The 69,182-nt window shown below is 52.3% G+C and overlaps 2 protein-coding genes and 1 long non-coding RNA gene across 5 annotated transcripts; 2 read left to right on the plus strand and 1 right to left on the minus strand.

Moving 5' to 3' along the window:
- The first annotated feature begins 18,659 nt into the window (after positions 1-18,659).
- On the plus strand, positions 18,660-24,854 carry LOC128820263 (zinc finger protein 271-like). The gene is made up of 4 exons (XM_054000918.1): positions 18,660-18,951; positions 21,769-22,118; positions 23,855-23,936; positions 24,124-24,854. Exons 1-4 carry the CDS (start codon positions 18,660-18,662, stop codon positions 24,624-24,626), a joined length of 1,227 nt encoding a protein of 408 aa, XP_053856893.1. The 3' UTR covers positions 24,627-24,854.
- A 2,684-nt stretch (positions 24,855-27,538) lies between these two features.
- Positions 27,539-59,232, minus strand: LOC128820605 (uncharacterized). Its single transcript, XR_008440921.1, has 3 exons — positions 58,619-59,232; positions 57,934-58,270; positions 27,539-27,619 (listed from the first exon to the last, which is right to left on the minus strand). It is a non-coding gene; the product is annotated as an uncharacterized LOC128820605 (long non-coding RNA).
- Positions 53,258-57,331, plus strand: LOC128820596 (serine/threonine-protein kinase pim-1-like). 3 transcript variants are annotated; one of them, XM_054001377.1, is made up of 7 exons: positions 53,258-53,903; positions 54,061-54,111; positions 54,316-54,682; positions 55,235-55,411; positions 55,655-56,499; positions 56,633-56,730; positions 56,942-57,331. In XM_054001377.1, exons 1-5 carry the CDS (start codon positions 53,499-53,501, stop codon positions 55,759-55,761), a joined length of 1,107 nt encoding a protein of 368 aa, XP_053857352.1. In that variant the 5' UTR covers positions 53,258-53,498; the 3' UTR covers positions 55,762-56,499; positions 56,633-56,730; positions 56,942-57,331. The 3 variants fall into 3 exon arrangements, with proteins under 3 accessions (XP_053857352.1, XP_053857353.1, XP_053857351.1); XM_054001378.1 differs by having other exon boundaries at positions 55,655-56,075; positions 56,435-56,499; positions 56,633-57,331; XM_054001376.1 differs by having other exon boundaries at positions 56,633-57,331.
- Positions 59,233-69,182: the final 9,950 nt, after the last annotated feature.

Raw genomic sequence — 69,182 nt, forward strand, 5'->3', positions numbered from 1 at the left:
GGCAGAGAGCACGGCCATCTGCCAGCAGGTTGCAGCTTGCCCAGGAAAATGCAGTGTCCTTGGAATGTGCAGCAAATCCTATTTCCTGGCAAGGTCGGGCTAAGTGAGCAGTGCTGGGACACTTTCTCCTTGAGAACTGGAGCGGAAAAGCTTTTCGCTAAGATGTAGGCGACTCGAGAGGCAGAATACGGAGCTCCGCAGCTGGCCGAAAGCAAGTGCCGCTTCCCGGCGTCTTTCGGCAAAAGCTGCGCTTCGGAGCGCACCGCTGCCGCTCCAGTCATCTGTGCGCGAAGTTGCCGCTTCTTCGCCTCCGGCAGCCGGAGATCGCGGTAGCTTGCAAGAGGCGAAGAACGAAGCCGCGAAGAAGCCGGCTTGTGTGCGAAGCTCGCAGACAGCTGCAGGACGGTGGCTGCCGCTCTCCTGCCTGTTGAATTCACTCTTGGCATGCCAATGGGAGGTGTTCCAGGACAACCTTCCTGAGTTTTTATTTTAGTTTTCATGCATCCCACCTTGGAAATTCTTGTTGCTCCCCAGAGGCTCCGAGATGCAGAGAACACGGTGGCAGCTGCTGAGAAGAAGGGCAACTGTGAGTTGGTCAAGAAGCAAGAACACAGGCAGTTGACTGTGCTTGGCGAGGAGCAGCTGCTGGATTCTTGCAATTGCCTTCAGTGCGCACAGAAGCCCGCTGCTCTGCTGCTTGGTTTTTCGCCTTCAGTCAATTACACACTGCTGAAGTTGAGGCAGGCAGTTCAGCTTTGCTGCTTTTCAGCATCTCAGCTGCCCTTCTGCTCTGTGACAGCTCTCGAGGTTTCTTGCCTTCGCCAGGCTGCAACGTGCCCGCTACTACCCAGAGCTGGGCAGGAGTGGGCAGAGAGCACGGCCATTTGCCAGCAGGTTGCAGCTTGCCCAGGAAAATGCAGTGTCCTTGGAATGTGCAGCAAATCTCATTTCCTGGCAAGGTCGGGCTAAGTGAGCAGTGCTGGTACACTTTCTCTTTGAGAACTGGAGCGGAAAAGCTTTTGGCTAAGATGTAGGCGACTAGAGAGGCAGAATACGGAGCTCCGCAGCTGGCCGAAAGCAAGTGCCGCTTCCCGGCGTCTTTCGGCAAAAGCGGCGCTTCGGAGCGCACCGCTGCCGCTCCAGTCATCTGTGCGCGAAGTTGCCGCTTCTTCGCCTCCGGCAGCCGGAGATCGCGGTAGCTTGCATAGGCGAAGAAGGAAGCCGCGAAGAAGCCGGCTTGTGTGCGAAGCTCGCAGACTGCTGCAGGACGGTGGCTGCTGCTCTCCTGCCTGTTGAATTCAATCTTGGCATGCGAGTGGAAGGTGTTCCAGGACAATTTTCCTGGGTTTTGACGTAGTCCTACTACATCCCACCTTGGAAATTCTTGTTGCTCCCCAGAGGCTCCGAGATGCAGAGAACACGGTGGCAGCTGCTGAGAAGAAGGGCAACTGTGAATTGGTCAAGAAGCAAGAACCTAGGCAGTTGACTGTGCTTGGCAAGGAGCAGCTGCTGGATTCTTGCAATTGCCTTCAGTGCGCACAGAAGCCCGCTGCTCTGCTGCTTGGTTTTTCGCCTTCAGTCAATTACACACTGCTGAAGTTGAGGCAGGCAGTTCAGCTTTGCTGCTTTTCAGCATCTCAGCTGCCCTTCTGCTCTGTGACAGCTCTCCAGGTTTCTTGCCTTCGCCAGGCTGCAACGTGCCCGCTAGTACCAAGAACTGGGCAGGAGTGGGCAGAGAGCACGGCCATCTGCCAGCAGGTTGCAGCTTGCCCAGGAAAATGCAGTGTCCTTGGAATGTGCAGCAAATCCTATTTCCTGGCAAGGTCGGGCTAAGTGAGCAGTGCTGGTACACTTTCTCCTTGAGAACTGGAGCGGAAAAGCTTTTCGCTAAGATGTAGGCGACTAGAGAGGCAGAATACGGAGCTCCGCAGCTGGCCGAAAGCAAGTGCCGCTTCCCGGCGTCTTTCGGCAAAAGCGGCGCTTCGGAGCGCACCGCTGCCGCTCCAGTCATCTGTGCGCGAAGTTGCCGCTTCTTCGCCTCCGGCAGCCGGAGATCGCGGTAGCTTGCAAGAGGCGAAGAACGAAGCCGCGAAGAAGCCGGCTTGTGTGCGAAGCTCGCAGACAGCTGCAGGACGGTGGCTGCTGCTCTCCAGCCTGTTGAATTCAATCTTGGCATGCGAGTGGAAGGTGTTCCAGGAAATTTTCCTGTGTTTTGACGTAGTCCTACTACATCCCACCTTGGAAATTCTTGTTGCTCCCCAGAGGCTCCGAGATGCAGAGAACACGGTGGCAGCTGCTGAGAAGAAGGGCAACTGTGAATTGGTCAAGAAGCAAGAACCTAGGCAGTTGACAGTGCTTGGCGAGGAGCAGCTGCTGGATTCTTGCAATTGCCTTCAGTGCGCACAGAAGCCCGCTGCTGTGCTGCTTGGCTTTTCGCCTTCAGTCAATTACACACTGCTGAAGTTGAGGCAGGCAGTTCAGCTTTGCTGCTTTTCAGCATCTCAGCTGCCCTTCTGCTCTGTGACAGCTCTCCAGGTTTCTTGCCTTCGCCAGGCTGCAACGTGCCCGCTACTACCCAGAGCTGGGCAGGAGTGGGCAGAGAGCACGGCCATTTGCCAGCAGGTTGCAGCTTGCCCAGGAAAATGCAGTGTCCTTGGAATGTGCAGCAAATCCTATTTCCTGGCAAGGTCGGGCTAAGTGAGCAATGCTGGTACACTTTCTCCTTGAGAACTGGAGCGGAAAAGCTTTGCGCTAAGATGTAGGCGACTCGAGAGGCAGAATACGGAGCTCCGCAGCTGGCCGAAAGCAAGTGCCGCTTCCCGGCGTCTTTCGGCAAAAGCGGCGCTTCGGAGCGCACCGCTGCCGCTCCAGTCATCTGTGCGCGAAGTAGCCGCTTCTTCGCCTCCGGCAGCCGGAGATCGCGGTAGCTTGCAAGAGGCGAAGAACGAAGCCGCGAAGAAGCCGGCTTGTGTGCGAAGCTCGCAGACAGCTGCAGGACGGTGGCTGCCGCTCTCCTGCCTGTTGAATTCACTCTTGGCATGCCAATGGGAGGTGTTCCAGGACAACCTTCCTGAGTTTTTATTTTAGTTTTCATGCATCCCACCTTGGAAATTCTTGTTGCTCCCCAGAGGCTCCGAGATGCAGAGAACACGGTGGCAGCTGCTGAGAAGAAGGGCAACTGTGAGTTGGTCAAGAAGCAAGAACACAGGCAGTTGACTGTGCTTGGCGAGGAGCAGCTGCTGGATTCTTGCAATTGCCTTCAGTGCGCACAGAAGCCCGCTGCTCTGCTGCTTGGTTTTTCGCCTTCAGTCAATTACACACTGCTGAAGTTGAGGCAGGCAGTTCAGCTTTGCTGCTTTTCAGCATCTCAGCTGCCCTTCTGCTCTGTGACAGCTCTCGAGGTTTCTTGCCTTCGCCAGGCTGCAACGTGCCTGCTACTACCCAGAGCTGGGCAGGAGTGGGCAGAGAGCACGGCCATTTGCCAGCAGGTTGCAGCTTGCCCAGGAAAATGCAGTGTCCTTGGAATGTGCAGCAAATCTCATTTCCTGGCAAGGTCGGGCTAAGTGAGCAGTGCTGGTACACTTTCTCTTTGAGAACTGGAGCGGAAAAGCTTTTGGCTAAGATGTAGGCGACTAGAGAGGCAGAATACGGAGCTCCGCAGCTGGCCGAAAGCAAGTGCCGCTTCCCGGCGTCTTTCGGCAAAAGCGGCGCTTCGGAGCGCACCGCTGCCGCTCCAGTCATCTGTGCGCGAAGTTGCCGCTTCTTCGCCTCCGGCAGCCGGAGATCGCGGTAGCTTGCATAGGCGAAGAAGGAAGCCGCGAAGAAGCCGGCTTGTGTGCGAAGCTCGCAGACTGCTGCAGGACGGTGGCTGCTGCTCTCCTGCCTGTTGAATTCAATCTTGGCATGCGAGTGGAAGGTGTTCCAGGACAATTTTCCTGGGTTTTGACGTAGTCCTACTACATCCCACCTTGGAAATTCTTGCTGCTCCCCAGAGGCTCCGAGATGCAGAGAACACGGTGGCAGCTGCTGAGAAGAAGGGCAACTGTGAATTGGTCAAGAAGCAAGAACCTAGGCAGTTGACTGTGCTTGGCAAGGAGCAGCTGCTGGATTCTTGCAATTGCCTTCAGTGCGCACAGAAGCCCGCTGCTCTGCTGCTTGGTTTTTCGCCTTCAGTCAATTACACACTGCTGAAGTTGAGGCAGGCAGTTCAGCTTTGCTGCTTTTCAGCATCTCAGCTGCCCTTCTGCTCTGTGACAGCTCTCGAGGTTTCTTGCCTTCGCCAGGCTGCAACGTGCCCGCTAGTACCAAGAACTGGGCAGGAGTGGGCAGAGAGCACGGCCATCTGCCAGCAGGTTGCAGCTTGCCCAGGAAAATGCAGTGTCCTTGGAATGTGCAGCAAATCTCATTTCCTGGCAAGGTCGGGCTAAGTGAGCAGTGCTGGTACACTTTCTCTTTGAGAACTGGAGCGGAAAAGCTTTTCGCTAAGATGTAGGCGACTAGAGAGGCAGAATACGGAGCTCCGCAGCTGGCCGAAAGCAAGTGCCGCTTCCCGGCGTCTTTCGGCAAAAGCGGCGCTTCGGAGCGCACCGCTGCCGCTCCAGTCATCTGTGCGCGAAGTTGCCGCTTCTTGGCCTCCGGCAGCCGGAGATCGCGGTAGCTTGCATAGGCGAAGAAGGAAGCCGCGAAGAAGCCGGCTTGTGTGCGAAGCTCGCAGACAGCTGCAGGACGGTGGCTGCCGCTCTCCTGCCTCTTGAATTCACTCTTGGCATGCGAGTGGAAGTTGTTCCAGGACAATTTTCCTGGGTTTTGACGTAGTCGTCATGCATCCCTCCTTGGAAATTCTTGTTGCTCCCCAGAGGCTCCGAGATGCAGAGAACACGGTGGCAGCTGCTGAGAAGAAGGGCAACTGTGAGTTGGTCAAGAAGCAAGAACACAGGCAGTTGACAGTGCTTGGCGAGGAGCAGCTGCTGGATTCTTGCAATTGCCTTCAGTGCGCACAGAAGCCCGCTGCTCTGCTGCTTGGTTTTTCGCCTTCAGTCAATTACACACTGCTGAAGTTGAGGCAGGCAGTTCAGCTTTGCTGCTTTTCAGCATCTCAGCTGCCCTTCTGCTCTGTGACAGCTCTCCAGGTTTCTTGCCTTCGCCAGGCTGCAACGTGCCCGCTACTACCCAGAGCTGGGCAGGAGTGGGCAGAGAGCACGGCCATTTGCCAGCAGGTTGCAGCTTGCCCAGGAAAATGCAGTGTCCTTGGAATGTGCAGCAAATCTCATTTCCTGGCAAGGTCGGGCTAAGTGAGCAGTGCTGGTACACTTTCTCTTTGAGAACTGGAGCGGAAAAGCTTTTCGCTAAGATGTAGGCGACTCGAGAGGCAGAATACGGAGCTCCGCAGCTGGCCGAAAGCAAGTGCCGCTTCCCGGCGTCTTTCGGCAAAAGCGGCGCTTCGGAGCGCACCGCTGCCGCTCCAGTCATCTGTGCGCGAAGTTGCCGCTTCTTCGCCTCCGGCAGCCGGAGATCGCGGTAGCTTGCATAGGCGAAGAAGGAAGCCGCGAAGAAGCCGGCTTGTGTGCGAAGCTCGCAGACTGCTGCAGGACGGTGGCTGCTGCTCTCCTGCCTGTTGAATTCAATCTTGGCATGCGAGTGGAAGGTGTTCCAGGACAATTTTCCTGGGTTTTGACGTAGTCCTACTACATCCCACCTTGGAAATTCTTGCTGCTCCCCAGAGGCTCCGAGATGCAGAGAACACGGTGGCAGCTGCTGAGAAGAAGGGCAACTGTGAATTGGTCAAGAAGCAAGAACCTAGGCAGTTGACTGTGCTTGGCAAGGAGCAGCTGCTGGATTCTTGCAATTGCCTTCAGTGCGCACAGAAGCCCGCTGCTCTGCTGCTTGGTTTTTCGCCTTCAGTCAATTACACACTGCTGAAGTTGAGGCAGGCAGTTCAGCTTTGCTGCTTTTCAGCATCTCAGCTGCCCTTCTGCTCTGTGACAGCTCTCGAGGTTTCTTGCCTTCGCCAGGCTGCAACGTGCCCGCTAGTACCAAGAACTGGGCAGGAGTGGGCAGAGAGCACGGCCATCTGCCAGCAGGTTGCAGCTTGCCCAGGAAAATGCAGTGTCCTTGGAATGTGCAGCAAATCCTATTTCCTGGCAAGGTCGGGCTAAGTGAGCAGTGCTGGTACACTTTCTCCTTGAGAACTGGAGCGGAAAAGCTTTTCGCCAAGATGTAGGCGACTAGAGAGGCAGAATAAACAGCTCCGGAGCTGGCCGAAAGGAAGTGCCGCTTCCCGGCGTCTTTCGGCAAAAGCGGCGCTTCGGAGCGCACCGCTGCCGCTCCAGTCATCTGTGCGCGAAGTTGCCGCTTCTTCGCCTCCGGCAGCCGGAGATCGCGGTAGCTTGCAAGAGGCGAAGAACGAAGCCGCGAAGAAGCCGGCTTGTGTGCGAAGCTCGCAGACAGCTGCAGGACGGTTGCTGCTGCTCTCCTGCCTCTTGAATTCACTTTTGGCATGCCAATGGAAGGTGTTCCAGGACAATTTTCCTGGATTTTGACGTAGTCGTCATGCATCCCTCCTTGGAAAGTCCTGCTGCTCCCCAGAGGCTCCGAGATGCAGAGAACACGGTGGCAGGTGCTGAAAAGAAGGGCAACTGTGAGTTGGTCAAGAAGCAAGAACCTAGGCAGCTGACAGTGCTTGGCAAGTGTCACGATCCTCTTCTTGCGAAATGTCGTGATGGTTCTTTTCACCGATCCGAAAAGAGAAAAAAAGGCAAACAACAAGGGACTGTCAGTTAATCAGAATAAATGCACCTTTATTAGGGGCCAAAAGAGTAAATGCCATAGTGGGGGATTAGAAAGGAGATAGAAGGATAGAGAGAGAGAAGAGGGCTATGGGAATAGCTACAAACACAGGCGAGATCCTTAGTGGTCCGGACGATGGGGATCCGTCTGTCGTGTCGGGGGAGTCTCCGAAGTTCTGGTCGACTCGGGGCTCCAGTTATAGTCCACAGAGGAGAGAGGGGGGGAACAAGTGTAACAATGAAAGTCCATTGTAATTGCCACGCGGGAACAGGTGAGTCCACAGAAACCACCAAAGCAAGACGAATCCAATGAAGAATAAGTCCATTAAAATTACTGAAGGGAAACAGGTCATGTCATTAGTGGTCAGACCACCAATTTCCCCTCCTCCCTGTAGTAGGGGTCTCAGTCTCAGCCCTTGGGAGGAGGGTTCTCATTCTTCACAGTGGTAACGAGGCAGATGAAGGGTCTTCAATGAAGGACCACGGGAATCACCCCAAAAGTTCATTTGGCTTAAGAACGGAGATTAGAAGAGAAGCAGGCCGCGCATCAGGCTGTCCCGTGCTGGCTCCATGTCAGGTCTTTGCCAAGTCCTTGCCAAGTCCTTGCCAAGTTCTTACCAGGCCTTGTTGGGAACAGCCAGCATGACAGTTCAGTGGTTCCACCTGTGCTGTGTCCTGTTCTAAGCCGGAACTGCAGTGGGGGAAGGGATTCTTTCTTGTGGCAATCGGAAGGCAGAATGGAAAATGAGAGGCTTCAGACGGGCTCTTACACCACCCTGTGACTGACGATTGCCCTCGAAAGATCTTCATCAGCAGGGTTCCATGGTGTCGTCGTGGAGTCTTCAGGACTCGTCAAGTGTTGGCAGCAGGTCCCAGGGAAAAGAGAAGAGGAAAAGGGAAAGAAGAAACAGGAAAACGAAAACAATCACAACATATTAGTAAACAAATTAGAATTAATCAATAAGCAAAATACAATCAGTATTAATTAAATCCATACTAGTTAAACAATAAATTATTGAATCAATATGAATCAATTAAACAATAGATTGATCAAATAATAAACCAGTATAATCAATATTAAACAATAATCGATATTACTCAGTACAATTTTATAAGCAAGAAACAAAAAATAATTTTAAACAGTGATTAGAACAAATCATAAGAGAAAATTATGTAAAACATATCTTCTAACCTTATCATCTTCTTGTGTCTACAGAACTGGGAACATCTATCGTGTAAAGAATGTCGGCCAAGTGGTGTGCATTAATTAGAGATGTCAATTTTGTTAGTCGTTTCATCATTCTCCAATTCACAATGAGCAAGATTACTGATAAAACAAAACCAATCCTAACTAAAATCCAAAGAACAACAATGGCATGACACAATTTGTTCAGGACACCGGTGGCGGTAAGCGACCACCCGAAAAGGGTATCCCACCACCTGTGCTCGGCATCACTTTTCACCCTTTCTACAACACGATGTATTTCTTGCACATGATGATGAACAGTTACCAGAGTTTTCTGTCCATTCCCCTTGATTTTTCCTAGGATCTCTATTAGATCTTGATGAAGTAATAATTGCTTTACCAGAGAAAGGTTCATCCCAATGGGAGTAGGCAATAGCTTGTGAATCATGGTAAGATTGGATTCTAAAAGTTCATGTGAAGTAACTATGTGGAGCTACAAAAGAAAAATCACATCCTGCAATTTTAGTAAAGTTGCAAGCACAAAAATTGGAATGATTTTTAGTAGCTACTACTGTACTTTCTATAAACACAGTATCCCAAGCGGTTCTGAAGCAGGCACGCCCATTGCCTGTAGATACAAGGACTGTTTCAGAAGTCTCGTTAGCATGAATATCAAAATGACAGCTATTTTGTTCTGTCTCCAGACAAATATCTTGAGCTACAATTGCATTACCTTCACAGATAAACCCTAGTTGTTCTCAGATGGTACAGGACTCTAAATTGACAGTTTGCCATTTGTCATCAATTTGACGGGCCCATTCTCTATGTTCAGAAGGATAGAAAGTGGGTCCATCATGATTTAATCCTAATGCGATGATAGGGAATATCAAATGCACTGAGGCATTACTTTATGGTCAGCACAAATGCTGGGGTCATAGGTAAAATTCACTAAATTCCACCAGGATTAGAAATCTCTTTCAAAGTCAGTGGCACTGTCCCAGACTATTTTCCTAATTTCAGTGGGAAAAGTGCCTTCTTCACTTTCTCTTCGAATTGCGGCAGCAACTGACTGCATCCATAATTGAGCCTGGATGCAGCTAAGAGCTAAGTAAACATTGCTTTGCGTGGCATTAAGTCCATCAATTATCAATTTGTGGTCTTTCCTATTTCCCTTTTCCCAATTTGCTAGAATGTTTGATAGCAACCACTGATGTGTTCCCAAGGCCGATAAGGACGATTGCAGTGGTTGTTGTATTTTGCTTAAATCTTGAGTCGTGGAAGCCAATTTATTCCTTAATACTTCTGAATCAGTACTATTTAGGATTCCCAATCCTGTTCCCACAAGACCAGTTATGTCTCTTGGCAGCCGGTTTTTAGGAGGCTTCCACTGTCGCAGCCAGGTTGTCCAAGCCTGAAAAGAGGTCTGCAAAAAGGGTGAACAAGCTGGTTGTATTTCTGAGATATTGTTTTGCATCAGCAATTTGACTTGTTTAAGAGACCATAACAGATTAAACAATATCTGTTGTTGGCCAGTTTTCCTGATTCTATATGGTCCAATTTCAAAAATTTTCGGGCTAAGTGTAACCAGTGGTTGGGTGGTAGGTGTCACAACATTAACATCAAGTCCTACTCCAGTATTTGAATCAATACTTTCAACTTAAAAAACAAAAACAAAAACAAAAACAAAACAAAACAAAAAAAAAGTGCTTCAGTATTTTTGGACCAAAACCAAACTACTTCTACAGTTTGTGTTCATGTGAAATTGCGCCAACAATCCTGTATGCTTGGCTGCGTACAAACCTTTTTGTGCTTCAAGAGATCCTTTCACTTTTTCTGCATGCTACCACAATTAGTTCAGACCACGGTCACTCAGCTGCTTTCTGGCCATGGGGTTGCGGTAGGATGCAGAAAAGTATTACCAGTTTTATCATGGATTAGGTGGTCTTCATGTCCCTCGGAGTTCTTCTGAAAAAGTAAACACAAACGAACCCACAGATGACATCCTGTGTCTTTAGCTTGTGGTTACCTTGTTTTTGTCTGTTTTTGTTTGAGTTTTTTGTTCGCTTTTTTATAAATGACTGGGAAGTTGGCATAGCCAAACTCAAGAAAATGTAAACCAGGCTTGACTTTCCAGAAATTATTTTCGGCTTGGTTTAGCTGCATCCTCGAGGCTCAGGATCACCAGTATATTTGCAGGTTTTGCTCTGCATCATCAGCCTGCCCAGACTCTGCTCGGTGTTTCACAAATGGAGACGACAATGAATATTGTGCCAAGCTTCCTTTCAAACCACAAAACCTGCAAATTGGCAAGAAACAGGGAGCAAAATTTGCAGAAATTAAGGGCAGAGTGTGCTAAAAACAGTGAGGAAATTGCTGAAATAGCCAACAAGAGACTGCACATGCCTAGAGAAGAAAGGTGAAAAGGGCACGGTGATGAAGACGTCCAACCTTCACCAGGGGACCATGGAGGAAGACGCGGAGCCTTCCTCAGTCCAACCTCCAGCGTGCACTGTGCCTGCGCCTGGCGTATGCTAATGATTGTAATGAGTACTGAGAAATACTTTGCATAACCACTCATTTTTTAGGGCAAACCGTGAATATGCTTAAAGTATAACCCTATATTGTAATCTGCTGTGTGCCTGAGCGTGTGTTAGGAGAAGATATCCCTGAGCACCTGGCGCGCTGAATAAAGCAAATCCCCGGTCCTTGGACTTGGTCTCGGAAGTGTCTCTTGGCCCGGTTTGGGGCCATTCCTGTCCACAGGGTTCTGTCAAGTCACAGTGGAACCTTGGTGCCACATTGTTCCACAGCCTCACAATGCTCTCCTGGCTGCCATGAGGTCCCTCCCTCTGTGACACACTGCAGCCCTGGTTCCATGAGGGTCTCTTGGGTTCCACGGTGCACGCCTTTTTCACATCTGAGCCTTGCTTCCATGGGTTCCATGGGCTGACAATGGCCATCTGCATTCCATGGGTCCAGCTAGATCACACCAGAGCCTGGCTTTCATCAGGTTCCAATACCTGTTCTGCCAGCTGACAGGGGTGATTTAAAGAACACAGAAACTGATGGAAGGAACAGTCTTATTTTACTGTGAGTGTTAAGGCAACACAGAAGTAAAATTAGACATTCAATAAAACTGTGTCCTTGGCTATAGCAACAAGCCAAAAGAAGCAAGGTAATGCACCTAATCATTATCATAGGAGAGAAAGAACAGGGATTGAGAAAGATACATCCCCATTTGGCTAAATACTTTGCCATCATCCAGAGTCCTCAGTCACTGGGGAGCCCTGTTTCACAGCGAGAACCTTGAGAAGCCTTTCAAGCAACTGGGAAAATCAATCATGTTGCATCCATCCGTAGGTGAGTTCTCCGAATTTGCTCCAAAAGTGGGTCCAGCTTCTATTGGCCCAAATCAGCAAGACAAAGTGACTTGATGATATTTTTAGCACATAATCTCCTGGGTCTCATGGCACTTTTGCTGACCAGGAGAGCCCAGGCCTTGGCCAGAGCCCAGGCCCTGGCTTGGAGGGTTTCCCCTAAAATATCCTACAAGCCTCTAGTTATGTCAGTTGGGAATATTTTTTAAAATTATACATTTCTTGCAGGTAACTGCACAAGAGTATGTGACAGTTTCTAAAGCAGCCAGTGTTAAACAGCTGGAATAAGCATCGGGGTCATCCATTTTTGGCCAACTAAAACTGATGGTGTTAGTCACATAATGCCCAGGGTTCATCCTGTAAGCCAGCTCTGGCTGAGGCCTGCCACTCAGGCCTAAGCACATCAGAAGCTGAAGTGACCACGACTGGGAATGGCAAAAACACCCCACTGGGACTGGCCCAGAGGCCCTGGGACTCCCTGGCATGGATCACCTCAGGAGACAGTATTCCAGGGAGCCCAAAGGACTTTTGGGAGAGCTGCAGTGGAGACAGAGGGAATTCCACAGCTGAATCCCTTGTCGGGGCTCCCAGAGGACCCTTCTGCTGTGGGGCTGCTGAGGGTGGAGGAACAGCAGTCACCGATGGCCACCCCAAAACAGGGCCCCGTTGGCAACACGGCACTGACCGGGACTGCGGGACCCCATCCCTGGGGTGAGTCAGGAACTGCAGAGCTGGAAGTGCTCAGCCAGACCCGCTGACCCTTCAGTAGCCCCACGTGGCCAGAGTGTGAGCCCGGTGGGGAGTGGCCACTGGCAGGGACTGTGGGGGCCTGAACCAAGTCCCAGCCCCACTGAGAGCAGCTGTGCCGGACATGCTGGAGCTCCAGGAGCAGCTGGAGTCCGAGGCAGCCAAGTGGTGGCATCATCAATGTTCTTTTCTTCCCACTCAGAAAGGACACTGGCAAGCTGGGCAAGTGTCAATGAAAGGTGTAGGTCTGGTGGAAGCTGTGGAACAGCACTAACATGAGAAACCCAAACTCTTCTGAGAAAGGAGGGCAGAAATCCCTGGTGCCCAGCATCCTGCCAGAGAAACCCATTCCCAGAATTTCCAACATAAAACCATCCTCCAATTCTCTGCATTGTGCTACTCCTGACACACTAACACCTTCCCACCAGAGTGAAGCTCAGAAGTGGGACTGATGGAGGAAACTTGAACCCTGAGCCATGCCAGGGTCAGTGCCAGGAGCATCCCCTGGCGCTGTTTAACAGCGGCTCTGCAGGAACTGGGGGATGCAAACAGGACGAACCCGAGCATCTCCCACCACCAGATACCTCAGAGCTTACACAGCAACACGGCCCTGACTCTCCCAAACTGGATTCAGGAATGGCACACCTACTGCAGCCATTGGATCCAGACCTGCCCAGATCCCTTTGGGACTCTTGCTTTTGGTGTCTCTGCCTCCTCTCCCTGCCCCAAGGAGGCTCCTCTCTCCCTCTCCCTGCCCTGACAAGACAGTCACACAAATAAAGACATGGGATTACTGGGTGCTGAGGAGCTGTAGAAGGAGCCTTCTCCAGGTCTGGCCTTTTTCCAAAACCCACACAGTCTCCTGCAGCAAGGAATCTCCTTGTTCCCCCTCTCCAAGGGTGTCAAGCTCAGCAAGGGATTCCTGACACCCTGCCCAGCTGGGAGAGCTCTCATGTCTCCATACCAGGGGATAAAACCAGGAACCCTATGGGGACAGAGATTGTGGCATGGGGACATCTGTATTTATTTTCCATTGACAAACAAAAATGTGGAATGGTGCCAGAGCTTGTTTTGATCTACATCAACCTTTGATAAATGTCCCTCCTCCTGACAGCGACTCCTCTGCAGCTGCTCTGGGAGATCTCCTGGGCTGAGTCCAGTAAGAGGAGATTTCAGTGGGGCTGAGGTGCTCGAGGGAGCCCATTTCAATGCTCTGCTGAAGCCCAAGGACATTGTGTTTCCCCAAGGAGCAACGCTCCTTTCTGGCACTCACTGCCCTGTGAGGGACATTATTCAGTTGCTGCCGTTGGGTGAGTTCCAGCCACAGGGAGAGGGAGGAGGAGATGATCCCACCCATGGCTGCTGCTGGCTCCAGACATTGGGTGAGATAAAGCTGAGACAGAGCTTCAGCATCTCCCCCAAAATTACACAATCACAGAATGGCTTGGCTTGGAAGAGACCTTCAAGTTCATCTCATTTCACCCTCTGCCATGGGCAGGGACACCTTCCACTATCCCAGGCTGCTCCAAGCCCTGTCCAACCTAGCCTTGGACACTGCCAGGGATCCAGGGGCAGCCACAGCTTCTCTGGGCAAGCTCTGATCTCTGCCCAGGTGAGCAGGGACAGGACCCGAGGGAACGGCTGGAGCTGGGCCAAGGCAGGGCTGGGCTGGAGATCAGCAAAAGCTTCTTCCCCAAGAGGGGGCTCAGGCACTGCCCAGGCTCCCCAGGGAATGGGCACAGCCCCGAGGCTGCCGGAGCTCCAGGAGCCTTTGGACCCCTCTCCCAGGGCTGCACGGGCTGTGATTGTTGGGGTGTCTGTGCAGGGCTGGGCGCTGGACTTGATGATGCCAATGGGTCCCTCCCAGCTCAGCCCCTTCTGCAGTTCTCAAACTTTGGATCAGCCTTTGTGTTCCCTCGAGGTGCTGGCAGAGCTGTTGAGGACAAGGCAGGAGCGGGGCAGCCCCAGCGTTCCCCTGTCTGTGACACCCCAGTGGCGTTGTTATAAATAAACTTGTTTTAGTAGGCAGGGCTAATAATGGGTAAATTGTGTCAAATGAGTTATAAGTAATTACCGATTAATGTAACGAATTGTTAATGTAATGAATTGTTAAATTGTTAATGTAGTGAATAGTTGTGAGTTACAAAGTTAAATATGTACTGTTTGTTAAGTGAGTGTGCATAGTTGTCACAAAGTTAAATAAAAATAAAGTGGGTGCGCATAGTTGCCAATCAGGGGGAGGAGGCCAGGTGCATGGGAGAGTGATATCACCAGTTCAGCCTGTGATTGGAGGAATCAACCAACCAATAGTGCCTCGTAGTTCAAGAATGATTGGCCAGGAATGCACCATTTTATAGACCAACCAAAGACCAGAAAGAGGGCCAATCAACAAAGGGATCAAGAACGTACCAATCAGCAGCTTCCAGAGGCTTTAACAACCCCAGGTGCTGGCCACCCGGGCTCTTTCTGCGGACTTTGTATCCAAGGAAGCACCCTGTGCCTTGTGCCCAGTTACTTGTTACGTTTTGTTACTCTGACTTGCTGCTGAGGTCCTGGGCTTATCTTGGGGCCTCGTCCTCGGTTGTCTGTGATTTTAATAAACAGGCCCAGGCTTTTTAACATACTCTGGCTCTGATTCGCCTGTTTTTAACAGTGACAGCCCCAGCGTTCCCCTGCCTGTGACACCCCAGCAGTGACAGCCCCAGCGTTCCCCTGTCTGTGACACCCCAGCAGTGACAGCCCCAGCGTTCCCTCCCTGGAGAGGCTCCAAGGGAAGCGTCCAGAGCTGCGTCCAGCCAATGGAACTGACCGGCCACTGACCAGCCTGGCCTGGGCTGGTGTGGATTCCTCTGCAGACAGCTCAGGGAAGGTCCCCCTGGCCACCTGCACAGTGCCACAGACAAGTGTCAGATACAGTTACAGAGCTCTGCCCAGTGCTGACAGGGGAGCTAATTAAAAAAACAAATCAAAACAAAACAAAAACTAACCAACAAATGAAAAACCCCATACCAAAACCAAAAAAAAAAAAAAAACCTCACCCCTAACAATCAAACAAACAAAAACCCAAACTCCAAACCAAACAAAAACAAACAAAACAAAACTAAATAAATAATTAAAAAACAAACCAAGCAAAAAAACAAACAAACAAAAAAACCCCACAAAAACCCAAAAAAACAAAACAAAAAAAACCCAAAACAAACCAAAAAAAAAAAAAAAAAACCCAAAAAACAAAACAAGAAAATGAGAACTCCCCCCCAGGAGAGCTCTTCCATCCTTCAGTTGTCACACCTGCACTCACACAACACCTGGGGCTGCAAACAATGAGGATTCATTGGGCACAATTGCAGGAAAAGCAGGTTTAGGACAGGCTTTCAGCAGAACTGTTCTCAGCTGAGCCAAAAAGGCCCCTTTGGCAGCTGCAGGGCCACTAGAAATGCAGAGCCTCAGCCCACAGGGGAGAAAAGGACTCTGAGTTCCCTTGCCCTGACACTAAACCCTGTTCCCAGGCTGCTTCACACACAGGATTCTTCTGGAGGACTGCACAAAGCTGAGAGTAAGCTCTGGCTTCTCCATGTTGCATGTTCTAAAGCTGTCTGGGAGAAGAAATTTGGGGTCAGCTCTGCTGGCACAATCCCCCCAGGCACAGGGCACAGCGCTGGGAAGGGCTTTGCATGCCGAGGCTTTGCTGCAGCCCAGGAAAGCTCCTGGCTCAGGCTCACCTTTGCTGCTCAGCCAGAGCCCTGAGTGCCCCAGCAGAGGCAGCAGCAGGGAATGGCAGCATTGCCAGGGGCTGGCACAGGAGGGGGAGATTTCCCCTGGGGAGAGGCTCATCTTCCAGCTTTTGCATTCAGGCAGCTGCAGATGCCTCAGCTTTGGCTGCACAGCAGCTGGAAATGCAAGCCCAGGAGCTCTGTTCATGGCCAGCCCCAGCAGGTGACAGCAAGGACAGGGCCCTGGCAGCTGCAGGACATTTGCAGGAAGCGCCTTCAGCAAGCGCTGGGGGCTGGGACTGGGTGCAGAAAACGCCTCTGCAGCGAGGCAAAAGGAACAAAGTTTCAGTTGTGGCCTGGCTAGGGAGCACCAAAAGCGATTCCTTTCCATTGCCGGCTGTTCCGGGAGCCCCAGAGGAGACCCCAGGGGGCCAAGGAATGGAGAGCGGGGACTGTGCAGGAGCCGGGAGCAGCGAGAGAGCCCGGGCTGCAGGTGCAGGGTGGGCACGGCCTGGGAGAGGGCACAGCCCGGGGGTCCCACAGAGCCTCCCTGCTCCAGAGCTGCAGCTGCGACAGCGGGGCAGCTGCTGGGATCTGTGTGCCGGGGACGAGCCGCAGGTGGGGGTTCCGAGGGGCTGGGCTGGAGCAGCTTTTTGTCCCGGTGCGGGGCCATTGCCACGGGGTTGGGCTCCCTGGGAAGGTGCAGCAGCACAGGGTAGCAGTGCCTGGTAAAATGAACAGGGGTAATGCCTTTATTAATGTTCAGCTCTTTATTAAAAAGATCAGCTGGGCAGGGGGCTCGACGCAGAGCTCGGCCCCGCAGTTGTAGCTTTCGCAGGCAGCCAAAAGGAAGGAGGCGGGCAGAGTCTGTCACTGGAGTCCCGAGCAGCAGCTGTCCTTTCTTCTTTCCTTGTGGCACACCAGTGGCCCGAGGATGAGGAGGTGTGGTGTGCAGAGTCTGTTGCTGAAGTCCAGAACAACAGCTGTCCCCACTCCTTCCATGGTGGCAGCACCAGGGCTCTCTATCTCTATCTCCCTGCTTCTCAGAGCCTAATATAGTCTGTTCTTTCTTAGGTGATGGCAACGGTTAAAAGTCAATCAGGGGATGTGTTTCCCTCTTCCTCAGCTAGGGTATTTGTCTAAATTCCTCTACTGTGTTCAGTTTTTGATTTATATTCCTTTTTATCTCCTAAAAATACTCCCATGATCCTAAGGGGTTTTTATTTGCATGTTAGTCCCAGAATGGCAGCGTGGAGGGGTGGGAGGCCAGTTATCTCCAGGTAGTTTAGAGAAAACAAACAGAGCAATTAGTTAATTAGCATTTCAATATCGGTACTTAGCTAGAGTTAGTAGTTTTTTTAGTGTTGCCATGGGAACTAGGGAGGCCCTGCCGGCGTCTCTGGGGAACACGTGGAAACTGTTCATAACAGCTGGTTTGTGGATTTGTTGTTGGGATGTTTTGCTGGCGGCCCCGGGCGGGCTGTGGGAGCCGGGAGCGGCCGGCCGGGCCGGGCAAAGGCTGAGGAAGAGCAGGGCAAGCGTTGGCACAGAGGCTCTGGGCTCACCGTGCCTCCCTGGCCACGCAGCCGGGCTCGGGGGCCGCCTCGCTCAGAGGCAGCCCCGGCTGTGGGGGTCCCCGGGGGTCCTCGGGCAGGGGGCGGTGGGGGCTGCCAGAGGTCTGTGCCCAGGGCTGGGCGCGGCTACCGAGGCAGCGGAGGATGCAGGGTCTCCCCATGCTGGGGCTGGCTCTGCCCGGCCCAGGGGCTGCGCTGTCAGCCCAGAGCCACGTGGGGATGGCCCAGTACCGGCAGGGCTGGCAGGGAAACCAGCAATGGGGGGAGCAGAAACGGGCATACGAGAGCCGCGGGTGCTCCAGGAGCCTGGATGTGTTGGGAGCACGGACAGGGGGGGCCCATGGATAACCCAGGACCCTGAAACAGGGACCGTAGACAGTGCTGAGCCCTGCGACGCCTGTGATGCCCAGCTGGTGAGCCCAGAGAAGCCCCAGCAGCCGAGAGAGGGGGAATACCAATGCAAACTTGACCCACAGCTCAGACAGGGGGGCCTCCAGGAGCCCAAAGTGGGGAGGCCAGAGAGGGGGAACTCGGGGTTCGGTGTTTTTGCTGAATGTTGGTAATTTGTGTATATTTCGGGGGACAGAATCTTGGTCTTTGGAGGTTTTTATGGGCAGCAGATGCCTGGTGACTTTTAGAAATGGACTTGGGCAATAGGAACCCCCTAAGCCAATGTGCCCATACATTGTTTTTCCCCAAACCAGGATTTCTGATTCCCAAACCTTGGCTGGATGGAGGAGGAGGAGGCTGAGAGGAAGAGGAAGATGTCCAGGGATCCCCAGGCAGGTGAGGAGAAAGTCAGTGCCCCTTTCCTCCTCTCTCCTGCTCCATCTCCCAGCCCAGCACAGCCCCCGGCTGCAGGACAGCCCCGGTGCCAACGCCATCCTGCCAGGGACGCACTGGGGGGATCTCCTTCCCCTTCCCTCTGGCACGGAGGCAAATCCCATCCTCTCCTTGTCCTTCCTCCCGCAGAAAAGGAGCTGAGGATGGAGCCCAGGGAGGACAAATCCCCATGGCAGAACCACATGGAAGAGGCTGTTTTGAGTGGCTCCAGGGCACAGGAACCCAATAAGGAGGAAAAGCCCCAGAGATCCCGCAGGAGGAGGGGCTGCAAACCCAGCCCAGGTTGCTCTGAGGAGGAAAGACCCACCCTGTGCCAGGAAGGTGGACAGAGCTTGGAGCTGGTGGTCCATGAGCAGCTTCATGATGGGGAGAAGCCCTACAAGTGCTTGGAGTGTGGGAAGAGCTTCAGGCGGAGCACCCACCTGATCCAGCACCAGATGATCCACACCGGGAAATGGCCCTACGAGTGTGGGGAGTGTGGGAAGGGCTTCACCTTCAAATCCAACCTTGTCATCCACCAATGCATCCATACTGGGGAGAGGCCCTATGAGTGTGCCCAGTGTGGGAAGAGGTTTCAGACCAGCTCCCATCTCCTCCTGCATGAGCGGATTCACACGGAGGAGAGGCCCTTCCGCTGCCCTGACTGTGGAAAGGGCTTCAAGCAAAACTCTGCCCTTGTCAGGCACCATCGCCTCCACAGCGGGGAGAGGCCCTACGAGTGCCCCACATGTGGGAAGAGCTTCACTCAGAGCTCTCACTTGACCCAACATGAATGGAGACAGCTGTAAGGGAAGACCTGTGAGTGCCCTGACTGCAGGAGGAGCTTCATGCACTGCTCCAGCTTCAACTCCCATGTGAGAACTCATGTTGGTCAGAGCCCTGGTGATCCCAGGGGAAGTCTCTGTCCCTGTCACTCCCTTGCTCTCCCCCCTTTTCTCTTTCTTTCCATCTCTCTCTACCTCACATTTCCTGTTCAATAAAATCCACTTTGCATTTGGTCTCATTAGCACCTTAATTGGGGCAGAGACACCTCTCTAAGAATTTTATTACCCAGACTGTGACATTATTTAGGTGCAGTGAGTTCAGGGCACTGTTGCCTGACCCCAAGTGCCTTTGACAACAGCATGGTCCTCTCCTCTGAGGAGGTTCTGGCTCTTTCTGGGGGAACTTTTGGAAGCTTGGATGAAGCTTCCTCTGAGGGACTTATGGGAGAACTTACGAGGAAAATGGCTGTTGTGGGTGGCCAGTGTAAAGAAAATATTTTGTTGTCTTTCCTTAAAAAGTTTGTTAAAATCACTGGAGGAAAGGGAGCCAGACTGACAAGGATCATTCATCATAAGGTGAGGAACACAAGGCTGCTCAAGTCCTAGAAGAAGCCCAGCTCAAGTAGCTAAATTCCCTAATAACCCCCAAATTTACAGGCTTGGGGGCTTTGCCAAATGTGAGAATCATTTTCTTCGTCCCTGTCACCTTACCTTTGTGACAGCTACACAGAGATTTCCCTTCCTTTTAATAATCTGTATTGGGCCAAATTTCCAATTTTCTTTTATCGAAACCTGCCAGCATCTGAGCTGGAGCTGTGCAGGAACCAATGAAATTTGGAATTGCCACAGAATTGCTTCTATTGATGGTTTATTAATGTTTGGGATTTGTTTGCATTCCCATCACAAGTGACTTGTGGGAAAATCAAATATTCATCAAAGTATTTATGCAGAGTTAAATTAATTTCTGCCAAGTTTATTTTGTCCGGTGCCCAGGGGATGCTTGAGGGGTCTCTGCCTCTTGCCCTGGGGGATGCTTGGGAGGGGCTTGGAAGGATTGTCCTTGTCCCTGTCACCCCAGGCCATTCCCCAGGGGTGTCTCTGTCCCTCTCACCCCAGGCCATTCCCCAAGGGGTCTCCATCATTCTCACCCCCAGGAATGCCTGGGGGTCTCCCTCCCTCTCACCCTGTGCCAGGGGGTGCTCGGGGCAGTCTCTGTCCGTCTCAGCCCAGGGGATGCTCAGGGTTCTCTCTCTCCTCACCCTGGGGGATGCTCAGAGGGTCTCCATCCCTCTGGCCTCAGGGAATGCTTGTGCAGGGCTGGGGACCAGGGGCTCTGTGTCCCTCTCACCACTGAGGGTGCTTGGGGCTGGGGGGGCTCTCCAACCTTCTCATCCCTGGGGAGGCCAGGGGGGGCTCTGTCCCTCTCAGCCCTGGTGTGACCCCGCCCAAACATCATCGGGGTCAGAGGGACAGAGACACCCCCAAACCCCCAGAAGAGCTGGACCTGGGATTTGGTTTGGGCCTGAGGGTTTAGGAAGGGCCTGGAATTGGAGTTGCAGCTGAGATTTGGATTAGAGCTGGGATTGGGGTTAAGGCTAGACATGGGATTGGCTTTAGGGCTGGGGCTGGAATTGGGTCTGGGGCTAGATGAGTCTGGCACTGGGATGAGATTAAATACAGAACTGTGAGTGTGTCTAAACGTGGAGTGAGATTGAGACCAGGATCAGGGTCAGGTTTGGGACTGAGCGCATGCAGAGCGGGACAGGGGGGATGTCACTGCAGGATGTCCCTGGCATGGTCCCAGCCCTTCTCAGGCACCTCCAAATTTTGATTGGAAATACAAGTTACAAAATTATTTTTCTTTCTGTCCCATTAATTTTCAGTCAGTTGCAGTTCTGTTTTCAGAGTTCCACCTTCTCAGCTGATGGTGTTTGTGTCCTCCTTTCACTCCTGCCTCTCTTTGCCTGCTCTGTTTCTCTCTCAGTGTCTCCCTTGACCCAGGGCAGCTCCCAGCAAAGACCAGGCCCTGATTTAATTTCCAGTGCAGGAGCTGCAACAACCATGGGTGAAATTATGAAGGCTGGCAGTGAAATGTCACTGTAGGATCTTGCTGCACTTGGCTTCTGGCTCCTTGTTAAGAGCTTTGCCTTCAAGGGCAGGAACATCTCTTCCTGGCTGGGAACTGGAATTCCAGCCCCTGGGAGCGTGTGCCATGGATCCCAGAGGGGCATTCCCGAGGCTCCCAGGCTGCTGCTCCTGCCGTGCCTCCCAAGGAGCTGTGCAGGGCCCGGGGACAAGGTGCAGCAGCTCCGTGGGCTCCTGCAGCACGCAGCAAAGGTGGCTTTGCTGGACATTTCCCAGCACATTCCCGGCTGTAGGCAGAGGGAGGGAGGAAAGGGAAGCGAGTCCCTAACAGGATCCTGGAACGATTGTGGTGGGAACGGACCCTGCCCGCGGGTTACGATTCCATGAGGGAGAGACGCCTCTGCCCCAGCGAAGGTGCAAATGTGAGAGACCATGGGAGCGCAATCTGCGGATTCGACTGAACATGGATTGAACGGAACAAGAAATGGGAAGGAAAAAGGGAGAGAATGAAATAGTAAAGAGATCTCAGAGAGAGAGAAAGAAATCGGGAAAAGGTCTCAGAGAGACAGAAAGAAATAGGAAAAGGCCCCGGCCGGGACAGCCGCAGAGCGCAGCGCCTTTCACAATTCCAGCCAATCAGAGAACGCGCTGAACAATTTCCAGCCAACCAGAGCTTTTCTCGCCGATGACTCACCAGTTGCCGGGCGGGCCCGCAGAGCCCGGCGGCCCCGCCAGCGGAATTTCGGGCTCGGCCCGGGGGGACGGATCCGCACCGGGGGGGGCCCCGAGCCCCCTGCCCACCCCTGGGGCCGATCGGGGGCTCCCCGAACCCAGCAGCCGGTGCTGCGGCGGCCGCGGGGCAGAGGGGTGGGAAAGGGAGCTCCGGGCTGGGAGCGCAGGGAATGCGGGAGGAAGAGGAGGGACAGGAGGAGAAGGAGGAGGAGCAGCAGGAACAGGAGCGGGAGAATCCCGGCGCTCGCACCGCTCGCACGCTGGGTCTGCAGCACCCCCTGCCCCGGGAGCATCGCCCCCAGCCCCGAACCGCAGGTGAGGGGGAGGCCGAGCTCGCCCCGACGCTATCGAGGGGTCTCCGGGAGGATTTTTCTGGAGAGTGTTCGGAGCTGGCAGATTCCGGACTCGAGCCCCGCATCCCTCCGGGCGTCCCTAAGAGGAGCTTTTTCGGGGGGAGAGGAGCTGTGATCGCCCCTCGGGAGGGTCCCGGGGGCTCCACGTGCGGCTGGCCCGGTACTGACAGGGCGGGACATTCGTTTTGGGGATCCCCGTGAGAGCCGGGGCTGCGGAACGTGGGAGCCCCGGGGCGGGAGAGGGGAAGGGGCGATACCGGAGCTGGGGGACCCCCGGCAGCCCGGAGATGAGGCGGGGACGGGACCCCTGACCCTGGCAGGGGCGTGTCCTGGGGTGACCTCACGGTGCCCGTACCCCCATTGGTCCGTTTAGCCCCGAAATGAGTTCTGCACCTTCAAGGCCGGTTCTGAGAGCGGAGCGGGGGAGGAAGCAGCGCGCAGTTTGTTTTCAGGAAGTGCACTCGCTCCTCCACATTCCGGCTCCTGGACTGCTGTGATGCCTTAAGGAGCTGGAACAGAGGCCAGACGGAGCCAAGAGGAATAAAGTGGATATTTATTGAAGTGCCTTCAAAGGCCACACCCCGGCAGTACCGGAGCCACAGTCGTGGCTCTGCCCAGATGGCTCCAAGATGGAAGCAAAAGTGGGCTTGGTCATGAGATCTGACATTTTTATAAGTTTTAGTCCATTTGCATACAAGATTTAACTGCCCAATTAATAACTTAAAATTATGAAGTTTCATCCTCCTGGCTTGCTTTCCTGCCCTCCTTTTTTCCTGTTGTTTGTGCTTTGGGCCTGAAGTTTGAAGAGATTGTCCTCGACTCTCCAGTTAGAACAGGATTGTTTTGTCTTCACCACCCTGTGAAAAGATCCCGGTAACACTTAATATAAAGCTAAAGCTGCACACCAAAACAGAACAGAAAAACTTAAACCTAAGGTATCAGTTGTCTGCTAGCAGACAGACAGTGGGACAGAGCTCTCCTTTGCTTTTAGTTAGTTTTTAGCTCGCCGAGGCAGAGAAGTTCCCTGGACTGTGGTTTTTCTTTTTCTTTGGAGCTGTTTAAACCTGCTCTGGACTGAACACCAGAAGAGCACCGGCAGCTCGCACCTGTGGCCCACCAGGCTGGGCCTGGGCCACAGAGGGACTTCCTGAGTTTGTCATCTCTTTTAGAGTGGCAAGAGGTTTTATTGTTTAATATTGTTCATTTTTTTGTGCTGGTGAATGCTTTGCCTGTTAAATCAACAGTTTTTTTCTACTTTTCTCCAAGGAAATCTTTTCCCGAAGTGGTTGGGGGAGAGGCTGCTTGAATCTGCTTTCTAGAAAACCCCCTTTGGGGATTTTCTCCCAAATTTGCCCTAAACCAGGACAGGGTGCTGGGGAGAGGGGGGAGCCCCAAGTGCCTGGACCGGGGGGAGGCTGGAGAGGGGGACTCTTGTACCCCAAAACCCCCCAGCGTCCCTAAGCAGGACCCTGGAGAAGGGGGATCCCCAGCACCCATGGGGTCCCTTGCAGCCCTGAGATGGGGGACCACCAGAACCACAGAGGGATGAAACTGGAAATGGGTCACTCCTGGTGGCTTTTTTTTATTCACTCTTGATTTTTGGAGGTTCTTATGGACACCTGGAGACATCTGGAGATGGATTTGGGCAGAAGGAATCCCCAGCCCAAGGCGTTCACACCTTGTTTTTCCCCAAACCAGGATTTCTCATTCCCAAAGCTTGGCTGGATGGAGGAGGAGGAGGCTGCGAGGAAGAGGAAGATGCCCCAGGACACCCAGGCAGGTGAGGAGGAAGTCAGTGCCCCTTTCCCCCCTCTCTCCTGTTCCATCTCCCAGCCCAACACAGCCCCCGGCTGCAGGACAACCCTACTGCCGATGCCATCCTGCCAGGGATGCACTGGGGGGATCTCCTTCCCCTTCCCTCTGGCACAGAGGCAAATCCCATCCTCTCCTTGTCCTTCCTCCCCCAGAGCAGGAGCTGAGGATGGAGCCCAGGGAGGACAAATCCCCACGGCAGAACCTCCTGGAAGAGGCCGTTTTGTGCGGCTCCACGGTGCAGGAACCCAATAAGGAGGAAAAGCCCCGGAGATGCCGCATGAGGAGGGGCTGCAAATGCAGATTGCAGGGATCTGAAGAGGAAAGGCCCATCCTGGGTCAGGAAGGTGGGCAGAGCTTCAACCAGAGCTCGGAGCTGGTGGTCCATGAGCAGCTTCATGACAGGGAGAGGCCCTACAAGTGCTTGGAGTGTGGGAAGGGCTTCAGGAGGAGTTTCAATCTGATCTGCCACCAGAGGATCCACACTGGGGAATGGCTCTATGAGTGCTTGGAATGTGGGAAGGGCTTCAAGCACAACTCCACCCTTGTCACCCACCAGCGCATCCACACCGGGGAGAGGCCCTACGAGTGTCCCCAGTGTGGGAAGAGCTTCTCAGACTGCTCACTCTTTACCCGACAGCAACAGTGGCACCGGTAAGGGAAGCCCTGCGAGAGCCCCTCCTGCAGGAAGAGCTTCGTGCGCTGCTCCAGCTTCAACTCCCCATCAGAGGACCCCCACTGGTCAGAGCCCTGGTGACCCACGTTCCCTGTGATACACAGAGGGAAGTGGCTGCTGTTCCTTTTATCTTGTCTCTTATTATCTTTTATCTTCCTCCCTTCAAAACACAGAAAATTGGGGTAAAAATCAACAAATTTATCAAAGGCATCTAAAGCCTCACATTTTACTTGTGTTTTGGGGAATCTTGGATTCCGGGAGATATCTGGGAGTATATGGGGGGGGGGTTGGTACTTGGGTATTTGGTTTAGTTGTCTTTATTTCTTGGCACTCCAAATGACAAGAAGGATTGACCTCAAAACGACTCAATGCCAGTGAAAACTACTGAATCCCACCCCAAAACTACTCTATTCCACCACTTCTCAGGGTGAAATTGGGTTGGAAGGGGATTGGGCAAAGTGGGATGCAAATCAGGATGGGTGAGATGGGCATTGGGTGGGGTGGGATGGGATTTGGGAGGTGTGAAATGGGGGAAGCACAGCTTCGGAAGGGGTCTTGATATCCAGGAGGGGTGAGATGGGTTGGGGTTGGGATTGGAGAGGTGGACTGGAGTCTGGAATGAGACAGCCAAAGTTTGGGGATGATTAAATAGGGGGAGCCCCTTACTGAGTGAGTTTTTGAATAGTCTACATTCATGAAGAGATGCTGGGGTATCTCACATTCCTGATGTGGTTTCAGGGCACTCCCCAACTCTTGGGGGGTGAGGACAGAATCTTCCCCCAAGGTGCTCTGCAGCACTATGTTAATTTGTCCCAGTTCTGTCCTCCTCATTGGCCCATTGGCCTTGCCTGCCCCTTTTACCCTCATGTGTTCCTGTTCTAGCAAGTTCTCCCTTCCCTGTCTTCCCATGGTTTATGTCCCCGCCTATCCACCCTGGCATTCCCTATTGGTCCCTTTCCCTGTGTACAGCCCCTAAACCCTTAGATTCCTGATGCTCTCCTCCACCCCCTCTTTTCCTGTATTTATACCCTAAACCCTCCTTTGTCTTTAACCCCTAGACCCCTGGAGCGTCAGATCCTAATAAACCCTCGCTGGAGCTCCATGCCGGGACCCTCCCATGTCTTCACTGCCGAGCTGCTCCGTGTGTGTGTGTGTGCTGGGGCTCTCGTGGCTCCTGCCCGTTAGCACAAAACACTCTCAGGGAAAGTTGTGTCCACCACCACAGACCACAACAGTGTCCCTTGGGACCAAGAGGCCACTGTGACACTGTGGGACCAAGGAGAGCATTGCTGCACTGCCAGACCTCATGGAACCAAGGATCCACTGTGACACTGCAGGGCCTTGGGGGACCACAGCGCCATTGTGACACTTCGGGGCCCAAGGATCCAAGGGACTTTGTGACACCAAGGGGTCCCATGGAACCAAAGGGACATTGTGACACTGGGAGGCCTCATGGAATCATGGAGACCATTGGGACACTCTGGGGCCTTGTGGAACCGTGGTGATACCAAGTTGTCTGGGAGTGTTGATCTGCTGGAGGGTAGGAGGGCTCTGCACAGGGCCCTGGACAGGCTGGATCCAGGGCCCAAATCCAGCAAGGTGAGATTTAACAAGTCCAAGTGCCAGTCCTGCACTTTTGCCACAACAACCCCTGCAGAACTACAGGCTGGGGACAGAGGGGCTGGAGAGCAGCCAGGCAGAAAGGGACCTGCAGGGACTGATGGACAGCAGGCTGGACATGAGCCAGCAGTGTGCCCAGGGGGCCAAGAAGGCCAATGGCTCCTGGCCTGGATCAGGAATGGTGTGGCCAGCAGGAGCAGGGCAGTGATTCTTCCCCTGTGCTCGGCACTGGTTGGGCAGCACCTCGAGTGCTGTGTCCGGTTCTGAGCCCCCAAATTTAGGAAGGACATGGAGGGGCTGGAGCGTGTCCAGAGAAGTGCAGCAAGGCTGGTGAGGGGTGTGGAGCACAAGTCCTGTGAGGAGCAGCTGAGGGAACTGAACTGGGGTTGTTTATCCTGGAGAAGAAGAGGCTCAGGGGAGACAAGGCGGTGTTTGCCCCCAGCCTGCCCACGGCCAGCCTGGGGCTGCTCATGGGGGTTTTCTGTGCTGAGCATTGGCCTGGCTGTGTTCTTGAGAGAGCCTGGGCAAGGAGCCTGGAGCCCCCAGGCCCTGGCCTGAGGCGTCAACGCTGCCCCAGCAGTGCCCATGGCCTGTCCCTGCTGCAGCCCTGGCACTGCCACCCCCAGGACTGTGCCCAGCCCCGAGAGCACTCAGGCCCTGCAGCAACACCAGGGCCACCAGGGCAGCAGGGCAGGGCCACGGGAGCAGCACTGCCAACACCAAGTGCTGCTGCTGCTGCTGGGCACAGCTGCTGTGCCAGCACTGATCTGCCCCCAGCTCTGCACACAGACATTGCTGCTGCAGCTCCAGAGAAGGCAACAAAAGAGCATCTCTGCAGAAAACTTTGCTGGGAGATCCTTTAGTTCCTTTAAAGCCACCGAGAGCGCAGCCTCTCACTGACACCATCTGGCCACACGGAAGGTGGAGAGAAATAAAATGAGAAATGGCACAAACAATGACATTTCCTTGAGGAGGAGATGAAAAAAGGAAAACAAAGGAAAAAATGCCCACAACCAAACCAACAAGTATCAAAAATGACTTTTATTACAAGTGATTGGCAAAAAATGGCCAGCAGTTCAATGTTCCTGAAAGCATCCAGTGATCAGTCTCCACACTGCAGCCTTGAGCTCCTGGTTCCTCAGGCTGTAGATGAGGGGATTCAGGTCTGGAGGCACCACCGAGTACAGAACTGAGAGGGCCAGATCCAGGGATGGGGAGGACATGGAGAGGGGCTTCAGGTAGGTAAACACTGCAGTGCTGACAATCAGGGAGACCACGGCCAGGTGAGGGAGGCAGGTGGAAAAGGCTTTGTGCCATCCCTGCTCAGAGGGGATCCTCAGCACAGCCCTGAAGATCTGCACATAGGAGAAAACAATGAACAGAAAACAAACAAATAACAAACTGGCACTAAATCAAGAAGTCCAAGTTCCCTGAGGTAGCATTTGGAGCAGGAGAGCTTGAGGATCTGTGGGATTTCACAGAAGAACTGGCCCAGGGCGTTGCCATGGCACAGGGACAGGGAAAATGTATTGGCCGTATGCATGAGAGCAGTGAGAAAGGCACTGGCCCAGGCAGCTGCTGCCATGTGGGCACAAGCTCTGCTGCCCAGAAGGGTCCCGTAGTGCAGGGGTTTGCAGATGGACACGTAGCAGTTGTAGCAGATGGTGGTCAGGAGAGAAGACAATGTCGTCGTGCAAAAAAACCAAAAAAAAAATACACATCCTGTGTAGGAGATGGTGCTGGTGTCCCAGAGGGAATTGTGCATGGCTTTGGGGACAGTGGTGCAGATGGAGCCCAGGTGGCTGAGGGCGAGGTTGAGCAGGAAGAAGAACATGGGCGTGTGCAGGTGGTGGCTGCAGGTTACGACGCTGGTGATGAGGCCGTTGCTCAGGAGGGCAGCCAGGGAGATGCCCTGCAAGAGGCAGAAGTGCAGGAGCTGCAGCTGCCACGTGTCTGCCAGTGCCAGTATGAGGAAGTGGCTGATGGAGCTGCTGTTGGACATTTGCTGTGGCTGCACATGGGGACCCGTTCATGGAGAAAGGACAGTGACAAATCAGGAGAGGCTGCTTGGAGCCAAACCTGGGCCATTCCCTGTAGCCTGTCCCGCTGGGACTCACCCACCCTTGTTCCTGCTCTGGGAAAACCTTCACCCAGGTCCCTGCCTGCGCTCCAGTTGTGCTGGCTGAGTGTGCCAGGAGCAGACAGGCCTGTGCGTGGGGGAGCCATCCCTGCCCTGCTGCCCTGGGTTTGTGGCCATGTGGCAGAGGGACAAGGCTGGATATTCAAGATTTGCCAGAGGAATCACTTCTAATGCAGAAAGGCTTGGTAGTATCTGCACTTCTAGGTCTAGAGGACATGAATAGCAGGGAAGAGATGTAGGGAATGTTTTTCCTATCCACACATCACTCCTGGCTCTCTGAGGTCAGAAATCCCCAGCATTCCTGCTGCACTCAGAGTTTGCCACTGCGAGATGTGAGAGGCAAAGGATTCCCTGTGTCTGAGGGAAGGTGAAGGGCTGGATGGGTTTGTTCCCAACTGCCCTGGCTTTGCACCTTTGGCTGCAATCAGAGGACAGTCACACTCCTGGGTCACCCTGGGAAAAACCAGACCCTGCCCAGAGCAGCGGGATCCCTGAATGTCTCACCCTCTCCAAAGGTCTCTGGGCAAGGTCTCAGCAGCCCCTTGTGCCAAGGACACTCACGGCTCCCTTGGCCAACCTAACAGCATTTCCTCAGCTGTGGCATCTCTGCACTTCCCCGTGGGACATTCAGGGATCTCCCAGAGGCTCTGGCACAGATCTGCACCCAGGAGGGCAGCTCAGAGCTGGGAAGGGCACAGCAAGGAGATCCCTGGCTGTGCCCATGATGGGATCTCAGGGAGGGGCTCAGCTCATTTCCCTTTCCCATGAACTGCTTTGCCCACAGCCCCACAGGTCCCAGGGAAGCTTGTACGCCCCATTCCCATGGACAGCCCTGCCTGGCAGGAATGCCAAGGGCAGTGCCTGACTCAGCTGCTGCAAATACCAGAGCCTCCCTGAGAGCACCAGATAACAGTGACAATATCAGGGGAGTGCAGAAACAAGAGAAGATGTTGTGGTGCTGTGCCTGAGAGGGCAGGGCAGAGACAGCCGGGCACTCAGGACAGTGTTCCCGTGCCCAGCTGTGCCCGGCACCTCCCACACACCAACAGTGCCCTCCTGCCCCCAGCACTGCTCTGCGCAGCCCCCTCTCCTTCCCTGAGCATCTCCCTGGGCCTGGACATTCCCTCCTGAGAGGTGCCTTGTCCCTGCCAGCGCTCACAGAGCCCATCCCACCCTGTGTGCTCTTGGCCCGGCCCTACAGAAACCTGCCTGTGTGCAGGGCCCTGGCTGGGGCAGGGTCTGTGTGCAGCTGGGCAAGGGCAGCTCAGGAGAGCCCTGCTGGGCCCTGCAAAGGTGATGCTGCTGCTGTCCAGGGCTGAGCAGTGGCTGAAGGCCCTTTGGGAGGCTCCCAGCAGAGAGACTGACTACCCAAAGTTACAGTTCTGGAGTCTCTGTAAATGTTCAAACATTCCTTTGAGGATCCTGTGTGTCCCTTTCAACTCAGAATGTTCTGTCATTCTGGGATTACAATTCCTGTTCTGATTCTCCCATCCCCCTGTTGTTTATGATCAAAAGAGAAAAAAAAAAGCCTTGCAACTGTGTTAGAACAGTAAAGGAAAAACCAGACCTTTATTGGAAGCTTCCAGGTGTCCCAGTGGAGATGTGGCACACCCGGCCCCTGATTTCAACAATTTATTAAGGTTGATTAATTAGGATATTTAACAGGAACATCCAATAGGAGATTCAGCTGTTCCAGTTACACACCCATGCTCAACCCATTGCAGTAGGTCCAAGGGCTTCTTTGCCCCACATTTAGTTATGACTGCTCACATTCTGGTCAAAATCAAAAATGTTCTTCTTGTAGGCCCTCTTCTGATAATAAGACTATGTAGTATTTAAAAAATGTATTTAGACAGTCTGCTTATTGTTCTAAAATCTAAGAGAAAGGTTAGGAAACGTACTAGAGTTAATTAAGGATTACAGTTATATAAGTATATAATCATAGTTTAATAGAGATAATAAAGAGGTTAATAGAGTTAAGTAAGGATTATAGTTTTATAACCATATAATAGTAATCTACAGAGCTATGAATACATGAAAAATGTATAAAAAGCAAAAATCTTTTTGTCTCATCCTTCTCCAAGCAGGAAATTGAAAACACTCTCAGGAAAGTTCCTGATCTATACAGCAATCCCAGGCTTACCTTCTTTGGGAAGTGTCCTATGGAGCTGTGCCCAGGCTGATCTGGAGCTGGGAGCAGCCCTGCCCCACCCAGCAGCTCTCAGCAGAAGCATCTGCCCGGCTCAGGGTCGCTCCTGAAACAGAGATTTTTGGAGTTAAGTTAACAAAATGAATTAAGCATTTATAATTTAGCTTGTAGAGGTATATATTGAATTTTAACCTTTTACTTAAGAAACCTCTGCCTGGTACAAAGGGCATAGGAAAATGCAAATTTCTGAAGCTTCTTGCATAGAGAACAATACCAGAAGAGGCAAAGAACCCAGATAAAGAAGCTCCTCTGTCTCCAAGCCTATCAAGACTGACAGACGTACTCAGATAAGCACCAAAGGACCAAAAGCGCACGTGCAGAGAGGAAAAGTTCAAAAGTTCAGCCATGAGGAAGACCACAATCTTCAGCCTCAAGACCACCGAGAGACCCCCGTACGACCACCACAGCAAACCACGCATGCCCAGAAGGGCGTGGACTTACTTAGCATGAGAAGCGAGGACAGGCGGGGCCAGGGGTTGAATATGCATGAAAAAGTTGTGCAATGTATTGCATATGGAACATCTTTGAGAATAAAGGTGTGGGTCAGACTGAGGCTCGGGGCACAAGTTTTGGAGAGCTATCTCACTTGTGCCGGGCGCTGACATACGTACCCACTTCATAACTACCCCAGGTTATGGAGTCTATTGATTTCTTCCGCGTATCGTTTCAGTTGGCGACCACGAAGGGACTGCTCTGCTCACCCGCAGGTCCGGTTGGGAGCAGACACCCTCAGGCGCCACGGGGCTTTTCCCCGGAGGGACTCTGCGCCTCGGCTGTACACTGCGGGGAGCAGACCACAGCCCGTCCACAAGCGGATGAAAGCGGTATGTATTAATTTATTTTCTTAAGGTTGGCACTGATAAGTTGTAAAAAGATGTTTTTGCGCGCAGGTTTGCCTAGGGGCTTGCAAGCAGACCGCCACCGGGGGAGAGGCCGGCGGCGGGAGGACCTCCCCAGCTGAAAGCGCGGCTCGGGGAGGGCGAAATCGCGATTTCAGTGTGTTGTGTGTTGTGTCCCGATTTCAGTGTGGTGTGTCCCAATTTCGGTGTGGTGTGTCTGTTACGTCCGGACGTGCATGCTTGTGCGTGTGCGTGTATGTGTGAGTGAAATGGTGGAGCGCGGTGCGGCGTTGCTAAGATACAGAGACGCAGCGCGGCAGTGCTGGAGAGCGCATGCGCGGGGCAACAGCCCACACTGCCTGATAGAGCGGGTAGTGCGCATGCGCGGGGCAGCTCAGCCACACCACCTGATAGAGTGGGTGGTGTGCATGTGCGGCATGAGCTGTCTCTGGCGAGGCAGGGGAGCGCGGCGCGGGGCTTAAGTCGGGGTTTGCAAAGGTGCTTTAGGCGCAGCCCAGCTGATAGCGCAGCGGGCGTGCAGGCACAAGCCGTGGTTTGAGAAGCTGCTTTGAACACCGCTAGCTGATAGCGCAGCTAGTGGGAGCATGGTACAAGTTGGGAGTTAAAAGCACCACTTAAAAGCATCGCTGGTTGGTAAAAAGCTTGCAAAAGTAGCCAGCGAGCCCGGCTGGGCTAAGAGTTAAGTGTTTGTTGTGCGATAGCACTGCCCTTTAGTGTTAAAAGCTGTCACTGGGAGATCCTTTGCATTACAGGGCGGATAAAGGGGGGATGAATGTGTGTGAATGAGAGGCGGGCTGGTTACCCCAGACCTGCTAAACGAGAGCGGCAGTCTCCCATGCTGCATTTCCGTCTTTTTTGCGAGAAAAGCAGCCAGTAAAGAGACGACGCGAGTGATAAAAAGAGTGAGAGAACCCCCCCGGGACTGGGTCTCGGAGAAAGAGTGGGACCCCTTGGTGGGGGGGGGTGCGGGGGTGGGGAATAAAAGGTAATTAATTGAGAAGAAAAGAAAAATATAATAAAAAGTAAAAAGAAGGTTTTCTTGACATAATCTGTTGGGGAAGAATAAAAGGTAAAATGTGTGGGAGGGGCCCCTAAAAATTCTGCTGGATTGAGGGATAAGAATGCCCAAGAACATCCAGGATTAAACCTGCTGGGTTGAGGGATTAATATTCCAAGAGCATCCAGGGTTGATTCAAACCTGCTGGGTTGAGGGATTAACATTCCAAGAGCACCCAGAATTAAGTTTTGCTGGGTTGAGATATTAATATTCAAGAGCACCCAAAATTGAATAAAAATTTTGCCTCTTTGAAAGATAAATCTCAGAGGATCTACAGTTGGGAACCACACAGCTAGATTGAGGGGTATCCAAGAACACTGAGACTGGCCAAGGACACCTAAAAGTGTAATAAGTGTGTTGAAAAATAAAAGGTACCTTGTTGTTGTGGTTGTTTTGTTGTGTGTGAGAGTAAGTGAAAAATAAAGTTAAGTGAATGTGGACGAATGAAAGTATATTGCTTCCATTGATGACCATGATATTGTCTAAAGGAGGAGGAAAGATAGCCTCCTACAAGTACATTGGAATATAATACCTTGTTACAACATATGTTATTTAAGTGAGACCAGAAGAAACTACCCCAGCAGTCCTTCTAGTTGTAATTCTAAAGCTGGGAGAAGTGAAGAAAGAAGTAAAATTCCTAGTTGGTACTAGAGCAACGTACTCGGTTCTAAATACAGCTTTGATGCCCATAGGGGATGATTATGCTATAGTTACAAGAGCAACTGGCCAAACTGAAAAGGCATGTTTCTTTAGGCCGCTAAAATACAAACTGGGAAAGCAGTGGGGGATCCACAAATTTCTATATATTCCCAATTCCCCTGAGCCACTTTTGGGCAGAGATTTGCTGAGACAATTACAAGCAACTATTACATTTAAAAATGGGGAGATGACTCTGGAGGTAAATGATCAAAACTATGTAGAAATATTGAGTTTAATATTAGCCACCACTGAAGTAATGAGAGAAACTAAAATTGATGAAAAGATAATGAATCAAATATTTCCTAGGGTATGGGCCTCTGATGTACCAGGGAGAGCGAAAAACGCTCCCCCTATACAGATCAGGCTAAAAGAAGGAGAGAAACCTGTCAGGGTTAAACAGTACCCCTTGAGGAAGGAAGATAGGGAAAGGATTAGTCCAGTAATTGAGAACTTTTTGTGTCTTGGATTATTAAAAGAATACCCCTATCCTACTACCAGTTCGCAAACCTGATGGGTCATACCAGTTAGTACAGGATCTGCGAGGCGTAAACAAGGTAACTGAGGATCTGTATCCTGTGGTGGCCAATCCCTACACGTTATTAACTTGCTTAACAGCCGAGCTAACTTGGTTTACCGTTTTAGATTTAAAAGACGCCTTCTTTTGCCTTCCTATCCACGAAGCCAGCCAGAAAATTTTTGCATTTGAATGGGAAAATCCTAAAAGCGAGCGAAGAACTCAACTGACATGGACCAGACTCCCACAAGGATTCAAAAACTCACCCACTTTGTTTGGAGAACAACTTGCAAAAGAATTAGAGACCTGGGAAGCCCCTCCAGAGGAAGGGAAGTTGCTAGAGTACGTAGATGACATCCTGATAGCCACACGGACAAGAAAAGCATGCGTGGCCTAGACAGTAAGCCTCTTGAACCTTTTGGGGCACCAAGGGTACCGAGTATCAAAGAGAAAACCCAAGTAGTAAAACAGAAAGTAACTTATCTGGGTTACAAAGTCAGTGCTGGACAACGTACCTTGGGCCGAAGCCGGAAGGAGGCAATATGCCAGACCTCAAAACCTTAGCCTGTAAAGGAACTAGGAACTTTCCTGGGGATGACAGGGTGGTGCAGGTTATGGATCTATAACTACAGACTGTTTGTTAAGCCCTTATATGAACTGATTGCAACTGAAAGCAGGAACATCCAATAGACAAAGGAAGCTACGCAAGCTTTCAACCAGCTGAAAAAAGCCCTCATGTCAGCTCCAGCCCTGGGATTGCCAGACGTAAGTAAGCCTTTCCTTTTGTTCTCCCATGAGAAGCAAAGAATTGCCTTAGGAATACTAGCACAGGTCCTCGGCCCGTACCGGAGAGCAGTGGCTTACTTCTCTAAGCAATTGGATGCAGCAGCTAAAGGGTGGCCTGGGTGCCTCAGAGCTGTTGCAGCAGTTGTACTGAACATCCAAGAGGCACGCAAATTCACCCTGGGCCAGAAAATGACTATGCTAGTGTTTCACACAATGTCTGCAGTGCTAGAGGTGAAAGGCAGACATTGGCTTTCCCCAAAGATACCAAGCTATCATAGTGGAGCAAGATGATGTAGAGATAGTAGTGACTAGCATTGTCAATCCAGCCTCCTTCCTCAGTAGAAACCAAGGGGAACCAGTAGAACATGACTGCCTGGAGACCATCGAAGCCACCTACTCCAGCCGCCCTGACTTGATGGACACCCCCCTTGAGAATGCAGAAGTCTCGTTTACTGATGGAAGCAGTTATATCATCAGTGGAAAAAAATATTAAACATGCATCAGAAGTACTGCGACTTCTAGAAGCAGTCCAGTTGCCAGAGAAAGTAGCGATCATGCACATTAAGGCACATCAGAAGATAAACTCAGAATTGGAGGAAAGAAACGAGCTGGCGGATAGGGAAGCAAAAGAAGCAGCAAAAATTGAAGTAATAACTGAGGCAGCCCTAATTCCAGATGGGCAAATTTCCCCCGAAGGTAAGCCAAGATACAACAAACTAGAAAAAAATTGATCCATGAGCAAAAAAGAGACTATAACCAAGAGGGATGGGCCACCATAGAAGGAAAATTAGTTATACCCTCCTATTTATTATAGTCCCTAATACGAGAGGAACACCAGAAAACCCATTGGGGTATTGATGCTCTATATAAATATCTAAGTGAAAGGATCATAGCTAGACATTTACAAACAGCTATCACCCAAGTGACTCAACAATGTGACCTTTGCCTCCAGACCAACCCCAAAAATACTCCTAAACCAAAACTTAGCCAGACTAGGAAGGGTCATGGGCCGGGGCAGCAATGGCAGATTAATTTCACAGAATTGCCAAGAAAAGGGGGGTATAAGTTTTTACTAGTGCTAACAGATACCTTTTCAGGATGGCCAGAAGCATTCCCCACCAGGACTTCTAAAGCTCGGGAAGTAACTAAGGTATTGGTACAAGAAAACATACCACGCTTTAGAGTCCTGGCCACAATCTCCTCAGATAGAGGACCACATTTTATTGTAAAATTAGTGCAACAAGTTAGCCAATACTTGAGCATAGACTGGGAACTTCACACCCCATATAACCCACAAACAAGTGGTCAGGTAGAGAAAATGAATCATTTGATCAAACAACAAATTGTATGATTGAGACAAAAAGCTAATTTGTTACAGATTTGAACCAAACCCAAGACTAAAGAAAAGCTGAACCACTTTGAATTGCTTTATGAAAAACCATATGGGGTGCAGAAGAGAATGTCTACCCAAGACATGTCACTAACCTCCTATATGTTAAGTCTCTTACAAGAAGACCCTAGAACCACAATGAGAGAGACCACACCAAGTGCCCCTTACTAACTTTGTGTATTCAACATTAATCACTAGCTAATAAACACAAGTCATAACTAGTGAAATGCACTGTTTAGAACACTTTATGTCACCCCATTATAGCTTTATTAACTTAAGTTACTATAAATTTAATGATGTCTATATTAACACTCATGTAAAATTTAAAAAAAAAGTTAAAATGTGTAAGCATTCTAACGTCCCTCTCTAGAATTCATAGAATCCTGCTAAAGGAAGATTGTCATAATAGTAAGTCAAAATTTAAATCGAGACCCCTGTAGTAAAAGAATTTACTATATTTTAAGAAAAGGAGGGACTGAAACAGAGATTTTTGGAGTTAAGTTAACAAAATGAATTTAGCACAACTGGAGCTCAGGCAGGGACCTGGGTGAAGGTTTTCCCAGAGCAGGAACAAGGGTGGGTGAGTCCCAGCGAGACAGGCTACAGAGAATGGCTCAGGTTTGGCTCCAAGCGGCCTCTCCTGATTTGTCACTGTCCTTTCTCCATGAACGGGTCCCCATGTGCAGCCACAGCAAATGCCCAACAGCAGCTCCATCAGCCACTTCCTCATACTGGCACTGGCAGGAGCTGCAGCTCCTGCAATTCTGCCTCTTGCTGGGCATCTCCCTGGCTGCCCTCCTGGGCAACGGCCTCATCATCAGCGCTGTAGCCTGTGGCCACCTCCTGCACACGCCCATGTTCTTCTTCCTGCTCAACCTGGCCCTCAGCCACCTGGGCTCCATCTGCACAACTGTCCCCAAAGCCATGCACAATTCCCTCTGGGACACCAGCACCATCTCCTACAAAGGATGTGCTGCTAAAATTTTTCTGCTTATGTTCTTCCTTAGAACAGGGTTTTCTCTCCTGACCATCATGTGCTACAACTGCTACGTGTCCATCTGCAAACCCCTGCACTACGGGACCCTTCTGGGCAGCAGAACTTGTGCCCACATGGCAGCAGCTGCCTGGGCCAGTGCCTTTCTCACTGCTCTCATGCACACAGCCAATACATTTTCCCTGCCCCTGTGCCATGGCAATGCCCTGGGCCAGTTCTTCTGTGAAATCCCACAGATCCTCAAGCTCTCCTGCTCACACTCTAAAGTCAGGGAAGTTGGGCTTATTTTGCTAAGTGCTCTTCTATATTTTGGATGTTTTGCGTTCATTGTTTTCTCCTATGTGCAGATCTTCAGGGCTGTGCTGAGGATCCCCTCTGAGCAGGGACAGCACAAAGCCTTTTCCACCTGCCTCCCTCACTTGGCCATGCTCTCCCTGTTCCTCAGCACTGGCACATTTGCCTACCTGAAGTCCCTCTCCATGTCCTCCCCATCCCTGGATCTGGCCCTCTCAGTTCTGTACTCGGTGGTGCCTCCAGACCTGAACCCCTTCATCTACAGCCTGAGGAACCAGGAGCTCAAGGCTGCAGTGTGCAGACTGATCACTGGATGCTTTCAGGAACATTGAACTGCTGGCCATTTTTTGCCAATCACTTGTAATAAAAGTCATTTTTGATACTTGTTGGTTTGGTTGTGGGCATTTTTTCCTTTGTTTTCCTTTTTTCATCTTCTCCCCAAGGAAATGTCATTGTTTGTGCCATTTCTCATTTTGTTTCTCTCCACCTTCCCTGTGACCACAGACTGTGTCAATGAGGGGCTGCGCTCTCGGTGGCTTTAAAGGAACTAAAGGATCTCCCAGCAAAGTTTTCTGCAGAGATGCTCTTTTGTTGCCTTCTCTGGAGCTGCAGCAGCAATGTCTGTGTGCAGAGCTGGGGGCAGATCAGTGCTGGCACAGCAGCTGTGCCCAGCAGCAGCAGCACTTGGTGTTGGCAGTGCTGCTCCCGTGGCCCTGCCCTGCTGCCCTGGTGGCCCTGGTGTTGCTGCAGGGCCTGAGTGCTCTCGGGGCTGGGCACAGTCCTGGGGGTGGCAGTGCCAGGGCTGCAGCAGGGACAGGCCATGGGCACTGCTGGGGCAGCGTTGACGCCTCAGGCCAGGGCCTGGGGGCTCCAGCCTCCTTGCCCAGGCTCTCTCAAGAACACAGCCAGGCTAATGCTCAGCACAGAAAACCCCCATGAGCAGCCCCAGGCTGGCCGTGGGCAGGCTGGGGGCAAACAGCATGGCTGGTGCTCTGCAAGGGCCCTGGGGGAGATGGGAAGGAGCAGCAGAGCAGGGGCTGATCCATCCCCAGTGCGCTGCACAGCCCAGGGCAGCGTCCCAGAGCGTCCTCATGGAGCTGCCAACAACATCCCCCCTCTGCAGCCATGGCCTCTCCCCCAGCTCACACAGGTGCCGCATCCTTGCAGGCACAGACACGGCAGCGCTGGCTCAAGAGCCCCTGTTTGCATTGCACACAGCAGGCGGGAGCACCCCCATGCTGTTGCTGTGGGAACATGAACCTGAGGGAGCACAAATGCCATCAGCCCCTGGGGCCAGGAAGGGCTGGGGGATGCCAGGGAAACCACTCAGCTTTGTCCTGGCCTCTGCACTCAGCCAGAAAGTTTGTTCCCATCAGCTGGGAGTTTCCTGTCCCACTGCAGACGCTGTTGCTCAGAGCCAGGGCTGCCTGGCAGCCACCCCCAAACTGCCCTGAGCATTTCCTTGGCTTCTCCTTTGCTTTATTTTCTTTTCTCTTCTATTTTACAAATTTCTTCCTCTTCCTCAGCCCTGTTCCCTGCCCTGTAAACTGCCCATCCCTGTTTGCCCTTTCCTCTCTGGCCCTACTCCCCATTGCAGTTCCTGACTTGGCACCATGGGAATGGCCCTTGGGGAGCAGGATCATCCCACAAGTGCTGCAGGAATTGTCTGCAGGCCCCTGCAGTGCCTCGTGCTGCTCCCTTGCCAGAGGCACCTCAGGCCAGGGGGGGACATCTGGGCTGCTGTCTCTGGCTGTGGGCCTCCCTGTTCTGGGCAATGAGGAGGAGCTGCAGATGCTCTGCAGGACTGATAGGATGGGCTTTGGGGCTCTGAGGAGAAGCTGAGGGACCTGGGCTGCTGGAGTTTCTGAAGAGGAGGCCCAGGGTTCCTCCTGCAACTGCTCCAAGGGTGGTTTCAGAGAATCCCAGAATCAACCAGGCTGGAAAAGACTTCGGAGATCATCAAGTCCAATCTGTGCACTGACACCTCCTTGTCTCCCCTGAGCCGCGTCTTCTCCAGGATAAACAACCCCAGCTCCCTCAGCTGCTCCTCACAGGACTTGTGTGGCAGAGCCCTCACCAGCCTTGTTGCCCTTCTCTGACATGCTCCAGCCCCTCCATGTCCTTCCTAAATTGGGGGCCCAGAACTGGACACAGCACTTGAGGTGTGGCGTCACCAGTCCCGAGTCCAAGGGAAGAATCACTGCCCTGCTCCTGCTGGCCACACCATTCCTGATCCAGGCCAGGAGCCATTGGCCTTCTTGGCCACCTGGGCACACTGATGGCTCATGTCCAGCCTGCTGTCCATCAGTCCCTGCAGGTCTCTTTCTGCCTGGCTGCTGTCCAGCCACTTTGTCCCCAGCCTGTAGTGCTGCAGGGGTTGCTGTGGCAAAAGTGCAGGACCTGGCACTTGGACTTGTTAAACCTCACCTTGTTGGATTTGGGCCCTGGATCCAGCCTGTCCAGGGCCCTGTGCAGAGCCCTCCTACCCTCCAGCAGATCAACACTCCCAGACAACTTGGTGTCATCACGGTTCCACGAGGCCCCAGAGTGTCCCAATGGTCTCCATGATTCCATGAGGCCTCCCAGTGTCACAATGTCCCTTTGGTTCCATGGGACCCCTTGGTGTCACAAAGTCCCTTGGATCCCTGGGCCCCGAAGTGTCACAATGGTGCCGTGGTCCTCCATGGCCCTGCAGTGTCACAGTGGATCCTTGGTTCCATGAGGTCTGGCAGTGCAGCAATGCTCTCCTTGGTCCCACAGTGTCACAATGGCCTCTTGGTCCCAAGGGCCACCATGGTGTCAAACATGTTTCCTTCACTCCAGGAGTCCTTGAGGAGCAGCACTGGCCCCTTGGTTCCATGGGGCCCTGCAGTGTCACAATGGCCCCATCATGACACGAGCTCCTGCTCTGTCACAGAGCTCTGCAGGGTTCCACAAGGCCCTGCAGGGTCACAGTGGCCTCTTGGTTCCATGAGCCCTCAGAGTGCCACAAGGAATTCCTTAGTGCTGCAGTGTCACAATGGAGCCCTGGTGACACAAGATCCTGCAGTGTCACCAGGGACCCTTGGTTCCATGGGGCACCACAGTGTCGCAATTGTTCCCTCAGTTCCCAGAGTCCTTGCAATGGAGCAATGGCCCCTTGATTCCATTGTCCCCAGGCTCTCCCAAGGGTCTCCTTGGTCCCACATTGGCACAATGGCCTCTTGGTTCCACAGGGCCCTGCAGTGTCACAGTGGCCCCTGTGGTTCCACCAGGACACAGACTGTCACAATGCACTCCTTGCTTCCATTCAGCCCCACAGTGTCACAGTGACCCCGTGGCTCTGTGGTGCCATGTCGTACACAGTGTCCCCATGGTGCTCTTTGTTCCACCAGGCCCTGCAGTGTCACAATGGCCCCTTGCTTGCCCAGGGCCCTGCAGTGTCACAATCATCAGAGAATCAACCAGGCTGGAATAGACCTTGGAGAGCATCAAGTCCAACCTGGGACCCAACACCAGGTTGGGTCACCCAGACCATGGCACTGAGTGCCACATCCAGTCTTTCCTGAAACACTTCCAGGAATGGTGACTCACCCACCTCCCTGGGCAGCCCATTCCAATGCCCAATCACCCTTTGTGTGAAGAATATTTCCTGATGTCCAGCCTAAACATCCCCTGGTACAGCTGAAGTCTGTCTCCTCTTGTCCTGTCATTGTTCCCTGGGAAAAGAGCCCGACCCCCACCTGGCTGAAGTCTCCTGTCAGGGAGTTGTAGACAGTGATGAGGTCTCCTCTGAGCCTCCTCTTCAACAGGATAAACAACCCCAGCTCCCTCAGCCACTCCTCACAAGACTTGTGCTCCACACCCATCACCAGCCTTGCTGCCCTTCTCTGGACATGCTCCAGCCCCTCCATGTCCTTCCTAATTTGGAGACCCAGAACTGGACACAGCAGTCGAGGTGCTGCCCAACCAGTGCTGGGCACAGGGGAAGAATCACTGCCCTGCTCCTGCTGGCCACACCATTCCTGATCCATAGGAGTTCCAGGGCTTGGATGAGGGAAATGGTGGGGAGGGGGTGGGGACAAAGTGTTTTAATTGTCAGCCATTAAGGGTCTTGATTTTCATACCTGTTCAAACTGCATTAGAAGGTGCTGTGGACCAATATCAATTGGACATTGCTGATATCAAACTATAAACAGGAAAAGAAAACTTAACAGGACAAAACTGTTCTCTCTGCACTGGTTTCAATATAGTATATTCACTTTGAATACACTTCTGTAATCTGTCTAATTAACCACAGAAGAATTGAGGACTAGAATTATTCCCAGGGGTTTTTCTTGTTTGGATGTTTTGAACAAATGTTTATGAATCTTTTTCACGTAATTCCTGAACTGAAGAGCTCAAGAAAGAAGAGGCCTCTGGAGTAGTAAAATTCATCAGCAACCTCCAGGTGGCTGAGGATCCATCCCCGTCAGAGCAGCAATGACCAGAAATGGGCACAGCTTTGTGGCTGCCCCAGCTCTGGGATGGGCCCTGGGCCTGGAGCAGGAGCAGCTCTGGAAGGCCCCAAGGATGGGGCTCTTGTGTTGGCCTGGGCAGATGGGATGGCAGCAGGGGCTGCAGAGCTCTCAGCACCTGAGCCAGAGGGGAGCAGGGCAGCCAGGGAGCCTCCTTGTGCCTTGGCCAAGCCCCTTCCCCCACGGTGGGGCTGAGTCCTGGCTGAGCTGCAGCTGCTGCTGTGCCCTTGGCAGGGGCTGAGGCCGTGGGGCCAGTGGCCAGAGCAGCCTGGCCTGAGCAGAGCTGTGGGGCCAGAGCCAGCTGGGCTGTGCTGGGGAGAGGCCCTTGGTGCTGCACAGAGCTCAGGGCATCTGGCAGAGCTTGCAGGGAGCTGGGCCCAGCTCAGAGAGCCTGGCACAGAAACCATCAGTGTCCATCTCAGCCTGGCTGAGCGTGCAGGGGCAGGACTCAGCCCAGGCCTTGTGGGGCAGGGCCAGTGCCTGTGCAAGGCATTGAAAACAGGCAAGTATCCAAGAGAGGAGGCTGCTCTGTGCCCTTGGCGGCATGGACAGAGTAGGGAGGGGGCCCAGGACATTTGTCAGCGCCAGCCTCTGTCCCCAGCCCTTGGCAGCTCTGGCTGCTGAGCCCAGCTTTGCCCTGGGCTGAGTTTGGCTGTGGCCCAGCTCCATCCTCCTGCGGGGCTCAGGGCCTGTTCCCGGCCATGGCCAGCCCTGGCCAGCCTCTCTGCTGGCCCAGAGGCCGGCAGAGACCACAGGCCCAGAGGTGCCACGGGCTCGGCAGGAGCTGGCAGAGGCTGCCCAGCAGGGAGGCCATGGGGCACAGAGCCCCAAGGCTGCCGTGGGCACCACGGCACAGGGGCCGTTCCCAGCCACAATGCTCCTGTCCTGGGCTGGGCCTGCACAGGGGCTGTGGCACCATGGCTGGGCCAGCACAGGGCCACCAAGGGGCCACACAGCCACTGTCGGGGCTGGCAGCAAGGCCGGGCACAGACAAGGAATTGCTGAGCATGGCCTGTGCTGGCCAGGGCTGACTGTGCCAAAGGCAGAGCTCAGCTGCCCTTGGTGGCTGCAGGAACAGTCAGGAGCCCAAAGAGCCTCCATGGCTGTGCTGGAGACCAAGGCTGGAGCAGGGAAATGCAGGGCTGCTGCGCCATGGGGAGGGCATTGAATTCCAGCACACACCTCAGCTCTTTGATGATCCTGGCACCATGCTGGGCCCCGTTTCAGCCTGGAGCAGAGCAGCTGTTGATGGGACAGGAGCCCTGTGGGGCTGGCAGGGACCTGCAGCTTGCAAGGTGCTCTGCTCTCCCTCAGCTCCCCTCTGGGAGACCCAATCCCAGCTCGGCACCTCAGGGCACAAGTGGCACTGCCTGTTCATGGTGACACACCTGATGTCTGCCTGGAAAGGGGCAAAAGTTTAACACATGTACATTTCACAATATGCAAGCACATTTTTATTATCTGGGTCACTTGAGTACTTTTAAGAAATGGCAATGTTTTCCTACCAGGAACAGGAATTTCCTGGAAGTATACTGATGGCAGGAGAAAAAATACTGATCTTGCCTTCTACTTGCATCACCAATATTCCCATTATTATTTCATCTCCCTCTTCCTTTAGGTGTTTCCAGCTGTCTCTGTTGAAATGGCCATGTCTAAGGACATCTCCTCACTAGACCAGCTGGATCTATGTACTTACTGTTGCTCCCAAATTTCCTCATCTAGGTGCTCTCTGGCCATTAAATTGCCTCTCAACTGACTGGTTTCATGCTTTGAGCTTCAGGGAGTTGTCCAATCTTTCTGAAGTTCAAATAAATATCACATTAGGCAACATCCTCATTGTGTTTATATCTATCACAAAATTACCTTTTCTTAAGTCTTTGTCTAAAACTGTCCCTGTACAAAAGTCCCTTGGGGATGGGGGACATGTCAGATGCTGCTGGGATATCACAGAGAGCTGAGGGAAGAGCTGTGATGGTTATTAAACTGTTCCAATGTTCAACTTGTGTTTGTTTGCAAGAAATCTTTCTGTGCCTCTGAGTGTCACCAGGCCCTGAGCCCGAAGGACACAAAACTGATGAGTTGTGGTTCCCACTGCAGGGGCACTTGGACCCTGGCTCTGCACAGGAGAGCTCTTCATCCACTTCCTCTCTTTTCCTCCCTCTGGCCATGGAGGGAGCTCCTGACTTCAGCCTGTGACTCGTGTGTGCAAAGAGCAAATCTGGGCAGAATCGGGGCAGGGAGGGTTTGGGGGGACCTTGGGATCTGTGCTGGGCACAGAAGGTGTTTTCCATTGCTCTGAGACTGTCTGCTGTGCAAAGTGGATTTAATAGCCAGCAGAGGAATGGCTTTACATTTGGTGGAGCTGTGCCTTCCCTTGGCTTTGTTGGCTGACAAGAAATGAACATCCCTCTGTGTCTGGGGCAGCTCCTTCTCCAAGGAAAGCAGGTGGGAGGTGGAGCCAAGGAGCTGAAAGCTGCAGGTGCAGCCTGGGCTGGAGGGAGCTCAGATTTGCACAAAGCTGCTCTGAGTGCCAGGGTGTGGATGGGGGAAATGGTGGGGTGGGGGTAGGGACAGAGGGACAGATTGATTGTCAGCCATAAAAGGTCTTGATTTTCATATCTATTCAAACTGCATGAGGAGGTACTTGGATTCAATGTCAATTGGAGATTGCACTTATCAATTTATTAGGAGTAAAAAAAAAAAACTAAACAGGACCTAAAAAATATTTTCTCACTGTCTTTGTAAAAATAATACATTCACTTTCTTATACAGTTCCGAAATCTGCCTAATTAACCACAAAATATTTGAAAATGTAAATTATTCCCAGAGGCTTGGCTTGTTAAGGTGTTCTCAGTGTTAATGAGCCCTGGGGCACGGAATTCCTGAACTGAAGAGCTGAAGGCTGAAGAAGGCTCTGGAGCAGTAAAATTCAGCAGCAGTCTCCAAGTTACTGAGGATGTCATCAGCCCCCACTGAGGCCATCCCTGCCCAGAGACCATGGGGGAATGGGCAGACAAGGAGAACGTCCCTGGGGCTGGGGCAGCAGAACTCAGAGGCACCAGCGGCTCCAGCTGGGAAATGGAGTGTGGGATGGGGCTGTGAAAGCCCTGCCTGGGCTGTGCCAAGCAGGACACACAAGCCCTGACCCCCATCCCCCAGACAATTCTCTCAAGGAGACATTTAAAAGGAATTACAATTGTTTGTGTGCTCTGAGTTGGATGCACTGGAGAAATACCAATAAGAGATTCTCAGGAGCTCAAAACAGCCTTTATTGGGAACTTTAGAAAATCATGGAAACTTAGGGAAAATTTAATATGGCATTCAATGAAGAAAAAGCACTTCTCAAAGCATTAACAGGCCCATTTGACTTCACAAATTCTAAGCCTGTTCAATTTTAAGTTAATCAACATTTGCAAGTGCATGGAAGTAGAAGACAGAAAGAAAGGCAAAAAAAATTTAGAGAAGCACACACAGAGCTACCAACACCAATTCCAGTGGTGTTCAGATAGAAATTCCAAGAGGAGGTAGGGTCAAGATGTGTGCTTGCCTTGTGGTCAGCCATAAATACCCCTTGGCCTTCCTGGGCCCTTCCCCCAGGTGGGACTTGGGGTCATTTGGTCACTCAGGAGCTGGTCTGGGGGCTCCAGAGGTGGCTGTGGATCATTGCCTGTGGTGTGCCAGGGACTGGCAGACACTGCTGGGCTGGGATAGGGGCTCTGGGGGGATGGGGTTCCAGGGCAGGGCAGGGCTGGGGTTCCAGGGCAGGGCAAGTCTGGACCTGCCCCTTCCTCTCCTACACATGAAATATTTTGGGGCAACAATCTCCTTCACTCTCTCACAATAGGTAATGTTGGAGGTAAAATCCCAATTCTGGCCATGGGCAACTGGTCTAGAAGGACGAAGGAAAGCCCCATTACTCAGTTCATTTCTGGTTTGATGTTGCTTTGTTCTTTTCTCTCTCCGACTTCCTTGTTTTCGCCTGGCTACTCTTTCCCGGGGCGCTGGCCAGGCGCTTCCGGGAGCAGCTGGAGAGAAGCAACAAACACCTTTGTGGGTTCATTTGATACGGACAGAGCTGTTTAGAGAGCACAATCAAGACCGGGATAAAGAGACTCAAGAGCTTGGACACTTGTTCTGCAGTCCAAAGTAGGTTGTATTTGCTCGAACGCCGCACATACAAGTGACAATGATCAGGGGTTGAGTTACAGGTTATATAGGGGAAAATAAGAGCTAAGGTGAAACCAATAGAACAATGCCCAGTGTGAATACATTATAGGTAAAATCCAATGGGAATAACTCCAGGGGGAAGGATGAATACACGTAAAAATACAGAATAGAAACTCCAGCTTTAGGTTTAGGAGACAGAAACTCCCATTTCCAATTCACAAAGCCTTTTTGCTCCATTTGCGTAGCTGTACACTACAACAGTTTGATTGCCTGAATTTTGTTTGGTTTTGTTGTTGCTTTGTTTCCTTGGTGTGCCTGAAGTGTCCACTCAGGAGCAGAGTGACTCTTGCCAAAGAAATTTGTGGTGCTGTCACTTAATATTAAATCTGGTTTTTGCTGCTCCCTTGCTGGGGTTTTTTTCAGCACTCTCAAGCCCTCATTCTGAACAGGGTGAAGGAGCCCTGGCCCAGGCTCTGGCCCTGGAGGACATGGGGACACTGCCGGGGGGTCCCTGTCCCCCTGTCCCACCCCCCACAGCCCCAACCCCCATCCCCGTGTCAGGCTCTGGGGTCAATCTCATGGAACATCCTCTGGGGGAGGCTGCAGCACCGGGGGCGGGGAGAGCTGGGGGGACAGGGGACCCCGCTGTGCACGAGCAGCGTTGGACTTCTCTGGGGGGAGCTGTGAGGGGGGGCTGGGGCAGAGTGACCTCCCCAGTGACCTCCACAGTGTGGCAAGCATATTTCTCTCTCTCTCAGGATTTTTTATTGAGGTGCACAGAGAGAAATGAAAGAGAAAACAATTTCTATTTCTGCTCCTTGTTTTTATCTTGTGGAATGTGCTTGGAGAATTGTTTACCCAGAGTGAGCACTTGGTTGGATCATGGTGGATTGTTTGGGCCTGATGGCCAATCGGATCCACCTGTGTCTGGACTTTGGCGAACAGGGTCATGAGTCGTGAGTTAGTTAGATATGATAGTTAGAGAAAGTAGCATGTAGTATTTAGTATCCTCTTTTATATAGCATATTAATGTATTATAACATCATTATAATAAAGAAATCATTCAGCCTTCTGAAATGGAGTTAGACATCATCATTCTTCCCATTGGGTTCACCGACATCTACAACACCACAGCCTCTGGGATGTCACACAGCCACCTGTGATGTCACACAGCCCCTGTGATATCACACAGCCATCTCTGTGATGTCACAGAGCCAGGTCTATGATGCCGCCCCGTGATGCCATGCAGCAGTGCTGTAATGTCACAGAAGTCTGTGATGTCACAAAGTTACCCTGTGAAGTCAGAGTCTGTTTTGTGATGTCACAGCCCGCTCTATGATGTCACACAGGCACCTGGTGATGTCACAACCCACTCTCTCATGCCACAGAGCCACTCTTTATGATGGCAGAGTCTGCTCTATGGCCTCACACCCTACTCTGTGACATCACAACCCCCTCAGTGATGTCACAAAACCCTCAAGAACTCATTTACATTGAAACACTGAAGTTTCTTTTACTTTGAAGAGATCCCTGTCAGGGACACAACTGAGCAAGTGTCCCCAGGTTTCAGTTAGAGCAGAACCCTGGAGGCAGTGATGACAGGTGGGGACAAGCAAGGGAAAGGTGTCTCTGGTGCTAAGCAAACCTGGATGTGTTTCAGGAATGCAAAGGGCCAAGGCTGAGCCCCAGCTCCTGGAAAGGCAGATCCTGTCCCTCCCTCATTGCTCAGGGCTCTTCCTGGGATGGGCGCTGGGATGTGGGGATGTGCAATGCCAAGGGCAGGACCATGAGGCGGCCCCTGCCAGGCTGCTGAGCAGGGACAAGGAGGCAATGAGGCCCCAGGGCTGCAAGGGTCACTTGTCCCCTCGTGGCCTCAAGCCCAGGGCCAGCAGCCATGGCCAAAGTGCTGCACAGGTTGGCTCTGCCAGAACCTTGCAGCTGCTGCACACGCCTGTGCCCTCTGCAGCCCAGGCTGTCCTACGGTGTCCCTGCCCTGAGCCTCTGTCCCTGCAGGCTGTCCTCATCCCCCGGCTGCCCCACCTCGCTGGCCCCTTCCTTTGCTGACAGCTCTGCCTCCTGCCTGCCTCTGCCTGGCCACACAAAGCCTTGGGCTGCTCCAGGCTCCTTCTGGGGATGTGTTGCACCACAGCCCTGCCCTGGGAGGGAAATTCTTTTCTCTTCTAGTGTCCAGTCTGGACTTCCTCTGCTGCATTTATGGTATAATTTTTTCTCTGGCTCTTTCCCACTATGGAGAAAAGCTCCACCATTTCTGAATCCACCCTTCAAGCCCTGCCAGGCCACTCCTGATCTGTCCTCAGTCTCTTCACAACTGAGCCTAGGCACATCAGCCTCCATACATGTGTTTTGTTCTTGAGGCCTATGAACCCCAGCCTGGGAGATCTCTGGGCCCTCTCCAAGGTGTTTGCAAATGAAAACATTCTGCTCCTATCACCAGAGGCCAAGGCCAGGCAGAACTGTCTGTCCTGGCAGCTTTTGTCTGGGAGCAATCCTAGGATAGATGGAATTTTGGTGGCCAAATTCCAGTTTCTGCCATGGCCCCTGGACAAGAAGGTCCATTCTTTTCTGTAGGAAGGAAGGCACAGAGCCCCAGTGCTTCTGAGGCAGATGAGAGGTGACCACCAGAGGCCAAGGCGGACAGAGCTGGCAGGTTTTTTTCTGGCAGATACCCTTGCATACAGGAATTTTTTTAGGGGAAGTACCAATTTTGTCCATGGGTGTCTGAAAAGAGGGACAGTTCTTTTCCATAGCAAGGAAAGCACGGAGCCCCAGTGGCTCATCAGCAGATGAGAAGCAGTCCTTGACATTCCAAGATCAGCCGGACCTGTCAGGTGGCCCTTGGGAGGTCAAATCAGCCAGACCTGTTCCATGTTCCCCTCATTCCATGGGGCCCCACAGTGTCCCAATGGTCCCTTGCTTCCATGGGGCCCTGAGGTGTCACAATGCCCCCTTGGTGACACGAGGCCCTGAAGGGTCCTAATGGTCTCCATGGTCCTACAAGGCCCCACAGAGTCATAATGGTCTCTTGGTTCCATGAAGCCCCGTGGTGTCACCATGGCCCCAAAGTGTCACAATGGTCTCCATGGTTCTACCAGGTCCTCACAGCATCACCGTGGTCTCCATAGGAAGGGAACAACCGAGCCCCAGTGTTCCAGGAGCAGATGAGCCGCAGCCACCAGAGGCCAAGGGCAGCCAGATCAGATGGTGCTGGCAGATTTTGTCCTTGGATATAGGGAATTTTAGAGGTGGAATCCCAGTTTCGGACCTGGTTGCCTGGAGGTGAAGGACGGTTCTTTTCCATACGAAGGAAAGCACGGAACACTGGTGTTTCAGGGCCAGACGAAAAGCGGCCATCAGAGGCCTAGGCCAGCCAGACCTCTCTGTTCTGATTTTTTTGTCTGAAAGCAACCCTTGGATATAAGGAATTTTGGAGGTGGATTCCCAATTTTGGCCATTTCTGCATTGGTAAGAAGGATGGTTATTTTCCATAGGAAGGAAAGCACAGAGCCCAAGTGTTTCAGGGGCAGAAGAGGAGAGAGGTGGCTCCTGAGAGGCCAAACCAGCCAGACCTGTCTGTCCTGGCAGCTTTCGTCACTGAGAAATCCTTGGATCTAGGGAATTCTGGAGGAGGATTCCCAACTTTGGCCATGGGCATCTGGTTGAGATGGATGGTTTTTCCACGAAGTCCAGGTGTTTTGGAAGAAGATGAGAGGTGGTCAACACAGGCCAAGAGAGTCAGACCTATCTTTCCTGGCACCTTTCATCTGGGGGAAATCCTTGGATATTTGGAATTTTGAAGGTGGAATCTCAGTTTTGGCCATGGGCACCTGGGCAGGAAGAAGAGTTCTTTTCATCAGAAAGGAAAGCACAAAGCCCCAGTGTTTCAAAGGCAGATAAGAATCAGCTCTTTGGAAACCAAGGCCAGCCAGACTTGTCTCTCCTGGAAGCTTTCATCTGGGAGAAATCCTTGGACATAGGGAATTCTGGAGGCGGATTCCCAACTTTGGCCACGGGTGCCTGGATATGAAAGATGTTTTTTTCCCATAAGAAACAAAAGCACAAGGTCCCAGTGTTTCAAAGGCAGATGAGAAGTGGCCCCCGGGTGGCCAAGCCTGCCAGATCTGTCTGTCCTGGCAGATTTCATCTGGGAACAATCTTTGCATAGAAGCAAAATAAGAGGAGGAATCCAAATTTTGGCCATGGGCACCTGGAGGAGAAGGACACTTCTTTCCACAGGAAAGAGAACACAGAGCCCCAGTGCTCCAGGGGCTGACAAGCAGCAGCCCTTGACATGCCAAGGTCAGCTGGACCTGTCAGGTGGCCCAGCCAGCCAGGCCTTGATGCCTTGAGAGGCCACCTAGAGCAGAGGCTGGACAGTGTCACAGGAATAAAGGAGGGATTTATTAAAAAGGCCTTCAAAGGATACACCTTGGGCAGTACAAGGGCCTGGCTGAGGGTACACCCAGGATGGATGACAGGTCACACATTTGCACACTTTTATAAGTTTTGGTTCATTTCCATATTGGGGTTAATGGTCCAATTACACCTTCAGGTTATGCAGTCCCACCCTCCCAGTCTGCTCTCCTCAATTTGCTGTTGTTTTCGCTTTCTGGGCCTGAAGCTGCAGCGGTGTCCTTGGTTCTTGGGCTGTAAAAGGATTGTTTTGTCTGACTACACTGTGAAGAGAACTTGCTGACACTCTGTATGAAGTTCAGAGTTACAGACTGATGCAGTACAGAATCTGGAAAATAAGAAAACTAATACTTAAGGCACCAGCCTGTCGCATGTTTCCTTAGTTCCATGGCGACCCACAGTGTCACAATGGCTCCTCCGTGACACTCTGGGCTGCACAGTGTCACCCTGGGCCCTTGGTTCCATGGGAGTTTCACAATGATCTCCTCTGGTCCCACGAGGTCCCCAGAGTGTCACAACTGACCCATAGTTCCATGAGGTTCCCCAGTGTCACCAGGGTGTCCTTGGACCTGCATTGTCACACTGACCCATGGTTCCTTGAGGTTCCCCAGTGTCACTGTCATTGCTGTCAGATGCTGGATGAGATCAATGTCCCGAGACACCTTGGGTTGAGCTGTCAATCAGTCACACAGCTGGGACAGCGCTAACCCAGCTCTGAATGCCCAGCTGGGGGGAGGCCCATGAAAGCCCAGGGGCTTAAAACCAAGGAGCACAAGGTCAGCCCCTGGTATGGACTCTGCCTTCTCCTGGGGTTTGTGTCTCACCCACACTGGAACCTCAGGAGCTGGGAGCCACATGTTTGTCTTTCTATGGAGCTTCTGTCTTTCTGTCTTTCTCTCTCTTTCTTCTCCTTCTAATGCTCTTTCTATGGAACATTTTTGGATACCTGAACAACTGAAGTCTTTAAGGCTTTCCAGGCTAAATGGGCTGAGTGAATGAAGCTACTGCTATGACAAGTGTTTTACGTTGGATTGGATGTTGTATTAAATGCTTTTCCAAAGTTTCTTGTTTTGTTGTGCTTTGCCAGTACAATTTTGGGGGGTCCCGAATGGGCACTGAGGGGCACTTGGGGATCCTGGAGGGTCTGGGGGACACTTACGGCACAGATGGGGGCAGATACCGGGGGTTCTGTGGGGCGCAGGGCATGACGGGTGTTGTAGTCCTGGCCCCAATGGGGCTCTATTGGGCCGTAGAGCATGATGGGAGTTGTAGGCAAAAGAAAAGACAGCACTGACTCTAGGCACCGCCCCCAAAGCCACAATCCCTGGTGCTGATTGGTTGAGGGCCATGATGGGCGGGAGCCTCAGCAAATGGGAGGCAGCAGAGGCGGGAACAGCCCATTCAACCCCTACAGTCCCTCCCAGCACAGCCCAGTTCATCCCCAGTACAACCCAGTACAACCCCAGTGCCCCTCCAATCCCTCCCAGTACAGCCCAGTCCCTCCCAGTACACCTGAGTTCATTCCCAGGCCCTTCCAGTTCCCCCCAGTGTTATCCATAGTCCGCTCCAGTGTCCCCCTGCCTTCCCCACAGCATTCCTGCCCATTGCAGGGCAGGGGCGCAGACGGAATGTCCTGTCGCCCAAACCTCCTGCTCCTGCCACACAGTGCCCAACGTTCTCCCCCTCCTCCTCCTCCTCTCCCAGCACGGCACAAATTCCAGCTCGGAGGAGGCTTCCTCAGAGAGGGCTCCAGCTCCTGCTCCAGCCTGAGTGTCCCTGCAGAGGAACAGGACATCTTTCAGGCACTTCCACAAGCTCAGGCTTCCCATTCCATGGGGAATCTGGGATGGAAATGGCCTTTTTCAAAAAGACAAATGCAGAAGAGATGGATTAGAAATTATTAGGAAAAAAATGACCCTTCTTCCAGACAAAGTCCACCAAGTCATTGCCTGCATTTCTCCTTTTCAGATTCTTTCAGTCATCTCCTGAGAGGTCTAACTTGTTCTGTTGCTTTCCATGAACTGATTGTACTCTTGATTTATATCAGTGCATGAGATGTGGAAGCATCTAAACTGAACACAGAAACAAACTCCCTCTGTCAGCCCATTTTCATGTTCTACATCACTTTCAAGATGTCCATGGGGAAGTTGCAATGATTATCGCACAGCTCTCCATTTCTGGCTGCAGGCTCTGCAGATTCTTTCTCTGCATTCAGTCAGGCTTGCATTCCCTGACAATTCCTGGTAGCCCGTCGTGTTTTCTTAGGGTAGAACAGTAACAATGAAAACCTCACCAATGGCACAACTGCCCAGCCCACAAGGAAAAGAAAGAACAAGCTGTCAAGTATTTCAAATATTTCTGCTTTGCTGCAAGAGTTGAGCTGCACGCAAGGTGTGGAAAGCCAAGAGAAGCTGCAGCTGGTGGCACATCTTGTGACAGAAGCTGCACCTTGTTCTCCAGGAAAGGTTCTTGGAAAGAGCAAACAGGACTGTGGAGAAGATTCTGGGAAAACTGAAACAGCTTTTAAGAAATGAAATTAAAATGGAAAGAAACAATCCAAGATGTGTTTCTCTGTTTATTTTTATGCTCTCTTTTTCCATCTTGCACTACTTCTCCATCCCATTAATCCAAATGGATCTCACTTCTAAGATCCATGACTTGGCAAGTTTTAGACACTGGAAAATAACATGAGCTACACACTGTTTGCCTTCCTGTATTTTTTTGTTTGTTTGTTTGTTTGTTTTTTGGAAATCATTGCTGGAGAGGTAAGTGCAGTGCTTGGGTCAGGTACAAATTCTGCATTCAGGGAATGCGCTCCCATAGTGTTTGACCTTCAGCAGGGACAATGCACAGCAGCGACCAAGGGGATTCCTGTGCCCCTGTGCAGGAGTCCAGACTCTGGCTCTGGGCTGAACATGGCAAAGTTCCCGTGTTTGGACAGGCTCAGGGGCTGCCCCTGGGGAGCACGGGGCTGGGCATGGGGGCGGTGGGCAACGGACAAACGGACACGGGGACAAACGGCCCCGGAGCTTCAGTTGCTTCAGTTGCAGCAGCAGCAGCAGCAGCGAAAGAAGCAGTTTTGTCGAGTCCCTCTTGCATCTCCTCTTCCTCTCCCGCTGTCCTGCAGCCTCTCCCGCTCTCCCTTTCCCGGTGTCCCCTCCTCTCCCAGTCTACCTCTCCCCCTGCCCGGCTGGGCCATGCCCCAGGCCCACCCCGGGCCCCGGGCGGGGCTGCCCCGTCCCCGTACCCGGCCGTCCCGCCGCAGTCTCCCGGGCCCTGCAGAGGACACAGGCGGCACGGCCGCTCCCGCCGCCTCCGCTGCGGCTTCCCCGGCCCGAGCTCCGCCGCTCGGCAGTGCGGCCGCTGGCCCCGAGCCACCGCTGTCCCATTGCCAGGAGCAAACGCCTGGGGATGGCTGGCCCGGGCCGGTCAGAGGGCACTCGGGGGCCGCTCCTGGCCCCGGGCCGAGCGCTGAAAGCCGCGTCCTGCCCCCAGGGAAGGCGCAGCAGGCCCTGCAGGAGTGGTACCGGCTGGGTTCGCTGCTGGGCCACGGCGGCTTCGGAAGTGTCCTCGCGGCCACGCGGCTCTCGGACGGCGCCCCGGTGAGCGGCGGGGCCGGCAGTGGGTGCAGGAGAACGGGGCGGAGGAGGAGGAGGAGGAGGAGGAGGAGGAGAAGGAGGGAGTGAAGGAGAAGGAGGAGGGGGTGGGGCTCGGGGGGACGGGCGGCGAGCTCAGCCTGCTGCTCTCCCTTGCTTGCAGGTGGCCATCAAAAGGGTGCTGCGGGATCGCATCCGGCACTGGGGCGAGCTGGTGAGTGAGCGGGGCCAGCTGCAGAAGCCAGGCCATGCTGGGCGGGGATGAGCCGGGGCCCAGCAGGGTGGGAGCTGCCGGGAGCCCTGCAGGGAGAGCAGGCGTGGGCTGAGCGGGGCATGCAGAGCATCCCAGGCTGGCTGAGGGGTTCCCCAGTCCTGGCACGGCCTCAGCCCCACTGACGGCATCGCGCTCCTCCCGCAGCCCGACGGCACCAGCGCACCCCTGGAGATCGTGCTGCTGGCCAAGGTGTCCTCTGGCTGCACTGGTATCATTCAGCTCCTGGAGTGGCTTGAGCTCCCTGACAGCTTCTTGCTGGTGCTGGAGCATCCGGAGCGGTGCCAGGACCTGTCGGGTTTCCTGGCGGAGCGGAGGTTCCTGCCGGAGGAGGAGGCGCGAGGGCTGTTCTGCCAGGTGCTGGAGGCCGCGCGGCACTGCACCAGCTGCGGGGTCCTGCACAGGGACACCAAGCCCCAGAACATCCTGCTCGACCTGGCCACCGGGCACATGAAACTGATTGACTTTGGCTGTGGCGCTTTCCTCCAAGACACAGCCTACACCCAGTTTGCAGGTGAGCCCTGCCAGGGGATGCTGGATTAATGCTGGAGCCAAGTTGATTTGGGTGGGGGTGTGAGGGGGTCCAGCTCCCAGCCCTGCCGACAGCCCTCAGCACCCACTGTGCCCTGGGCTGGGGCTGGAGCTGGGGCAGCCAGCCCAACAAAAACCCCCATGGGGGTAGCAGAGAGGGGGGTCTCACCCTGTGCCCCGGACGGTTTGGTGTGCAGGCGAGCAAGGGCTTGGACTGCTCTGCTCCTACTGTTTGCCATGGCTTGTTAACAGTTTTAGGGGTCTGTGCAGGCAGGTAGTCGAGTGGGTTTCTCCACCAGTGGATGAGTTTTTCTTTTGTGTGTCATGGTTGGGCCTTCCCAGGGTTTCTGCTGCCCTCTTCCAGCACCAGTGGCTTCTTTTCCAGCCCCGAGTTTGTACACAAGTCCCAGGTGCTGGCGAGAGGGCCACAGTCACACTGTGTGCCACTGGGGCAGCCCCCACATGCCCAGGGATGCTGGGGCCAGGCTCTGGGAGCAGCAGCATCCCCCTGCTGAACTCTGTCTGTGTTCCACAGGAACCCTGTCCTACAGCCCACCAGAGTGGATCCACCACCAACGCTACCACGGCGAGGCAGCGACGATCTGGTCCCTGGGCCTCCTGCTGTACCACCTGGTCATGGGGAAGCACCCGTTCAGGAGGAGCCAGGAGATCATCTGGGGGCAGATCTTGTTCCCACAATGGCTCTCTCAAGGTGGATCCTCATCTCTGGTCACGGGGGCAATATCAGTGCTGGGACACAGCAGCAGCTTGTGAGCATCCCGCTCCGGCAGCTGCTGAGGAGGTGGCACATGTCCTGCTCTCCTGCTCTCCTCCAAACAGAGAATCCATGGAGAAGTTTAGGCCCAGCTCTGGGCACACCCAGCATGGCCTGGACATAGGAATGGGGGGGGGGCAACTTCTCAACTGACTGGTGATTCCTGGTTTCTCTCCCCAGAATGCCAGGATATCATTAAGAGGTGTTTGTCCATGCAGCCCTTGGACAGGCCATCCTTAGAAGAGCTTTTCTGCGATCCTTGGGTGCGGGGTGTTCCTCTGCCCTAGAGGATGGGAGAGTTCCCCGTGCACAGTTGGATCCAGGGGCCTGGCAGGTAACAGCTCCACGCATCTCTTGGCAATCAGTGGCAAAGCCAACCAGACAGGTTTTGTCCTGCCTGTAGCTCTGAGCAGGGGTCAGCAGAAGGAAACAGCTCTTGGGCTGGAGCTGAGCTGGAGACCTGGTGTGGCAAGCACTGGCAGCTACCATCCTTCGGGTTTTGCTTGTTCTGGTTCACTGACAGCTGGAGCCCTGGGAAGAACCCTGAGAGCCTGGTTTGGCCCCAGGGAAGCAGAAGGAGCTCCTGGAGAAGCTGTACCAGGTAGGGCTGCTGCTGGGGCTGGGGCAGCCAGCCCGACACAAACCAACCCCCATGGTGGGACCACAGGTAGGACTTCAGAACCTGTGCAGGGGCTGATTTGCTTTGCCGGCAAGGAAGGGCTTTGGTTGCTCCACTGCCCTTGTTTGCTTTGGGATCACCGTTATTTTGGGGGGCAGTGCAGGGGGGAAGGGAGAAAGCCTGGGCTTCCCTCACCTGTGGGTGGGTTTTTCCCTAGCATGCAGGGGTTGGGCCTTCCTTAAGCCCCTGACAGAGTGTCCAAGACTGAGCACCAAGATGTTTCCTATTACCATCCGAGTAGCAGTTGCATCTGGACAGTTTTCCTTATCTCCTGTTAATAGGCCCATCAATGTCTTGCCACATGACTCAGAGATAACACTCTCCAGGAGCCAGTTCTGTTTACCAGGTGATTAAGGACACACCTTGTGACTCAGAATAGCATCAGCCCATTGTGAGATGCTCTGCCCAGGGGGAGAAGCTAGGCATTCCCACCTGGATAAATCCAGGGATTTCTAGACAGAAAGGCAGCCTTTCCACAGGTTTCCGAGAAGACACAGCAACCACATCTGCCACTCCAGGAGGACTGCAGCCACTCCAATTTGGACTGCTACCAGCACGCTGGCCAAAGGGGTGTCAGGTTGTATTCTGACTTTGTCAGTGGTCTTCCTTTTGTATCACTGCATGTATTTTTGTCTTTTTTTCCCTTTTCCCAATAAATTGTATTTCTGACTTGGAGTCTCTCACTGGTTTTGCTTTCAAACCAGAACACAAAGATACGATTTTTGACCTTTTTTCTTGTTTCCCCTTTTTGTCTGTAATCTATTTTGAATAATTTGTTTTTTTTCTAGAGGAAGCGTTCTAGGTGGGGTCCAGTCTGGATTGGGAAGTGCTTGGGAGCAGCGGCACCGTGGATGGGCCGTGCCCTTGGAGAAGGCTGAGGACATCGTTTGGGACCAGCTTTTCTTCCAGTGGTGGATGGCGTCAGGTGGGTCCCATCTGCTTGGCATGGTGGGATCAGAGCTTTGGGGAGATGGCAGCGAGCACAGGAGCATCCTGCTCTGGGCAGCTGCTGAGGGCTGGATGTGCCGTGGCTGACTGCAGGCTGGGCACATGTCCTGCCCTCCTGCTCTGCTGCCAAAGGCAGCAGTGATGGGCAGCTCTGGGCACCGCTCTGGGCACGGCCAGCATGGCCTGGGCACCGCGGGCGGCTGGGACAAGGGGACAGGAGCCTTCAGCTGAGGGGCGCTTTCTGGTTTCTCTCCTTGCAGCCGGGCCCTGAGGGTGCTGAGGCTGCTCTGGGCTCTGCCAGGGCTCTGCTGCAGCTCAGCACCGGGCCAGAATCAGCCAAAGAAGAAATGGTGTGACCTGCAGCACAAACTTGCTTGAACATTTCAGCAACAGAGCTCAAGTTTGCAGAGTGTACACCTCCCAGGGAAAACATGCCACCACCCAAAAATTAAACTTGTTCAATAGCTTCTGAAATGAAATCAATCTGGGATGACCCCAAATGACATTTTGCAGCTTGCTCAAGCTGTAGCTCAGCCCTTCTCTGAACTGTTCTCTCCCCCACCTGCCTTTTACTTCCCAATTGCTCCCTCTTTTCCCCCAGTGAGGTTCCCAGCCTATGGCAGTCTCCATCACACTGTTGCCTTCCTTGGTGCCCCTCACCATGAGGAAGGTTGAGCCCCAGGCTTAGGGACTCATCCTGTCACTGGCTGAGGAGGAGCAATGTCTCAGAGGTCCATTGCTGAGTTCCCACTCCCTTTTCCTTGTCCTTCCAGCAGGATGAGCTCTGTGAATCCCCTTGAGCCTCCCCACTCTTCCCAGCCCACGCACCCACCTCAGTTCGGCTGAAGCTGCAGCTTCTTGGTCTCCTCTGGCATCCCAGTCCAGTCCCCTGTGCGGGGAGCCCCAGCCCCAGAGCACAGCACTCAGCAGTGCAGTCTGGGCTGGAGCAGCTGCCCTGCAGCCCCGGCTTGGCTCTTGGTGGCAAGGGAATGCTCCCTGTTTGCAGCTGTCCCTGCAGGATGGCCCCAGGGCAGAGCCCAGCCAGGCTCCCACTGCAGCCCCTGAAGCTTGGGGCAGACAGTGGTCCCACAGCTGAGGTTCACAGGGAGCACCCGCAGCTGTGGCTTGCAGTCAGTGTTGGCAAATGTTGTGTTCTCATCTCCTGCAGCCTGTGGGGAAAGCACCCTGTGCTGCCAGGCCTGTGTGTGCCAGGTCTGTGTGTGCCAGGGGCTCTTGGATGTCTCTCTATCCATGGACAGAAGGCTCTGTGTGTGCCAGGGGCTCTTGGATGTCTCTGTACCCATGGACAGAAGGCCCTGTCTGTGCCAGGATTTCCATAATGTCTCTGTACCCATGGGTATGGAATAGCATGGACAGTGACAGTGTCAGTCACGTTGCTTGCATGCTCCTTCCTTTGTATACAAGACACATCCATGCACACCCCCATGTATAGATACATAAAAAGGACAGGGAGAGAGAGAGACTTCCCACAGAGCTCTAACTTTGGCATAACTCACCTTTTAGAGCTGAAGGAGCAGCATTTAGAAGCAGAGTTGTGGCTTGACACGGAAGTGAATTTTTCAGAAAGTTCGGGTCAAACCAATCAGTGGTCAGGTTTGGATACTGGCACCTGGAATGACCACTGAAAGTATAGACACACCTCTGAGCACACAAAAAGCAAGAACTCCCAGGGGAACTGTCTCTTTGGTTCCGGTCAGAGTGCAGTGCAGACTCTCCCCTGCCCAGCCACAGGCTGGGTGCGGGAGGGGAAGCCGTGCGGCCTGGTCCAGGTAGGCCAAGGGGGCTGAAGGTCTAGAACCGAGCCAGCTCCTGCGGATGGAACGGTGGAGAGAAGTGGAGATGTCTTTGTTCCCCCCACTAGAGGGAAAGAGACAGAGAGCCGGACTGTCGCCCTGGTTATCAAGAGTTTTCTAAAGCCTTCTGAGTTTACATTCTTGTAGAGAACTTTCTCACACAACTTTCTGTAAATAACCTATTGTTTTGCATTCTTTCATAGAGGCGGAGAAATTTGATGTACAGGTAGTTTGTCCAGTGTCGTTGGAGAGGTGGCACATTCACCCTCCAATCCACTGGCATCTTTTGAGAACTATAAAAGATTGGAGTCAGAAAAAATAAATTAGTCTCTTCATTGTGACCAAGGCTGTGGTGCGTCATTTTTGCTTGTGTCACTTGGTGACACCGGACAGCACCTAGAAATTTGCCGGCAGAAGAGAAGCGGGGGGGAGGTACCCAGCCTTGGGAGTCGGAGTTCTGGGCAGAGATTTCAGCCATCTGGGGAGTCTGAACTTTTAACCCTGTCCTGGAAAATGAAGGCTTTGTAAAATATTACTCCTCCTCGATTTATAGTGGAAGAGAGACAGTCCGGCACCTGAGATGTTAGAAGAACAAATTTTTAGGTGGGAGGAGACGACGGAGTGGCTTGTGGCTGGACTTTTCTTATTAGCCATAGACTGAACCAAATTCTCCTGCAACAGAGACTGCATTTTAGGGGGATGCAGTGGTGAACCAAACAGACCTGCTTCAGCAACTACCAGCACAGGAATGGCAAGAACAGAGAAAAGCTGGGGAGGGAATGGTGATGCCCTCTGTCTTCAGGAAGAAGATGATCTCTGTTCTTGGACCCTCGGCCCCAGGGAAGGAAGAAAATGGGGGGGACTGTGGTCCCAAGATGAAAAGCTGAACTGTTGTTTCTTTTGGTCTGTGGCAAAGCATCCTTAAAGGAGCCCTATGGGCAGTCTGTCCATGCACGGTGGTGAGAGCACTGTGACATGGAAAGGAGAGTGTCACACTGGCAGATTTTCTCTGGGTGGTTGCCATGTATAACATGGAAACACAGAAGGGTGGCAATTGTGTTTTCTGGGGGGCGTCTGTGGTGCAAGAGAGACTCCTCTCTCCCTTGATGGACTGAGTATTGATCATCTGAAGGGTGGCAACTTGATCAGGAATCCCGGGTGATGTCTCACTGTGGTTGTTTTGGAAATTGGGTGGGAAGAGTAGTGTTTTGGAGGGCCTTCATCTTGGGTTTAGTGTGTGTGTCTTGTTCAGTAGTAGTAGTTTTAATACATTTTTTTTTCATTTGTTATTAAGCTTGGGCCTGCTCTGCTCTGTTCCTGATAACATCTCACAGCATTTCTATTGGGAAGGTGTATTTTCATGGGGGCGCTGGCATTGCACCAGTGTCAAACCATGACAGGGGACAATGACAAGGACAGGTGACAATGGGGACAGACACTGCTCCAGCTCTGGGGACACAGGACACACGGACAGGTGACAGTGGGAACAGGAACAGCTCCAGCTCTGGGGACACACAGGGGACAGCCTGAGCCCCTGGGGACACCCACAGACACTCTCAGACCCCCCAGGACTCCCCAGCCCCCCACACCGTCCTTTTTTATCTCCTCGTTCAGTTTTTGATGGAGATGCTGGGCTTGGGCCAGGGTTCCTGCACCACCAGGGCCGGGACCCCTCTGTGGGGACAGGGGGGCTTTAAGGGGCATCTGGGGGGGGGGGGCTGCGACCCCTGGAACCCCCCCTTTACATGCCCCCAGTGCCCCAAATCCACCCCAGACCCACCTAAACCCCCCCTAATTACCCTCAGACCCCCCCGTTCCCCCCAAAATTGACCCCAGACCCACCTGAGACCCCCCCAAATTCCATCAGACTGCCCCAAATCCTGATTAATCCCCCCCAAACCCTTTGAAATCCCCTCAGACTCCCCCAAATTTCTCCCAGACCCACCTCAGAACCCCCCAGTTCCTCTCACAAACCCCCCAAAATCCCCTCAGACCCCCCAATTCCCCTCAGATCCTCCTAAACCCAACTGACAACGCTCCAGACCCTCTCAAGCTCCCCCCAAAGCTCCCTAAAGCCCCCTCAGACCCCCTCATTCCCCCCAAACCCTCCGAAGACCGCCCTATTTCCTGTCAATTCCCCCAAAAATCCCCAATTTCTCCCCAGACCCACCTCAGACCACCCCAGTTTCCCCCGGCCCCACCTTAGCTCCCTCAGCCGCTCTCCCCTCACAAACTTCTGCCTCCGCCGCGTGCGCCGGCTCCTCCAGCCAATAGCGGCGCGCCCCTCCCCGAGCCAACCAATCACCGTGCGGCCCCCTCAGCAGTGCCCGCCTTCTCTGCGCCGCTCCAGCCAATCAGAGACGAGCAGGAAGCGGCGCCCCCTCCCCCGTCGGCCCCGGGCCCCCCAGGCTCGGGCGGGTCCTGCGGGAGGCGCTGGAGAGAGCGGGGAAGGCGCGGGAGAGGACGGAGGCTCCGGGAGCTGCTGAGGGGCCGGGACAGCTGGGGACGGGGGTCCGCACAGCGGGTCGCGAGGGAGGCGCTGGGAGGGTCTGGGGAGGTCTGGAGGGTGCTGGGGGGGTTTAGGGAGGGATCTGGGGGGAGTTTGGGGAGGGTCCTGGAGGGGTCTGCAGGGGTTTTGGGGTGGTCTGGGGGGGCTTTGGGGAGGGGTCTTGGGGGGGGGTCTCAGGGGACATCCTGGGCTGGGCCTCTGGGGGTCTCAGGGGGTCCTGGTGTGGTTTGGTCCTGGGCCAGCGCTGGGGGGCTCTGGGGGATTTGGGGTTCCTGGACGGGGTCCTGGGGGAGATTTGGGGGTCCCGGGGGGTCCCAGGCCCACCCTGAACCACAGGGGTTCCCCCCCACCCCCGTTTTTGGGGGGGTCTCCCATGGTGCCCCCTACCCAAAAAGCTCCGAGGGCCCCCTGAAGTGGCTCCTGTTCCAGCGGCCGGTACCCCCTGATCCAGGATGGCCACCAGTAAGTCTGGGGGGTTCTGGGGGGATTTTGGTGGCATTTTTGGGCTTTGGGGAATTTTGTTGGGAGTTTAGGGGGAATTATTGGGTTTTTAGAGAGAATTACTGGGTTTTGGGGGGTTAGGGGATTTTGCGGGGTTTTGTGGATTTGGGGATTTTGGGGGATTTTATTTGGGTTTTGGGGGGGTTGTTTTTTGGGGGGTTTATTGAAATTTCTGGGAGTTTTTTAAATTGTGGTGGGTTTCACTGGGATTTTGTGGGATTCTTTAGGGTTTTGGAGGGTTTTATTGGGATTTTGGAGGGATTTCTGGGGGTTTTAGTGGAATTTTGGGGGGGCTTTGGGGTTGTCCCAGGGTGTGGGGAAGGGCTGAGAGGCAGCAAAATCTCCTTAAAAGCCCCGAAAGTCCCAATAAAACCCACGAAATCCCAATTAAATCTCACGGAATAACATTTGAACACCTAAAATCCTAATAAAAGCCCACAAAATTCCAATTAAACCCTACAAATCCCCCCCAAATGTCCCTAAAAGCACAAAAGGCCTCACAAAATCCCCCCAAGACCCAAAGAAATTCTGGCGACACCTAAAAAACCCCAAAAGACTCCCCAGATCCTACCAAAAAAAAAAAATTCCCATAAAAAATAAAATCCCATGAAAATACAACCCCCCCCAAAGAATCCCACTAAATGGTCCCAAAATGCTAATAAAATGCTCCAAAATTCCCCCAAAATTCCAATAAAACCCCCCAAAATTCCAGAGAATGACACAAAATCCCTGCAAAATGGAAGTAAAAAAAAAACCCAAAAATTTCCCAAAAAATCCTAAATTCCCAAAGAATAACACTAAATGCTCCCAAAATGCCAATAAAATGCCCACAAATCTCCCAATAATCCCAATAAAACCCCAAAAAATTCCCCACAAAATCCCAGTAAAACCTCCCAAATTCAAAAAAAACCACAAAAAATTTCAGTTAATCCCCAAACACCTCCAGAAAAACAACTTCCCCCACAAAGCGCCAATAAAACCCCCCAAAATCCAAACCCCCCAAAATTCCCCAACTCCCCCTAACCCAATAATTCTCTCCAAAAACCCCAACAATTCCCCGTAACTCCCAACAAAATTCCCGAAAGCCCAAAAAAGCCCCAGTTGCCCCTAGCCCTCCTGAGCCCTCCCTGGTCCCTCCCGGTCCCGCCCAGGCCCGTCTGGGGCCGCGGCCAAAACTCCCCGGAGCGAACGCGGAGGTCCCGGAGCGACCCCGGAGCCGATCCCGGGCTCGGCCTCGGGCTCAGCCCCTCTGGGGGATTTTGGGCCTAACTGGGCGGGTTTTGGGTGGGTTTCAGATCCCTTGCGGGGATTCTGAGCCTTTTCGGGTGGATTTTCAGCCCCTTTGGCTGATTTTAGGCCAGATCTGGTGGGGTTTAGGGGGGATTTCAGATCCCTTTGCATGATTTTAGGCCCATGTGGGTGGGGTTGGGGCCCGTTTGGGTGAGTTTAGGATAAACTGGGCCCATATGGGTGAATCTTAGTCTTGTGTGGGTGATTTTAGGTCCCTTTTTTGGGTATTTTGGGCCTATTTGAGTAGGTTTTTCGCTTCTTTGGGCAATTTTAGGTCCAACCAATCCTTTTTAGGGTGATTTTAAGTCTTCTTGTGTTGGTTTCAGGTATGTTTGGGTGATTTTAGGTAACTTTGGGTGATTTTAGGCTGAACCAGGTACTTTCAGGGTGGATTTTAGGCACATTTGAGAGATTTAAGGGTGATTTTAAGCCATTTCTTGTGGGTTATAAAACATTTTGGGCTACTTTGGTTGAATTTTAGACCTATTTAGATACTTTTAATCCCATTTGGCTGATTTCAGGCCAAACCTGGTGGATTTTGGCTGCATTTGATGCCCTTTTGGGTGATTTTAGGCCAAACCGGGCACTTTTAGGATCATGCGTCCCCTTGGCCCCGCCCCTTTCCCCTCACAGTCTGGGCTTTGGGAATGGGGAAGGAGGAGGAGGGAGGGAGGAAGAGGCGCAGTGGCAGCAGGGAGCAGCTGGAGAAGAGGAGAGGAGGAATCGCGTGGCCCTGGCGCTGCCTGAAGTCGCAGCACCCTGGGAGCATCGCCCCCATCCCGCAGGTGCCCAGGGAGGGGGAGCTTGGCCCAAATATCCCGGGGCTCCCTGGGTTTGGGGTTTTTGGGGGGGATGTTTGGAGCTGGCAGGGCTCCAAAGCTGAGCCGCAGATGGCCCTCGGGGGTACATCGGGGGGTCCCCGTGTTATAAATTGAGGTGAATAATTTGTTCAGCCTTTCAAGAGTCAGTCAGAAATTTATTGGTTACAGCAAGCAATGGCAAGCAAACAGCGCTGGGTGCAGCCAGGGAGTCAGCGCTCCACCAATGGCTCACACTGTTTCCCCCCTTCCCACAGTCTTTTATACTCTTTCTTCTTCCGTGTCCGTGGTATTTCTGGGTGTACTCTGCGCTTGCGCCCTCTGTTGCTAGGGGGTCTTCTTCTACTCTCTGGTGGTCGTTTGAGGAAGGCTCCTCTCTTCTTCCTCGGTGAAAGTTCATGGCCCTGTAATGATCTTTTCCATATAAGGTTATAAGTTATATGCGCCTAAGTTCTAGTTGCACAGTCAGCTTAAGTAATCAACATACTATCTAGTTTCTCTCTTGTGGTTTTCTGTTATCTTCACAAGGCTTCTCCTTTCTCTCTTGCGGTTTCCTTAATGATGAACAAAGAGTCCTTTCCAACTTATCACAATCCCCCCTTTTCTTTTTCTTTATTTTGTTCATCAAACATTTTTAGTTCTTGTAAGCTAAGGGCTAAGGTTTCATTAGTCTCAGGATCCTCCGGTATGGGTTCATATTTGGCCCTTATCAACATGAGGTGAGCGGCCTCCCATCTCCCCTTTACTATGTCTATGATCCTATTAAAAATACACAGGCCAAAGGTTAGTCCCAAAATCAACAAAATTAGGGGCCCTGCAATTGTGGACAATAGGGTAGTCAGCCATGGGGAACTGTTGAACCAGGTTTCATACCAACTTTGTTGGGCTTCTCTTTCCCTTTTTAGTTTCTCTAATCCTTCCCTTAGTTTTGCCATTGTATCCCTGACCACCCCTGTGTGATCAGCATAAATACAACATTCTTCTCTGAGGGCAGCACATAAACTTCCTTGCTGTAAGAACAGTAAGTCTAAGCCCCGTCTATTTTGTAAAACTACCTCAGACAATGACGTTACGGATTTCTCTAATGCTGAGATGGATTGCTCTTTTCAGGTTAAATCTTCATCCACAGCAGTTCTTAGATTATTAAATTCTTTGGTCTGTTTCACTAGAGAGGCTACCCCAGTGCCTACACCGGCAGTTCCCATAATCATTAGGGTAGCTACTGTAAGTGCAGTTAGTGGTTTCTGTAAGTGGTGTGTTGGAGTAGTTTGTGCATCGTATACATATTCATTAGAATGATATACGATCTTAGGAATTATTGCCACCTGTATACAGTAGTCGGAGGTTTCATCAAATATTTCCGGAGAGATGTACGGGGTTAACCCTCCCTTTGAACATATCCATTTAGTGGTTTTAGCTGGAATTAACCACCTAGCTGGATTATCTTCCCTTTTAGCCTTAGTAATTGTTTCACATTGGTGTTCCATGTTTGTTGGGACTCTTCCAATACATCATCCCCTTCCTGTTACTGAAGTAAGAGTTATTCCCTGTGTCTGGCTTTCCTTCCAATTACATTATGGGGGATTACTACCGTTCAGTCGTCTGGCTCTTTCAGGTATCCCTATAGCTCCATAATATGGAGGTTGAATATCAAAGCAAAGCCAACAGTGCTCTGTGAGTAAAGGGTTCGTCTTATTAAGGACTTTATAGGCCCCTTCTATCAGTTTCCAGAGAGTACCAAGTTGAGGATTACTCGTTGGTAATATCCTTGTTTGATTACTAAGGGTTTCATTAGTATCCTTGGCCCCTGAGTGGGTTGAATTACCATCTTCCCCAAAGTAAATCTCTTTTCTCTCTTCAGCTATTACAGGATTTGGGCCTAAAGCTTGTGGGTCTTGGGGCACGAATCCTTTCTTTACAGCAAACATGTTACCTCTGTCCCTACCTGGCTCCCAGTATCTAATCCCCCAGGTTCACCCCACAATCCATCTGGGATCTGTTGGTTCAGTTATATTCAGATATGTGAATTCACAGTTTCCTAGGTTGTCACCCTCCCACTTGAATCCTGTTTTGGAGGGTCACAGCCATAGGGCCCCCAGGATACTTTAAGGAACTTATCTTTCTTCCCAGTCCAGTGCTACCATTTTGCAACCCCAATATCCACAAAAAAAATCCCCAGGGTAATTATAGTACCCCTTTCCGGGGTTTGATGCTGGACACATATAGAATCCTTTTTTGTCTAAGCAAGGGTCTATGGAGGCTAGGTCACATAATCGAGGGGTGAAACGCGGAGACCCAGATGTTAATTTTTCCTGAATTTCTGTACCATCTACTCGGGTCAGTGTCCATCTAAAGGGTTGGTGTGAAATTTGGGAACCTTTCCCTTGATTCAAGGCACAGAGTACGATTATTCCCACAATTTGCCAACAAGGTGGGGTCTCAGCTGTACTAAACCAAATTTATTATGTCTCATTTCCCTTTTCTGGATTCATTGCCCTCTAGGTGCTTTAGGGACGACTGAGCCATCCTGCGGAAGGAGATCAGTATTCAGTTGGCAGTAATTGGAGCATTTCAGCATTATTCCACTTGGGGGGGGCCTGGTTCTTTCCCCTCTGCCTCGCCTGCTGACTCGGGTGCTTCGAGCCGCAGGGTAGACTATCTTCTCGGCAGCAGCGGTACTCGCCAGTGCACCCAACCCCTTGCCCCCGCCTAACTTTATACTGCTCCCAGTTTTTATCCTTTACTGGGGTTGAGTCGCACGGAACCCTCTTTATTTCTGTCCGGGAGCACCTCTTTGTAATCTGGGCAACGAAGGGAGTGGGCTCACTAGGGTGGAAGCAAAAATTTTCCGGATGTACTCCTCTGGAATAAACTTCCCACGATGTCCCAGTCTCAAATCATACCCCCTCCCCTGCCAATTCCCCTAATTTTAGCACTACCTCCGTTAGTTCCCTCTTGGTTTGATAACAGATTCCGGTAGGTGGTCTCCCATTCTGGCAATGGACCCACCACCGTTCTTGGCAAATTTTACAAATAAAGCATACAAAAGGGTAACATTCACAGTCTGTTCTTTCGCAAACAACCATATAATCACTAACAAGGGGGTAGGTATATCCTTTTTCGGTCTCCTATATGGTTAGTCTGTACTACCGGTACTGAGTCCATTAGTTCTTCTTCAGAGTGACCTTTGTATATCCCAGCTGACTTGTGATTTTCCAGTGATCGTCCAAAGTTATTGGTCCTTTTACTCGGCTCGCATGAGTCCACCCTTTTTTGGCAGTTCGTATCGCAGTTTCTGTAGTAAGCAAGACAACATACAGGCCTTCCCAACAAGGTGTTAAAGAGTTTTCTTTCCATTATTTAATAAGTACTTTATCCCCAGGCTTAATTTTATGCATTGCCAAGTCCAGGGGTGGTCTCTAAACTAGAAGTCCTTTTTCCCTTAATTCCTTCCTTCTATTTATAATTTGTATAAGGTAATTGTTGATCTGTGAGTTATCTATACAAGGATGATCAACAGGAGCTTCCAAATCATATGGCATACCATATAACATTTCAAAGGGGGAGATTCCTACATCAGTTCGGGGTTGTGTATGAATATTTAGCAAGGCTAGGGGCAAGCATTTTACCCAAGACATTTTGGTTTCCATCATCAACTTAGTTAATTGCTTCTTAATTTCCCCATTCATTCGTTCTACTCTTCCCGAACTTTGTGGGTGCCAGGGGGTGTGGTACTTCCACTGAGTGCCTAAGGCTGTAAAGACCTCCCTTGCTACTTTAGATGCAAAATGGGGGCCTCAACCTGAATCTATTATTTCTATTAGTCCATACCTGGGGATTATCTCCTCCAAGAGTAGTCTTACTACTGCCTGCGTGGTGGCCCTTGCTGTGGGAAATGCTTCCGCATAATGAGTCAAATGATCTACCATCACTAGCAGGTATTTTGTGGTAGATAGGGACAGGCGAACGGAAGATTTCGGAATGTAACGGAAAGCAAGACCCTCTCCCCCTCATCCTGCGATATGTAAGCAATCACTCCTGAGACATGTAGCACCTCCTAACACCAGTAGTCCTCCACTCCCTACTAACCCTAGCCGGGCCCACCGTCCCCCTTTTGACGTAGTAGGGCCCCTTGACTATTTAACCACACGAGATAAGGTAATAAATGCCATTTTGACCATCCACCACATTGGTGTCTGTGCATGTTGGTGGCCCGAGTGACCCGGGCGAGGCCGGGTTGCTGTGCTGTGTCTTGAAACCAGGTCGCCTGCCTTCTCTGCAGAAGGCAACAGTATTTATGTCTCCCCACTTTAGGTAGCTCTGTAAAATCCACTTGTATGTGTGAAAAAGGTCTTCGAGCTAGTTCCCTTCCGCCCATCACCCTCTCTCTTTGCTGTTGTTTACCCTTTGGCATGTTAAACATTGCTGTGTTACCTGTTCAGCTAAGTTGTATATCCCTATACACATGTATTTAATGGCAAATTGATCAATTAACACCTGAGTTCCCCAATGAGTTTTATTATATATTGCTTGCAATATTCTTAAGGCCGTTGCTTTAGAGAGCACCTCTAGGCCATCGGGTAAAACCCATTTGCCTTCCTCTTTTTCCCACACTCCCATTTGATCCAATCTTTCTTTTTCTTGTGTGGTGAATGTTAAGATATATTTTACACCATGAAACCAACAATGCTTTTTCTTAGGATTTCCACAGGCGCATTGTATGGAATCTACTCCATACATTTTCCAATATGACCAGCAAGGTGCTGTCTCTAGATCTTCTCCACAGGTGGTACAATCTTCCCTCCACATAATCACTGGTTTGTATGTTAGCGTCAGCAATGCTGCTCTTTTCGCCTCTTGATCAGCTAGGTTGTTTCCTCTTACTATAGTTCCTATCCCTGCCTGATACCCTCACACATGTACCACTGCTATTTTCTTCAGGTATCATAGGGCTCGCAAAATTTCCTTTATTAATTCTTCGTGAGTCAGTCCTTTTCCCTGGGAGTTCATTAACCCTCTTTCCTCCCAAATTTTCCCAAAGGTGTGCACTATCCCATAAGCATACTTAGAGTCAGTATAAACGGTCCCTTCCTTCCCTTTCAATAGTTCCAATGCTCTAAGTACTGCATATAACTCACATGCCTGAGCA

The sequence above is a fragment of the Vidua macroura genome, chromosome 29, assembly GCF_024509145.1.
Source record: "Vidua macroura isolate BioBank_ID:100142 chromosome 29, ASM2450914v1, whole genome shotgun sequence".
Classification (NCBI taxonomy): domain Eukaryota; kingdom Metazoa; phylum Chordata; class Aves; order Passeriformes; family Viduidae; genus Vidua; species Vidua macroura.

Excerpts from the sequence above, each read along its gene's own strand:
- LOC128820263 (XM_054000918.1), top strand. The coding sequence starts at position 18,660 with ATGATCCACACCGGGAAATGGCCCTACGAGTGTGGGGAGTGTGGGAAG. Across the intron at positions 22,119-23,854 it reads CCCCCAGCCCCGAACCGCAG|GATTTCTCATTCCCAAAGCT; the intron begins GTGAGGGGGAGG and ends TCCCCAAACCAG. Across the intron at positions 23,937-24,123 it reads GCCCCAGGACACCCAGGCAG|AGCAGGAGCTGAGGATGGAG; the intron begins GTGAGGAGGAAG and ends TTCCTCCCCCAG.
- LOC128820596 (XM_054001376.1), top strand. The coding sequence starts at position 53,499 with ATGCCCCAGGCCCACCCCGGGCCCCGGGCGGGGCTGCCCCGTCCCCGT. Across the intron at positions 54,683-55,234 it reads AGCCTACACCCAGTTTGCAG|GAACCCTGTCCTACAGCCCA; the intron begins GTGAGCCCTGCC and ends TGTGTTCCACAG. Across the intron at positions 55,412-55,654 it reads CCCACAATGGCTCTCTCAAG|AATGCCAGGATATCATTAAG; the intron begins GTGGATCCTCAT and ends TTCTCTCCCCAG.